We start from the raw sequence: 72,089 nt of genomic DNA, 5'->3' as shown, positions 1-72,089 counted from the left end.
AATGCCGAATCTGAGTGTGTGTCTTTTCATGCCATTTACTTTTGATGTCTTTCCAAATCGGACCTTTATCTTGTTCATGAGCAATGTCCTTTAAAGATGTGGTGATGAAGTTTTCAAAGGCGACGTTCTGAATGTAAAAAATACTGAAATTTTTCTCCAGGTTGCCTTTTGTGTTACTTTTCTCAAGCCCAGCCGGTGCGCGTGACAGTGCGTCCACAACAATGTTCTCCTTGCCGGGAATTCAGACTACTGTGAAGTGGAATTCTTGCAGAAACAATGCCCAACGTTTTAACCTGTCATGATTTAATTTTGAAGACATAAGAAATTGTAATGCAGGATGATCACTGTATACTTTTACGTACTTACCAGAAAGAAAGAAACGGAATTTGTTAAATGCCCAAACGATAGCTAAAGCTTCTAATTCAGTAACGGAATAATTTTTTTCAGATTTTGTTAGCACTCGGCTAGCAAAAGCAATGGTTTTCTGAACGGTAGTGTCATTTTCTATGGCTTCTTGAAATAAATGGGCACCAAGACCGACTTTAGAAGATCCGTGCTAAGGCAAAAATCTTGTGACAGATCTGGATGAGCTAGTATTGGCGCGTTAAGTAGCGATTCTTTCACAGAATTGAATTCCAACTGTGTTTGTTCGTCCCAGTTCCAAATAGCATTTTTTCCAATGAGAGAACTAAGTTTTGGTGTAACAAGAATTTGCATATTCAGAAAACGACGGTAAAAATTTACGAGACCTAGAAAACTGCGGACTTGTTTTTTGTGGATGGAACTGGAATGGCTCTGATTGCTTCTAACTTTTCAGGATCCGGCTGAATGCCTTCAGAAGAAATAATGTGTCCCAAAAACTTCACCTTTGTCCTACCGAATTCAGACTTTTACCAAGTTAACTGTAATTCCAGATTCTGCAAAAATATGTAACACGCTGTTGAGGATGCGATTGTGTTGTTCCCATGAGGCTTCTGCTATCAGAATATCGTCCACATATAAGGTGATGTGACGTTTTAAGAACTCAGGTAATATGGAATTTAGCCCACGAATGAATGCTGCCGAAGAAATGTTCAAACCGAAAGAAAGTTTCCGAAACTGATAACAAACGCCGAAACAAAGGAAAGCTGTGTATTTTCTACATTCTGGATGAAATTCGACCTGATAAAATCTGGATCTGAGATCAATAGAAGACAACACTTTTACACCATTAAAATTTTGAAGAAGTTCTTCTAACGTTTGCGGCCTGTCTGTTTTAGGAATGATGATAGTATTGATTTGTCTCGAATCTAAGACAACCTGATCGATCCATTTTTCTTCTCAACAACATGTAATGGATTGTTGTATGAGCTTACTGCAGGCTCAATAATGCGCTCGTCAAGCATAGATTGTATTTCTGTTCTAACACGGTCCCTATAATGTGCTGGAATTACATATGGTCTAACACAAAATTTAGTATGCTCACGAACTCGAAATTGGTATTGAAAACCCTTGACTGTTCCTGTTTTGTGAGTAAAAACTGTGGAATGTGCTTTTCAAATCCCAAAAAGGTCCTGCCTATCAGTGTCATTACAATTCTCAATTGTTTGAATTTTATTCTGAATTAACTCATTAGTTTCAAATATACCGTCGATATCATCCCTGTCAGTACTTGCAGAGTGATTGTTAGTGTCTAGTTCGTTGGAAAATTCCGAACTGTTGTCTAACAGAAGGTAAAGCCGATTTATTTCCTCGCCATGGTTTGAGAGCCAATCTTCAAATTTCAAAGCTATTGACCTACCTTCTTTCTCTAAACTTATTTCAGTAGCGTGAAAGTTTAAGATTACTTTGTATTCATTCAAAAAGTCTAATCCCAATATAATTTCCGTCGACAATAATGGAACAAGAAGAAAGTTCATAGAGAAGCTGTGGCTTTGACAAAAGAATTCTAAGTTGGTTTGTTGGCGTACATCTACACTTTTTCCAAAGATTTCACCTTGTAATTTAATCTTACGTAACGGAAGTGTGGGACAATCGTTCGATTTATTGCATTTGCTAAAAGCTGTTTCACTAATTACTGAAATGGGACTGCCAGAGTCAAGTACTGTCGTAAATTTTACGTCATTTACAGTAATGTGAATCACAGGATATGCTATGTTGTTATGTTTTACGTCGTGCTACTCGGGTAAGATGTCCCTAATGTCTTCCATTTTTATGTAATTACTAGCTACGGCAGCTGCGTCTTCTGTTTCAGAAGTACGGTTTGCGGCTGCCAGCGGTGTGAGTCATTGCCTATTGTCTCTTTGTTGGCGCGCGTCGTTATTGGGATTTGGACACTTAACTTCTACAAATTCACCTTGTCGAGAGGGCCCTGCTCTGTTTGAATCCAGCCAGTTCTGATGCAATTCAGGTCTGTCGTTATGATCATATCGTCTGTCGTCGTGTCGGTAGATTCCATAGTTTCTTTCTTGTCGGTCACGTGGTGGAGAATTTCTCCCTGAATCGTAACTGCGCGCTGGACCGTTGCGTCTAAAGTTATTCTGTCTCCCTTGATAATTATTTTGGTTCCCAAATTGTCTTTTTCTCTTATTGTCTCTGTGATAGTTACTACCGCGGAGAGGTGACCTTTCCCTATAATTATTACTACTCTGCCAACGGTTGTCATACGGATGGTGTCTGTTTTGGTCACGATTTACGTTGTAAGAATAGCCTTGTCGTGTATTATTTCTGTCATCGCGGAATTGCGACGGATGTGACCTGTAATTGTTGTGTTCCTGTTTTCACGTTCCGCGATTGTCAGTGTCAATTCCAAGTTCGTGTAACAGTCCCTGAAAAGCTTCAATGTCGTCTTTGCAACGTCCTGCTAAAATAATATGTCGTAAATGTTCAGGCAATTTGATTAAGCAAATGCGGATGAGTTCTGAGGGGCTGTATGGGTTTGAAAGATACTGATTCTTGTGCAACATGTCTTCAAAATATTTCACAAGACTGGAAAATTCAGATTGTTCGAAATGTTTCATCATTATGATGCTATGTTTTACTCGGTCTTGTGTAGCTTGAGACCAATATGCTGAGAGGAAGGCATGATAAAAATCTCCTTCACTGTGACAATCGTGAATGACCGATCGCATTCTTACAGCTGGTTCATTCTCTAAGTAGCCACACATAAATTCTAATCTGTGCTGCAATGACCAGTTGGGAGGAAAACAATGAGAGAATTGATGAAACCATGCTTGTGTATGAATGTCGTTGCCGGAATTTTTAAATGTTTTGAATTTACGTGTAGTAATAAACAGCTTATAGTCAAATTCATCATGTCGGCGAGTCGCATGTCGGTCATTGTTACGTCGTTTCGGCGGTTCCATTTCAAAATTCGGTGCACCTTGCCAATTTCTTTCATAATTTCCGAAATGTCCTGTGTTATTATTTTGTGGTTGTTCCGTATTTCTATGTCCCTTTTCCCATACTGGAGCGTGAGTGTCCTCTGAAATATGTAATTCTTGTATTACTTGTGCCAACTGATCTTGTACTTCCCGGATTTCTCTTTTGTACTGTGTATTGATTTGATTTTGATTTTGTTTGAATTTTCTAATTTGTTCATACTCTTCAGTGTCCGTGAAGGCTACAGGTCTTGTGTCATCATCTACCTTCATAGATAAGTTAGTGAACTGATCTGAAAGTTCGGCTACTTTATCCGATAGTGAAATTATTTCCTCTGTGTGTTTTTCTGAACCAAGTTTCTGAGTGTCCATTTGTGTTGAAATCGTATCTACTGTGTCCTTTAAGTTTTCCTGAGTTTTTGCAAGTTGCGTAACCGAATCGGTAGATGCAACTGAGTCAATTTTAGCTTGCAAGGTGTCGTGATTTTCATGAACAATAGTTTGCAGTTCTTTTATGGCTGCTTCGTGATTCTGTAATGCATTTTCATGACGCGAAAAGATAGGTTGGAAATGCTCACAAATTTGTGTTTTTACGTCATTGCAGACTTTTTGACATTTCGATTCGATGTTATGTAACTCAGTAGTTAAATCTTCACGTGTTTGTTCAAGCGTGGTGTCTAACTTTTGAAGATTTTGTTCCATTGTGTCTAACTTTTTAAGATTTTGTTCCACTGTGTCTAACTTTTGAAGATTTTGTTTGTGGTGTCACCGCCAGACACCACACTTGCTAGGTGGTAGCTTAAATCGGCCGCGGTCCATTTAGTACATGTCGGACCCGCGTGTCGCCGCTGTGTGATCGCAGACCTAGCGCCACCACCAGGGCAGGTCTCGTGATACGAGAGAGCACTCGCCCCAGTTGTACGGAGAACCTAGCTAGCGACTAGATGTACGAAGCCTTTCTCTCTCATTAGCCGAGAGACAGAATAGCCTTCAGCTAAGTTAATGGCTACGAACTAGCAAGGCGCCATTAGCCTTACAGTGATAGTAATTAAAGTCTCCTGTGTATCGTCAAGATCGATGTACCACAATGATATTAAAGATAAGTATTAATCAAGCAACGTACTTTTCTTCTTAGCATTAATTACGTAGCCTGTTCCAGTACTTCACGCCCGTCTGCGTTAGTCTAGCGTGCATTTTCAGCCATCTCGAACTACAAGGTGTCGGCCCAGCTGCCGACACATCATTGGCGACGAGTCTACAAAGGATCTTGTGTTTTACTTTGCCCTAATTTATTTGTGTCATGGCTTCGCCACATCCTCCAGATGTACTGTCCGAATTTTATCGCTTGCAGAATCAGCAGACGCAGGCGTTACTGGATGCCCTTGGACAGCTCGTCCAGGGTCAACGTGCCATTCAAACTGATGCGGCCGCCGCCACTTCACCGGTACCGCAGCCACAACCTGCCGTTGCACCACCATTTCGAAGTTTTGACCACACCCACGAGACCTGGCAAGAGTGGTCCCGCCAGTTTGCCTTCCACCTCGCTGCCTACAGAATTCAAGGTAATGAGCGGCAGCCATTTTTGCTTTCTTGTGTCGGTGTGTCCACCTACCGTGTGATAGTGAAATTGTTTCCCCGACGCGACGTAGCAACTCTGTCCTACGAGGAAATTGTGTCTGCTTTAGATGCTTATTTCAAAGAAACAGTTAATGTGGTTGCAAAACGGTATACGTTTTTTCGTACACAACATACGGCCAGTCAAACTAATAGGGAGTGGGTAGCAACATTGCAAGGACTTACTAGGGACTGTGCCTTTGACTGTGACTGTGGTCTTTCTTATTCAGATACAATGGTGCGTGATGCAATTGCACAGAACGTTTCTGATGTTCGCATACGGGAGCACATTTTGAAACTAGTTAATCCCTCCCTTCCACAAGTGATAGACATATTGGATAGACAGGACACACTTGACTGTGCTCAGGAATCTTTTGAAACTTCGCCAGCTGTGTGTAACATTAACCGGCCCGCCGGGCGCGCTCGCGCTATGCGGCCCGGTCAACTGCCCTCGCATACGTCCGCACAGCTGCTGCCGCGCGCTAAGCCAGGTGTGCCGCGCCAGCACACAAATGTAGTGAAATCATGCCCGCGGTGTGCTACTAGACATTCGCGTTAACATTGCCCGTCACGCCAAGCTATTTGCTTTTTCTGTAATAGGAAAGGACATGTTCAAAGTGTTTGCCAGAAAAAGCTCCAATCAGACAATCACGATCATTCCAGGCCCTTTGCTTCGCGCCGGAATCGAACCAAGGACACTCAGGCTCGTGGACCTTCGCACATGGACATTCATGTCGTTAATTCCGCTTCGTCCAGTGCCACTCTTTCTAACAGTGACTGTGTTCGTCCCACAAAAACTGTGCGTCGACGTCGCCGGAAATCACGTCAATTAGCAAGTGATTCTGTACCAGTGTCTGTTCAAATTGCACAAAACAGTCGCTCTTGTCGTCAGCAGGACAATAAACTTTTTGTGGACTTAGACTTTGAAGGCAAAGTGATACCATTCCAGCTCGATACCGGAGCTGCAGTTTCATTGCTCAATCATGACACGTACAAACAACTGGGCAAACCTCCGTTGCGTTCCGCAAATGTTAAGCTAACTACATATTCCGGACAGACAATTCCTGTGTTAGGACAGTGCAGCCTTCTTGCAACATACAAGGGACAAACAAAACTTGTGTCGTTTTACGTTCTTCGTTCTTCTTCTGCAGTGAACTTGTTTGGTCTAGATTTATTTCAGTTGTTTAACATGTCTATTGTAAATCAGGTCCTATCAGTGAATCAGACTGTGCCTACAGACAGTGTTTCTCGGCTGTGTGACGAATTTGCAGACATTTTTGCACCGGGCTTAGGTTGCGCTAAAAACTATGAAGCACATTTGGAACTGAAGGTCAACGCGCAACCGAAATTTTTCAGAGCGCGCAATGTTCCCCACGCATTGCGTGATGAGGTCGCAAGAACATTAAACGGTTTAGAATCACAAGGTGTGAGTGAATGTGCGCAATGCCTATTCTCTTTCAGCTCCGCTTCATCGCTTACGCCGCGCAGGTGCTCCGTTTCTCTGGACGACGGAATGCGAACGCGCTGTTCGCCAGTCGAAATTGGCGTTGCTTTCTCATACTTGCCTCACGCCTTTCGATCCCCAGAAACCCCTTTTGTTGATGGTAGATGCATCGGATTTCGGGATCGGTGCTGTCCTTGCGCACAAAGTTGGCTCGCATGATCGCCCTATTGCCTTTGCGTCCAAATTGCTCTCGTCTGTGCAAAGAAATTATTCCCAGATAGAGAAAGAAGCTTTGGCTCTCGTGTTTGGTGTTACTAAGTTCCATGATTTCTTGTATGGTCGTCACTTTACCATCATCACAGACCACAAACCTTTGACATCGCTTTTTCATCCGACCAAGCCTGTACCTCCACGTACAGCGCAGAAATTCATTCGCTGGTCTATTTTCCTCTCGCAGTACCGCTACGATATCTTGTATCGGTCCACTGCTAAACACAGAAACGCCGATGCGTTGTCCCGTTTGCTTGTTGCTGAGGATAAAGCATTCGATTCCTCCGAACTTGCTTGCATGTTCATTGATTCGGAAACCGATGAAGTGGTCGAATCGTTTCCGATTGATTTTCGTCGTGTAGCTACAGCCACAGCTGCTGACCCTGTCCTTGCTACTGTTTTGCGTTTTGTTGCTACGCAATGGCCTTTGTCAAAGTCTCGGATCGAGGATCCGTTGGTTCGCCGATTTTTTGCTCACAAGGAGAGACTTTTTGTTCGACGTGGTGTTTTGTTGTTGCGTTCTGATAATGATCAGTCCAGAGTCGTGGTCCCACGTTCGTTACAGTCCTCTGTTTTACGGCTTCTCACCACGGACATTGGGGTATAGTGCGAACGAAACAACTTGCTCGTCAGCACTGTACTTGGTTCGGAATCGATGCTGCGATTACGAATATGTGTTCTTCTTGCATGGCGTGTGCCGAACAACAATCCGCAACGCCGCGGAAAGTCTTTGCGTGGCCAAAAGCCACTTCCCCTTGGCAACGCTTGCACATTGATTTTGCTGGTCCATTCTGGAATGCTCGATGGTTGGTTCTGGTCGACGCCTTCAGTAATTTTCCTTTTGTTGTCCGGATGTCTTCCACGACGTCCTCCGCCACCGTCCAAGCGTTGTCTGCTATCTTTTGCATTGAAGGTCTTCCGCAGACTATTGTTTCCGACAATGGCCGACAATTCATGTCCGCAGAATTTCAGTCATTCTGCCAGGCCAATGGTATTCAACATCTGACATCCGCGCCGTTTTCGCCTCAGTCAAACGGTGCCGCTGAACGATTGGTCCGGACTTTCAAGTCACAGATGTTGAAATTGAAAGAGTCGCATTCTCGCGAGGACGCGTTGTTGCTCTTTTTGTCTTCGTATCGCTCTCAGCCCCGAGATGGTCGCTCGCCGGCTGAGTTGCTCCACGGTCGTCCTCATCGCACCTTGATGTCTTTGCTGCATCCGCCGCATCAGGTTCCTGTGCAGCGGCAGACTCCTGCTTTTGCTCCAGGCGACGTTGTATTTTATCGCAACTATCGAGGTTCACAGCGTTGGCTCGCAGGGCGCATTCTTCGCTGCCTCGGCCGCGCGATGTATTTGGTTTTGGGGGCCTCTGGTGAGGTGCGTCGGCATCTCAATCAGCTGCGCCTCTGTCGTCGCACGGGTTCTGCCGCTCCCCGTCTGCTTTCAGCGACGGTGCCGTCCGGTCAGCGCCCTGGGGACCCATCTACTGGTTCGCCTCATCCCCAGGTGTTACCGACGATGCCTTCCATTTTGCCCCATGGCGACGCGCCGCCGCAGCAGCAGCCGCCGCCGCCGCCGCCGCCTGTTCTCCCGCCGGCGCCGCCCGCATTCGACGCTTCGTTGCAGCCGCCAAGCGCCTCCCAGGGTCACGCGCCGCCGATCGCTTCCCGTGACCAGCTGTCCTCCGCCATGGAACTCTGGCCCGCTCCGGACCACATGACGTCATCGCGCGTCGGCTACCCCGCCGCAATGGAGGTCGACCCTGCGGTCTCTCCTGTCTCTTTACGGGCGCGTACACCGCATGTTGACGTGCACCCTGGACTAGTTTTTCAGGCGTTTCCTAGCTCCCCTCGGACCGAATGGCCGGGTGCGGGTGGCACAGCCTCGCCTGTTGTTAGGCTCCCCACCTCATCGCATACGTCAACATGTGGTCCTCCCCACGGTGGGCGGAAGCCTTATCACACGACCGTTCGCCGATTTGCGGGGGAGGAATGTGGTGTCACCGCCAGACACCACACTTGCTAGGTGGTAGCTTAAATCGGCCGCGGTCCATTTAGTACATGTCGGACCCGCGTGTCGGCGCTGTGTGATCGCAGACCTAGCGCCACCACCAGGGCAGGTCTCGTGATACGAGAGAGCACTCGCCCCAGTTGTACGGAGAACCTAGCTAGCGACTAGATGTACGAAGCCTTTCTCTCTCATTAGCCGAGAGACAGAATAGCCTTCAGCTAAGTTAATGGCTACGAACTAGCAAGGCGCCATTAGCCTTACAGTGATAGTAATTAAAGTCTCCTGTGTATCGTCAAGATCGATGTACCACAATGATATTAAAGATAAGTATTAATCAAGCAACGTACTTTTCTTCTTAGCATTAATTACGTAGCCTGTTCCAGTACTTCACGCCCTAACAACTTTTTCAGTTGTTTTATCTTACAGTTGACTGCAAATCTATTCTCATATAATGAATGACTTTCAGGTGTTTCGAGTATATGAACAAAGGTATTATAAATATCACCAGTCTCACTGCAAGTTCTTCCAGCTCAGAGAGCAACCATCTTGCAGGACCTGTACCAATGTACAATTCGATATGGTGAAGACTGGCTGGCTGGCTCTGAGCACTATGGGACTCAACTGCTGAGGTCATTAGTCCCCTAGAACTTAGAACTAGTTAAACCTAACTAACCTAAGGACATCACAAACATCCATGCCCGAGGCAGGATTCGAACCTGCGACCATAGCGGTCTTGCGGTTCCAGACTGCAGCGCCTTTAACCGCACGGCCACTTTCGGCCGGCATATGGTGAAGAGATGGATCGTATGAACATATGGCTTTCTATGCCACTGCAAAGAGTACATGTTGTTCTGTGATAGCAGTTTATGAAATATTGGGATCTTCTTCAGATTGCACTACAGGTGTGAGTACAAATTCCAAGTCTGAGTAGACAGTGAATGGTAACCGCTGTTTGAGTAGAAAATTTTTAAATTCTGTGTATTTATCATCACCTGTCTATACAATGGGGAGCTTTTATAGAACTGTCGTGCTACTGCTCAGAAAAAATTTCGCTCTTGTCAAATGTACTGAAATATCTACTGTAGATGGTCTGTACACCATGACATTTATTCAGCTGTGATGAAATAAGATGTGATAACAGGTTTTTTATGAAACAGTAATGCTGCTTTGTGTTATTTTCATCAGAAATGATCGGCAAATCTGTATGTTTTCACGCTGCCTGGCAAATTCTGAAAAATGCAGGGAGCCAACAACCTTATGAGCAATCTTACCAACACTATCCTTGCATGCATCCAAGGTGTATACATGAATAGAGATATGCATATTCCGCTCTTCAAATTTATCGATTTCCTGAATTTTCATTGGATAACCAATTCTTTCATGTTAATAATGACCGGAAACTTCTTACATGCCATATTTACCAGAATACTCCAGATGGTCTCCAAATTATTCTCACAGCCCACACTATGCAAAACAGAATTCATCTTTATTTATTACTTTAATAGCCATATGTTTTGACACAGTATCTTCTGGAAGTTTTATGTATGAAGAACTCTCATTACGCTGATAATGGATGTTTGCAAAAACGTCCACGAACAGCATGTTACTTTATACTTTCCAGAGCCTCTTTCTCCGAATTCTGATAACCTTGTTTGTAAGCGCTCATAGACATAATTCTCTTACCATTCAGAGAGCGAGGTGCTTTGCAATACTACGTTTATTCTGCTCTACAGATGTATGATTGCCATCTCAGTCACAATGTGATGTGTAGAAATTGCAAACTCATAGCATAGCATACCATTGCTTCAATTGAAGAATACTGAGAGTTCTTTAAATTTTAGACATCCTTGGCCTTCAAATAGGTTTACATGCACCAGAGATATAAGGGAGGGGGGTTCCAGATATCCAACAGCACTCTTAATACGAGCTTGTGAAATTCTGTTTCTAATAGAATACCAAATCACTGAATAATTTAGGTTTGCGGTCTGGATGATTGCAAGCAACTGGTCTTTATTACTGGAACTGCTGCTGGTACTTCCGTACTCACCATTGATGAAACTCTACTGCAGTCGCATCGTTTGCACCGATTGTGCACCTCCAGCATGGGTGAGAGGTGGGTGTGTTTCCCAGAGTGAACATCCATGTTGAGGTGATGTCACGCTGCTTCTGCCACTGCTATGTGACGTATGCGTTGGAGTGAGAATAGCAGCGGACTTCCCACTGACTTAACGCTGCTGCCCCCACCATGGCCACCTCCTTGCCTATGTTGATGTAACGAGTTTACACACAGAGGTGTTGCTCTGCAATGTGCATGTACCACATTTATAGCATTTCCCCATCACCTTTTTTGAAATGTAGTTGTAAGATTATTTCTTCTCCACAGAAGTTGCAAGTTGACTCTCTTGGTCAACAACAGTCACCTCAAGCATATGCAATGTTTGAACAGTTACAGGGAGATACATTAGATGGAGTCTCTAACATTTTGTATCCAGCACAAATGGCAGGAAAAAAATAAAAACAGAAATTGTATGTAGCAGCTTATCCTTTAAATACATATCTCGTGCGACATTGCATTAAACATGAATTTTCAGGAATGTATTTACAGGCAGGTCAGATTTGTAAACCTTTTCAGCATCCAATGCAAGATGTTCTCCTCTCAAAAGCCTAAAAGTAGTATTACTGAATCTTCAGTCGCAAAGTCAATACCCTCTTTAGTTGCTCATATCTCTGCTTTAAGTGTCTTGGTATTTGCAAGTAACTTGAACCCTTTTCATGCTGTTTTAAATGTGTGTTTATATTGTCGAAACTTGTTGACCCTCTGGCATACTCTAACTATGCACTCAGTGCGAGTATATTTATGTATGTATGTTTGAGTTTTTGCAGAATAGTATGACCTGTTTATCATATCTGCAAGTATCTTGCATAATATTTGTTTCCCAATGCTTTTGTTGCAAGTATATATTGTAAATAATTATGATTATTAACGTTTCTGCATACAGGAAATAAAAAATTATGTTTTTGACACATTTCTTATTATTCGTTCTGCCTTACATCTCTACAGTATTATTGAAATAACATTTTTATACCCTATAAATGCTGCTTGCATTGTGTTCAAACCAACAGGATGAAGGATATATTTCGGTTCTCCATCTGTAAACCAAGTTCTACAGATTTAATATTTATAGGAGTTATGGTAGGAGACTTTGGCACTGCAAGCATACATACACTTATGCATTGGTCTAAATGTTTTTGTAGGGTACATTTCATGTACATAACTTATAACATCGTTAAAAACGCTTTCACATATCGTTGCCACCGACTTTGCTGTTGCAATCGATACTGCACTTTATTGCCAATACAATTTCATAAGTTTTAAATAAATACATTGTGAAGTCCTGTGATATGACGAGAACTTCAATACGGGATTATCATACAGGTTGATGATGGTTGCCTTATTTCTACAGATGTTCATGTCAGGAGGAATTTGAGATGGAACATAGTCTGTTGTCATCAACTTCTCAGTGTGCTTCATCGGTTACATTATTCTCCCTACTTCAACTCTGTAAATTATGTTTTAGCATTATGACGAACATTCTCAGTTTCTACTATAATTTCACATTCACAAAGATATATTAATCTTACATTTGCATGTTTGGAACCATATGCTGTTAACATACATATCCTGATGATTAAACATGGAGATAATACAATTTTTTTGAGGATGAAGGGATCTCTGGATTAGCACAATTGGATCATCATGTGATGTCATGACAGGGAGCAGGGCATGCACCCGCCTCAGAGGGTGTTGTAACATGTGACCTTTTTGTTATGATAATATTGAGGCTAAGGCAAATGGAATATTTAGAAAGTGACATTGAATTGTCTGCAAAAGAACACTGACTCCCTGCTTTTTTAGATACACATCAGCCTTGTCCAGTGGTAATCCATTTCATGATCCTCTACTGACGTCTTGGAAGATCGAATCCGTCTATCTGCATGAAACGGTCCTTGACTAGATGTTTGTTGACTACTGATGATTGCTCTTACTGAATTTTCCATGAATGATTGACAATGAAAGAAGACACAACAAGGTTTTTTTGCTGTGCACCATGAGATTTTCCTAGATTTCAAGCGTTGGTATTCTGCTTGTGCAGTATTTCGATGAATGGGTAGCTGAGAATTCCTGTGAATGTTCTTCCAGACCTTTAGGAGAGCTGATCTTCTTACAGCTGGAGGTGGGGTGATGCTGAGAACAGGAAGTCTTCAAGTGTTTGTACTATGAATGCGTCTCGTAATGCCTGATTGAGTTGCACATCTATCTTCTTAGTGTGAGCACTATTGATCCTGGTCGAACAATAATCTTGAGTAACCGATCACCTATATATGATAAGGTTAAAGCTGTGGGTCTTAAAACACGAGCATTAGCTCACCATAAGGTACCACCAAATTTTTGAAGACTTGCTTCTCGTTTTGTCTTTAGCTGCTACAACTGAAAGACGCTACTTTTAAATTAATAGTTCTGCCTAGAGGTATTGGCCTCTGAATCTGACGTCTGGTATGTTATCTGACTGTCTTGTGCATAGATTTAATGCAGATATAACTGTTTTCTGTGGATTTAGGTGGAGCCACCATTTCCTGAGGTATACGTCAAAGACTTCCAAATCAGTGGATAAAGAGGTTTCATCATCAGAAACGTTGTGGCTCTGGGCAGCCAAGCTAATGTCATCAGCACAAATCGATATTCTTGAAGACGTTCTGTTAAGCTATGAGTGTACAGACCAGAAAGGTGTGACCCCAGCACAGGCACTTGAAGTAAACAATAATTCAGTTTGAGTACCATGCATCTGTCTTTGTCAGAGTAAATATGAAATTATGTACTGCTTAACATGTTATAAAGTAAGTTCTTAAATTTACGACATGAGATAACAATAGTAAATTCCTAAAGATGTCCTTCTCAACAAGCAGTGTCGTAAGCAGCTGATATGCCCGAAAAGGCAGCTACACTTCCTAATTTCTGGTTATACCCATTTTTTATATAAGTAACGAGAGAGAGTCTCTCTCTTCATTAAATTAATTTCGGTTTTCAAGCTGGTCTACTGTGTTTACTTTTAACGAAAGAGTGTGTCTTGATTGTCCCTATACGTTCAGACAAGATATGCTATTAGGTGGTATCGGTCAAGCCTACGGAATTCTAATGTAGTTATATCAGTTATATCACATATTACAGAAAGGGAAGTGGACATAAATGTAGATGAGATAGGAGATGCAGTACTGCGAAAAGAATTTTTACAGTGGTCTGAAACAACTAAGTCCGAAGAAGGCCCTGGGAAGAACCAATATTCTGTCAGAACTATGGATAGCCTTGGGAGAGCCCGGCACAACAAAACTCTTCCATGTGTGTATTAGACGTATGGGAAAGGCTCAATGCCCTTAGTCTTTAACAAGAATGTAATAATATCAATTCCAAAGAAGGCAGTTGCTGACAGGTGTGAAAATTACTGAACTGTAAGTTTAATAAGTCATGGTTGCAAGGGACTAACAGAAATTCTTTACAGAAGAATGAGAAAACTGGTAGAGGCCGACGTCAGGAAAGTTCAATTTGGATTCCAGAGAAATGTGGGAACACGCGAGGGAGTACTAACCATACAATTTATCTTAGAAGATGGGTTAAAACTTACAATTATAGCATTTGTAGATTTAGATAAAGTTTTCCATAATGATGAATGGAACACCCTTTGTGAAATTCTGACGTTAGTAGGGATAAAATAAAGGCAACCAAAGGCGATTTACAACTTGTACAGAAACCAGGGGGCTGTTATAAGTGTCGAGGCGCATGAAAGATAATTTGAAGTAGTAGTTAAATTTCAGGGAGAAGAAATGAAAGCTTTGACGTTTTCTGATGAATTGTAATTCTGTGAGATACAGTAAAGGCCTTGGAAGAACAGTTGAACGGAATGGACAGTGTCTTTAAAGGAGGATATAAGATGAAAATCAACAAAAGCAAAACGAGGATGATGGAATGTAATCGAAGTAAATCAGATGATGTTAAGGGAATTAGATTGGGCAATGGAACACTGGAAGTAGTAGATGAGTTTTGCTGTTTGGGCAGCGAAATAGCTGGCTGTGGCGAAAGTAGAGAGGATATATAAAGTAGACTGGCAACAGGAAGAAAAGTATTTCTGAGAAAGAAAAAATTGTTAACTACAAATATAGAATTAAGTCTTTGGAAGTCTTTTCTGAAGCTATTTTTATGGACTGTAGCCATGTATGGAAGTGAAACATGGATGATAACCGGTTTAGACAAAAAGAGAATAGCAGTTTTCGAGATGAGGTGCTGTAGAAAAATGCTGAAGATTAGATGAGTGGATCACGTAACTAGTGAGGATATACTGAGTAGAATTCAAGGGACAAGGAATCTGTGGTACAACTTGACTAAATGGAGGGATCGGTTAGTAGGACACGTTCTGAAACGTCAAGAGATAACCAATTTAGTGTGGGTGGGGTTAAAAATCGTAGAAGAAGACAAAGTGGTGCATACAGTAAGCAGATTCAGAAGGACGTAGGGTGCAGTAGTTATTTGGAGATGAAGAGGCTTGCAAAGGATATAGTAGAATGGAGAGCTGTGTTTAAAACCAGCTTTCAGACTGAAGGCCACAACAACATCTTCCTGTGTTATAACACCTTATTTCCCAGTTGGTGTATTTCTTCATTGTTTATAACTGGCAGAATATGTCTGATGTAACTTCAAGGATGGTGTGTGGGGAATACAAATGTATTTAAAATATGGGTGGTTGAAGGTCCCAGGTTGGTGCTGAAGGATAGATTCCGTTGATCCAGTGTATTGTAATCTATTGACACTATATTAGCGTCTTTTCCTTTTTTGTCTTGAGTGTGTCAATAGAGAGGCACTGTGAAAGTCATATGCTACATTTTCAACTACTCATAGGATCATTTTGTTGTTAGACATGATCTTCTTAGTTTGACTGCATGTCATTAGCCATGCTTACATTGCATATTCAAGTTCTGGGTGAACAAGTATTTGATTTGTAAACAATGACACTGGTTGAACACCCCATTTAATAGTTCGTCTAAGTGAATTCCAAGGGTTTTACATGGGTTTGTAGAGTGATCTTGGACAGAGAGTACAATATTTAGCTTGTTTGTTCTAGCACCGACACCATATTAATTTGCAAGCACAGAAACCAATGTTAACTGACTTTTTGTGGGGTTGTCTCTTAAAATCGACTTGCTTAGCGAAGATTCCTGCTTGTTTGTGAAGGGGCTGACTTGCTCGTTAATTCTGCCGCATGTTGGGCCGTGACACCAGTATGCAGTGTCGTCTGTGTACAGGGCTGTTCTTTCATTCCTCTACCAAGCTTTAGCGATGTCAGTTGTGCTGTTTGTGTGTAGCAGTGGAGGCGTCGCTGCGGCTGGCGTAATGCTTACCGAATGATGATCGCCAAGCAGCGCTTATACTTACCTGTTTCGAGCAGCACTTTTAATAAACTGCACAGTTTGGCATGGGAAGTTCAAAATTAACGTTTCAAAGAGCAGCCCAGCATGCCACAACCAATGGAACACGCGTTCGCTGTCCACCAGGTAGCGTGCTGCCGTTGCTTCTGCCTTGCTGCGTTGAGCCTGTGTCGCTTTGCTGCTCAGTCCTAGGACCGGGTTACCTGTGCTGTGGTTGCCGCTGAATCCGGCTTGTTCTTGTGGGGTTATGTTGCTATATTCGTTGAATTTTTTTAGTCTGTCTCCAAAGTTTTCCCTATCACTAAGAGCACGGTAATCTATGAGTTGAGGTTGCTTTTTGGTCTATCAGGTTTGGAAATCACCTTCATTTTAGCTTGCTTCTATTTTAGAGATACTGTTTTGAGTTTCATGGCCGGGATGAAGAAACTTTTTGATGTGTTTGAGGCAGGTGTCTTGCGAAAGGTGTGATTTACGTAGTTATCTTCCAGTGCCTCCAGTAGTTATCTTCCAGTGCCTCTAGTTCCTCAGCTGCTTTTCTTCCACTTCAGATTCATTAATCTTACGAAGTAGCGGATGTTAAGCGGTTGCATTCGGTTTTGGAGTGTCGTTTCTTCGTGAGTTTTGTCGAATTTTGGATACTATGGATGATCGTGACTCTTTTTCTAGCTCTTTGAGGAACTCTCTTGTGATGGTTGGTAATGGTATGCTATAGCTAGTTTGAAATTTTTTCCAAAAACGACAAGCATTACGGGGCCTAATTCTTGTGATTTCCTCGCCCATCACTTGGTGGGTTTCTCTTCGAATTAGGTCATTGAGACTATTCATGCCGATCTTAGAACGTGTTTGGTTAGTGCTGTATTGTCTGCAGTATTTTCCTTCTGTTTAATTTTGTTTATTATGCATGTAAGATGTGTTTCTCTGTGTTGTGTTTTATTCCTCTTAGGGCCGTTTTCAGCTGTACCAGGTTATATTGCTTCCACTATTTGTTGTTGTTATTGTTATAATAAGTGGTTTCAATAGTTGATACGTTAGGTTTTGTGCTGAACCCTCTCAATCTGAATTTTTCGATGATCCGATTTCGTGAGTCTATGATTCTTTAATTTTTTCCTCTTTTTTGTGGTTAATAGCTGAAGTTCATATGACAAATGGCAGGTACTCATTAGCTATGCTGTCACCAAATTCAGTCTCGCTTCAGCATCTTGGTACTTATGGTGTACATATTATGTGATCTAAGATAGAAGTGCCATAGTGATTGATAGTAGCTGGGGGCGAGTCATTTCTGAGTTTGGTGAGATTCAAACTGGCTACAAGAAGTTTACCATTTTTATTGTTCGATTCTGTCAGCAAATATCATGGATTTAGCACTGAGTCTCCCGTGACTTTAGCTGGGGCGAGTGAGGGTATATAAATAATGAGGTCAGTTGGCAGTTCCTCGATACGAGGTACATATATACTGCGCTCTAATTTTTAACTCGATGGCGTGGTGAATGTTTAGATTTTACTGTAGGTTGAATTGTATTGCAGCTAGGTGTTTAATATGAAACACTGCAACGCATCTATTTCAACTTCTACCATGGCCTGGTTTGGTTTCGTCAAGTCAGTGACAGAAGTAGATATGTAGATTGATTTCTTTGCCTGGGCATCAGGTATGTGCTACGACTATAATGCTAACTTCTTTTTCTCTTACTAACAAGGGAACTTCCCCATCACACCCCCCTCAGATTTAGTTATAAGTTGGCACAGTGGACAGGCCTTGAAAAACTGAACACAGATCAATCGAGAAAACAGGAAGAAGTTGTGTGGAACTATGAAAAAATAAGCAAAATATACCAACTGAGTAGTCCATCCGCATGATATGCAACATCAAGGCTCACTTGAGCTCAGGAGCGCCGTGGTCCCGTGGTTAGCGTGAGCAGCTGCGGAAGAAGAAGTCCTTGGTTCAAACCTACCCTCAGGTGAAAAGTTTAACTTTTTATTTTCAGTTTATGTAACAAACGCTTATATTTTCATCAATTTTTGGGAGTGAGTATCACATCCACAAGAAAATCTAAATCGGGCAAGGTAGAAGAATCTTTTTACCCATTCGCCAAGTGTACAAGTTAGGTGGGTAGACAACATATTCCTGTCATGTGACACACATGCCGTCACCAGTGTTGTATAGAATATATCAGACGTGTTTTCCTGTGGAGGAATCGGTTGACCTATAACCTTGCGATTAAATGTTTTCGGTTCCCATTGGAGAGGCACGTCCTTTCGTCTACTAATCGCACGGTTTTGCGGTACGGTCGCAAAACACAGACACTAAACTTACTACAGTGAACAGAGACGTCAATGAACGAACGGACAGATCATAACTTTGCAGAAATAAAGATACTAAAATTTCCAGTCGAGGGAAGACTTGAACCTAGGACCTCTCATTTCGCAGCTACTCACGCTTACCATGGGACCACGGCGCTCCTTGAGTCCTATAGTCATTGATTTTACATATCTTCCCATAGACTACTCAGTTTGTATATTTTACTAATTTTTTTTTCATAGTTCCACACAATTTCTTCCTGTTTTCTCGATTAATCTGTGTTTAGTTTTTCAAGGCCTATCCACTGTGCCAACTTATAACTAAATCTGAGGGGGTGCGACGGGGAGGTTCTCTTGTAAGTGTTCAAGCGGTTTGTTTTCTGCACAGAAACCAAATGCATTCACAAAGCAGACAATGGCAATATCTTTCCTAGGTTTGAATGTGAGAGCTGAATCGTGTTTCCTGGTGTCTCATGCAAGGATAGGTCCGTCGGCTTGGCGATATAGATGTGGATCCGTCTTCGCCAAAGAACGTCGTAGGAACTTTTTAGAAACTGTTGTTATTCTTTGCCTCCTTTCAGATATAACGTTGAGGAGGGCTCTAGTGAAGGCTCAGAGAAAGTTTTCCGTTTGATTGCTTCCTCATGCTCTGGGTCAAAGATTACAGTGGTTTCAAATGGCTCTGAGCACTATGGGACTTAACTGCTGAGGTCATCAGTCCCCTAGAACTTAGAACTACTTAAACCTAACTAACCTAAGGACATCACACACATCCAAGCCCGAGGCAGGATTCGCACCTGCGACCGTAGCGGTCGCGCGGTTCCAGACTGAAGCGCCTAGAACCGCTCGGCCAGTCCGGCCGGCATAGTGGTTTCGTCAATCCACTTAACATTCTTAGTTTCGTTATTGAGAAAGGCTTTTTTAGTCCTTCTTTGCAACTCTCATCGTTATTAAAGTTATCAGTGTAGCTGCTGCTGCATTTTGGTGCTTCTTTTTTCGGGTATAACTTGCAATTAAAAATTCGATGTGGTCGACTTCATTTTCCACATTTCGGTTTATTACGGCTGTTTTTTGTGACGTATTGGAAAGTCCTGCAACTTCGAGCTTGCTGCTATTGAGGAGGTAGTGTTTTGGATGGTTTAACCTTGTGAGGTGTACAGTGCATTCTGAAATGGTGAGCAAGTTGGCTGTTCTGACTACGTGACTCGAATTTCTTAATAGATCTTGGACTGATGTCTGAAATGATAGCACGGAGTTTGGACTTAGTCTCTCGGTACTTCTAGGTTCTCTTCAGTTTTTTCGTTTGTTATATCACAGTAAACCTCGGTTATCACAATGGTGAGCGTGACTCCGTGTGGTTTCTCTTTTTCTTCCTGTTTGGCGTGCTGTGTGATTGTTTTTATGGTTGCCTCTGATTAGTAAGTAGGTCAGACTCGTTTCTTGGGTTTCGAAATGGGTGTGCTGTGATGGTGGAAAAGTTTTTTCGGAAATTTTGGTGAACGACTTGGTGGACGGCAACTGTTTTAGTGTAGGTTACAGCGATTTTGCTGTTTCTTTGCTTATTTTAACGTTTGTTAAATTGGCATAAGGTGTGTTAGATGTGCTGGAATTCCAGCTGCATCTAACCGGTAGTAAACCCTGTTCTTTGAGAGAGTAGGAGGTTAATGTAGTGGAACGTCGCTTGTTTAAAAGTTGTTGACAGGTTGTAGATGAATGAGTGTGAACTTTTTGTAATTCGAGTGTCATTTTTGTGGCTGCTTTGGCCGTTTACTTCGGATTTCTTGTCGGAGTTCTCGGCTAGTTCACGTAGTTTTGCGTTTTTGCAGATCTGGTGCAGATGGAGTTCTTTGCTTCTGTTTGATTTGTGGAAAGTTGTTGCATATTGGAAACAGGACGAACCATACTCCCCACGGCCTACTTGCAAACCCTCGCACTCAGCCTTGAGTTCTGCGTCGTTAGCCTTGCCAGATGCGGGTTGGTCGTCCATCCCTGCCTGTCGCCGAGTGTGGCGGCTGTGCAGACTGCTGACCCCAAATCTGGAGGGCTCTGGCAATGCACGCGACGGGGCCGCATTTTACGGCAATGGAACGAGTTACGTACGATGTAGTTGGCAGCAGTTTTGTCTGAATGACACGTGTGATGTCGAACAACTACGTACATGTAACAACAGTTCACACATTTTCGGCTGCGAGAATGCTTGTCTCCAGATATATCAGAGGAAAAGCCTTAATAGGTACATTGGTTCCAGAAGTTAATGTTTGATACACCACGAGTGAATGCGTTGTAACAGGTGATTTCCTGAGCACCCGTGTCTGCTAGCTGGTTCGCCTTTTTGAAGATCAGAACGTGACAGAAGCGGCTGTAAGCAGCAGCAGGGAGTGGCCAGGGGTGGGGCTTCCAGTTCTCTCCTGGTCTAGACTGGCTGAGAGGCCCTCGTGTAGAAAGTCGACAAGTTGGCCGTTGGCACCCGTGTGGCTGACGTGGCGGATCGCGGCTTCTTTGAGGCGAAGTTTTGTGTCGTGACGCGGATACCACACCAGAGTTCTGGACTTTCATAACACGTTCTCGTTTGCGCGCATCGATTACCGCTCAAGGACTTTCCTGTCGTTCTCTGCGAACATTGCAGAGCAATGAGTGCAGGTGTTTTCGGCGAGTTGTAACTTGATGATATTAGCCAAGTGACAGTGGTGGTTCGGTTCAAAGTAATTGACTTGCCTGGGGTAATCGTCTCAGAAACGCAGTAACTCTAATCTCATATAACTCTGTCATTCGACACTTTGCGTTCACTTCAAGCCACATTTCACACAAGAAGTTATTTATTACTTTTTTACCTTACCTGTTTGAGCCACTCTATGGAATCGAACCACTAATAAGCTCAAGAAACCCATTTACACGTTCATCCACATACTGCTTCCATTGGATTCTCTTTTGATTTTGTAAGGATCTGACTGTCTCTTCTCATGGTACTTATATTTCAAAACACATAAAAGTACAACTTTCATGCACATATAGAAAATTTCCTTGTTTGAGACAACATATGTTATATACATACATTATACACTGTACATTAATAAAACCGACAAACTGCAAAGACAGAGCCCCGGCGGAAACCGGAGAAAAAAAACATCCTATGAACATGTGCCACAGTAAACTTTCGAGTAGGGGAGGAAACGCCCAGGACAGTGCCGAGGTGTGTGGCAGTGGGAAGGGGAGCCAGGCTCATCAACCGCTATTGGCAGGGAGGAAGGTATACCCGAGGTATCCATGACAGCCGATCCAGAGTCCAGGGTGGGAGAGGGAGCCACCGATCCACCTGGAGGCCCTCAGGGAGATGGCAACCGGGGGCAGGGATGGTGACTCGAGGACCACGTCTCTACCAGAAGGAGGTAGGGAAAGAGGCGGCAGCGCGAGTCCCGTGGGGCCACACAGGCAGAGCTGATTATGATGGTGGCGCTGCAACCCTTTCGACGTTTGCACTGACATCACCCGCCACCCATGGGCCGCGACGACCGTGGCGCGAGTCCAACCCACCTTGCACCTGTACTCGTGGGCCCATATTGCCATGCCAGGGGCATACCGCTGCGATGGCTGGGAGTGGGGACGGGAGCAGGAGGGCATCAGTAAATGGAGCAGGGTCCACGGCTGTCGCCCATTAAGGAGCTCTGCCGGTGTCCATCAATTGGCATAATTTGATAGATGCTCAAAAACAGGGTGAGGGCCGACGTGGTCGGAAATGTGTCGACTGCCTTAGTCAACAGTTGTTTAAAAGTGTGGACAAGCCTCTCCGCTGCGCCATTGGACGAAGGGTGGAATGGGGGGCTACAGATATGTTTGATACTGTTGGCCCAACAGAAGTCGTGGGGGAGGGCGCCGTGAATTGGGGACCATTATCGGAGACCAATGTGCGTGGCAGACACTCGATGGCGGAAACTTGGGCTAGGTCCGTGAGTGTAGCCTCTGTGGTGTTGGATGCCATTCGGACAACATATGGGTATTTGGAGTAGGCATCAATAATGAGTAACCTCATGGACCCCAAAAACGGGCCTGCAAAATCGATATGGATGCGATCCCAGGGCTGGCAAGGCACAGGCCAGGGTGCAAATGACTGAGGAGGACTTGCCTGGTGATGTGCACAGACTGTGCACCCATGGACCATGCGCTCAATATCGCCATCGATGCCAGACCAATACACATGCCGGCGAGCCAAGACTTTCATACAGGACCCCAGTGCCCGCGGTGTAACAAACCAAGCACCCGAAGCCATAATTCTGGAGGGATGACCACCCAATGGGCATCCGACTCCATGGTCAATAGAAGGACATCATCGACCACAGAGAGCCTGTGGGACAGGTGGCGCCAGTGGCTGAAATCAGACTGCATCCAATGTGTAATGGATGATGGCCACCAGTCGACTACGTAGTTGAGAACCTGTCACAAGACAGGGTCGCCAGCAGGTAGCAGCAGCAATGTGAGCAGTCCTAAGAGGCAGACCATCCAGCGCATCCTGGCAGGCAGAATCAATGTGACAGCAGAGGACCTCCTGTTGGTCAAAGGCAGGATCAGGGCCCGCTGGGATACGTGATAAAGCGTCAGCGTTAGCATGGTAGGTGGTGGGCTTATACCAGGTGGTGTAAGTGTAATTATGTAAAAAAATGCCCAGCACTGGAGATGTTGAGCCGTCTGCTCTGGAAGGTGAGAGTGTGGTCCAAAAAGTCTAACCAAGGGTTTATGGTCCGTCAGGAGGGTGAACTTTGCCCCAAAGAGATAGGTGTGAAATTTTTGGACAGCAAACACTATCACCAGAGCCTCCTTTTCAATCTGGGAGTAGTTCCGTTGTGCTGGGGTCAATGTCTTAGAGTCATAAGCTATGGGCTGTTCGGAGCCATCAGCATCCCAGTGTGCAAGGATGGCCCTTGCCGTATGCTGACACATCAGCTGCCACAACCTAGTGGCAGTCTGGAGAAAAGGGAGTAAGACAAGGGGCGGACTTTTGCGTTACATTTAAATGGAGGAAAGCCTGGTGACAGGCAGGAGTCCAATCAAAAGCTACATGCAGGTGATTGAGGGGTTGAGCAACGGAGGCAACCTGGGGCAAGAACTTCAAGTAATAAGTAACCTTGCCCAAAACACCCGGAGTTCAGGTAAGTCTTTGGGATGAGGAAGGGCCTCAATGGCCACGACATTACGACCTGAAGGGTGAATGCCAAGCCAGTGGCATAAGTATTCTACCTCCGGTTGAAAAAAAAACAACACTTGTCCAGCCCGCAGCATAAACCAGGAGACTGCAGAGCGTGAAGTAAGGTGCTGAGGTTTTGCAAGTGTTATAGAGAGAATAATTCTTGATTTTTGAGACTTTATCTTAATAGATCATGAATTTTCAGTATATGATATGCAGGAACGCCCGGTCACCAAGATGTCATGCAGATAATTCACACAGGCAGGGATAGGCTGTGTAAGCTATTCCAGGAATCGCTGGAAAATGGCCGGCGCCAAAGAGACAGGTGCTTGTACTTATACAATCAGAAAGGCGTGTTCATAACCATGATGTTCTGAGATTCGGCATCCAAGGGCAACTGGTGGCATGCCTCAGCCAGGTCGATCTTGGAAAAATACTCTCCCCTGGCAAGCTTGGCAAGAAGGTCTTCCTGTCAGGGAATGGGGTAAGTGTCAATGAGGGACTGAGCATTGACTGTAGCACCGAAGTTCCCACACAGCCAAGGGGACCCACTGGGTTTCCATATGACCACCAGTGGTGTCGCCCATGCACTGTAAGTTTCAGGCTCCAGCACGCCAGTGGCCTGGAGCCGATCAAGTTCCTGCTTGACTGCAGGCCGGAAGGGGCTGGGCTTGGAAAAAGCGAGGCTGTGCATCCGGCCGTAGGGTGATGTGCGCCTGAAAGCTGGAAGCACATCCGAGATCCGCTGCAAACAACAACGCAAAAGCGGAGCACAGATCATCGAAGTCCTGAAAGGGAACAGCTGTGGAAACGACTTTAACGTTGTCGGAACTTGAAAAGCCAAACAGTTGAAACGCATCCAGGCCAAACATATTCGTAGCCGACGGATGGTCGATGACAAAGATGGTAAGGAGCCGGGGAACATGTTTGTACGTCGCCTGGACGATGAACTGCCCACGACGGGGAATGAAACCGTCTCTGTAGGCGACCAAACGGCGAGGGCGAGAGGGAGGCGACAACGCAGGATATCCCAACTGGGTATATGTCGCCACAGTAATCAGGGAGATGGTGGCCCCAGTGTCGAGCTGAAAATTGGCATCCTCCGCGAAAATGCGGAGCGTGAGGTAAAGCTTCCACACTGATGGGTCATCCTGTGGGACGACTCACTGCAGAGCATGGACTGTATCTTGAGGCCCTGGAAGGGCAGAATTGGAGCAAGTCGAGCGACTACGACAAACCGATCAGATGTGGCCCTCCTTGTTACACAGCGCGCACGTTTTCCAGTGGTGGGGACAATCAGCCCCCGAATGGGCAGTAAAGCACTGAGGGCAAGATGGAAGTGGGCCGCGCGACCGGCGACGAGGGGTGACCGAAGGCGCCGACCCCATAGAGACGTCAGACAACGAGGAGTCCCGACGGCGCCAGCCTCTGTCGGCCGGGCCATGTCGACGTCGCGAGGGCGGAACCCGCCGTGACGCCACGATCGCCGTCACCTGCGGTCGCGCCATAAGACGCTCGTTAGCTGCTTGAGCAATTTCAAAGGAGTGGGAAATGCGGAGAATCACTTCCAAGGAGGGGTTGTTCAGTTTCAACGCCGCAGTACGGACCTCAGGATCGAGAGCCAGCTGAACCAAAACATCCCAGATCAGGGAATCTGCATACGAAGCCTTACACTGATGATTGGTGCACATAAAATCGCATGGATGGCTGAGACCCTGCAAGTCCATGACCCAGGAACGATACGATTGACCAGGCTGTTTCTAGTACTGGTGGAACTCCAGCCGAGAGGCGACCACATGGTAGCACTGGGAATAATAGTTTGTCAGCAAAAGGCAGCTCTCCTGGAAAGAGAGAGCCACAGGATCGGACAACGGTGCCAACTTTCGGAGAAGAAAGATCCGGGGAGGCCCAATACAAAACAACGACCGTTGCAAGGAGTCTTCCATGACTTGAGAAGCAGTGACATGTTGTTTCAGCCGACGTAAGTAGGTTTCCCAGTCCTCGTTAGCGTCATTAAAGTGTGGAAACGACGGCGGACGTGGGAAAGCATCGGACACCCAAAGACTCTGGAGCTGTCGTGGTAATGCATCCTGGGCATCGATTATGTCCGTTAGCAACTGCAGCGACTTTTGTAAGATGTCTAACTGGGGCTGCTGCTGTTGCATGAGCTGCTGCTGTTGCTCCAGCAGACAGACCAACTTCACTTCCATACCAACAACGACCACCTTTTACCTCGTCATCAAAATGTTGTAACGGCGACCGGAACAGTCGCGGGGTTGAAGTGACGGAAAATGCGGCGGGACCCGCGGAGCGGCCCGCGAACGACAACCCAACGGGATAGGACGAACACGATCAACGAAGGACCTTACGACAACAAGAAGAACAAGACGACAGCGTCAAGAAAACCTAACTAAACAACCACGTCCACTCGTAAACAAAACACGAAAGTAAATACGCTGTCTAAGGCGAGGCGATATGTCCAGAGATGTACGCAATGTTAGACTGGCTGGCTGAGCGAGAGGCAGGCGCTTAAGCACTCTATCGAGGACGCCGCTATTGGCCGGTGCAACCACGTGTTCCACTGTGGCGCCCTCACGCTAAATGCGGGCCAGGGGGCGAGCGCCGCCACAGCTTACGGCGCGATGGTGCAGAGACCTCCACGGGTCTTCGACGTCCATGACGTCTGGCGGGGATCCAAATTCCGCGGTGCACGGTACCAGATATTTTTGGGTACACAAAGCGTTTCCCAACAATTCTAGTAAGTAATCTCAGTGCGTTAGAATGTGTAGACAGAGGTTACCACTTGCAAGCAAGGATGCAGTTGTAAATGAAGAAGACATAAGGAAAGAGAAGTACTGGCTGTACTACATCACATTTAATGACGTTTAATATTGTCATATCAGGCAGATTCAATTTTTATTGCTGGCTTTAATGCAGACTACTGTCAAGACAGTTACTTGAGAAAAATACTGAAGGAGGCTACAGAGAGGATTCTGCAACCAGAGACTGTTCATTGTTTCTCCTGGCTAGATTCATCTCAGCTGCTGAACACAGCTCTAGCCCAGCAGGGATGCTATTTGGGTTCCACCATGCCAGTACCCTGTTCTTCACTATGGGGAGCGTCGTTCCATTACAAACGAAACAGACGAAGAGCACTGGTCCTTGCACCATTGTAGCTAGATGTACATAATACACTAACTGCGCTATCCCTTGAGCCTGGTGGAACCCAATTCTAATAATAATTCCTATTCCACTTAAAATAACGGTCTTAACTGACATAAAAAGACATTCCTTCTTTGAGGCAAATTTTGTGTTACCAACAATTTTGAGTTGCCGCAATGAATACCGAGTACGTAGGTACATGTATCCAACCAGGCCGAGAAAAACCAAATTGAAAGCCACTGACAGTGAAGTCCCCACAAGGACTAACACACGACTGTGGATCAGGTAATATTTACTCGTGTTTTCTAAAGCAACAGCTGCCACACATACTATACTCCACGGTATTAACACATACAATACCTGACGACAGAATAACTTGCTTACTTCAGCAGGTAGCAGGTCGTTTGGAAGCCTGAGATGACGAACACAAGCATACATCTGGTAGCAGAATGAGTTTAGCCAGATACAGCTGAGAAGTGTGAGGGCACTATCTATCAGCACTGCTGTAGGTAAGTCAGGGAAACCTGCCATACGATACACGACCTCAGAACACAGGATCTGGATTATACACGTGATCTGAAAGGACAAGAGTATCTTTCCAGGCAAGTTACGTAACTGGGGAAGGTACATGTATACTCCGGCAGTCGAAAAACGGAAAATAATATTTACCATTATAAATGAGATTTCTAAAGGCTTCAAGCTGTCGATTTTGAAATCCTTGTATTTTAAGGTAGCGTTATTTAAACTGTTTTTGTAGTTCAGTGTTTCTTCTGTTAGCTTTTGATGCAGCATGCTGCTAGTACGATCGCTCGATAGAAATTGGAAATAAATGAGCGTACAATTATGGCAATGCTTAAAGGAGGAAAAATCGCGGCACTTCAGCAACAGAATAGCTCTGGAAACAGAGCAGATGGCATCTGTAGCGTTCGATTCCAGACACGATTGATCGTCAGGACTATCGAAGTAGCAGCGAGCATCACTCACGGACTGTATCATACTAAACGGGACGCCCTGACAAATGCTGTACGAGTTGACTGCCATCCAGGCCAGCAGACAGAGGTTGACGTTCACCCTCTGTGTGTAGGCCAGGTAGCTGGTCACGGGTATGTGGGGCGACCTCTGCACCACGTCGTCCCACAGCTGCACACGGCACTGCTCGCGCTGCTTAACCGCTTCCAGAGGCAGGTCTTCCAGCGGACACGTGGGGTGGTCCAGGGCGTTCGCCAACAGCTGCACGCAGTCAGTGTCCACGGAGAGTGTAGCGCTGCTTCTGTCCTCCAGCTGCCAATCCTCGTCTGCAAAAAAAAAAAAAAAAAAAAAAATGACAGCAAGTAAGTGGTGCCAATACACTGCAGGTAGCTGAATCCAGGGCCTTATCTGGATGATAAAATTGGGCGTTGTTTTCCTACATTATCCTGGAGCTTTTACCCAGAATTATTTAAGGCGACAAGCCAACACAAGTTAAGAGTATTGACAAAAATAGACATCATTGTTAAGTATGCAAGTCTATTTCATCTACAGGGTGTCCAAATAGTCCTTCTAACGCTCTTAATAAAAATGAGGAAGTAAATAGGTTTTATTGATATTCCTGTTTTGAAGATGGCCAAAAAAACAATGTTATCAGAATTATATTTTTGTTTCAGCGCTGCAGTCTTTGAGTTCCGAATCCATGGAGCAGCAGTTATATTGTAAAGGAGACATTAGTGGCGAAGTTGTGGGTGCATGAACACCTGCATTAGTAAAAACTATGAAAGGCATGATGAGACCGTTTGCCACGGTCCACCTCGCAAAGCAGCCCGTCCTGATTGAGATAAATGTCCTGTATTTTCAGGCTGTCTCAAAGACAGGTCACGTATTTGAAGCAATAAAAAGTGAGAGGAAACATGTGTCATGTCTCTTAATCAGATGAGCAGTCTCCAATGAAATACGTTTGCAAAAGAGTACTTCGACTTCAGGCATCTTGCTGAACAATGCACAACCACACTGAAAAAATTTGAATACGAAAGGATTTAGGCGGTGTTTGTTACGGAATTATCTGACAAAGATATGGAGTAACAATTTGTAGCCTACGGTACTTCGTTGTGACAACTTCTGCCATGCTTCGCTCAAGAGTGTTTCTTACTGATAAATGTGCCATATATAAGAGTTTGCTCAGGAAAAATATTGTTTTCTTGTCTAAGGCAAATACTCATTATCAGCAAGAGTTGGTAAGGAATCCACCTCATCTTATGTGGGCCGTGGTGTGATTACAATACCTGTTAGGACCGCATTCTTTTGAAGCTTACATGAATGGGAACTTTCATTTCTCTGTACAACGGAAAAGCCCGGTACCTCAGCTCCATGACAATGCAGTCACAGATCGTGTGTGGTTGTAGCAGGAAGGAGCTTGGGTCACGTTTTGTTACTGAGGTGTGTGGGTTCCTTAATCAACAATTTGACCTCGGATTGTGTGCTGTTCTGCAACATTTGAAGCACATTACACAGGTGACCACTATATCCCAATATTACCACCTCAACAACCCTTGGAAATGGGCATGACAGATTTCAGATCTTACCACGCCAGTAACTCAGTATGATGATTAATTAAGTCCCATGTGGCTCAACGTTAGGAGATCAATGGAAAATTGACGCCAGTGTTGAGGAAGTCTTTCTAAGCAGAATTACAAGGACGATCCACAATAAAGCAAAGGGGACAGCGAGACACATAGATCTCTGTGTAAGGTGTGACCGTCCATATACCGGTCTGCTGGGTACGTATTTTTTATATCTAAGTATGTCAATATAGAACATACTCTTTTGACATAACTCTATGGGCATGCTGTACAAAGAAAGAGGATACAGGCTGAATTCTCGTCTTTCTGATATTTCTCTTTCCTCCGTGAACTTAGTGACCCCATCACGCAGCGTAAAGAAAAGTGATGAAGCAGATTTGTCACCAGTTTGTTTCGCTAACGCGAGAATGTCGAGGAAAAGCCCTACAAAATAAAGTAGCTGACGATTTAGGGAGTACTTTTACCACAATGAACGGTTACTCTTAATATTCTGTTAGCATAAATTCAAAGACACCCAGAAAAATGTAATTACATCGTCTCACTCGTCTCTTGTGTGATGATAATAATGCAGCAATAAACGCTATTGGGACATATATGCCTCGGCTTCTGAGTGGATGAATCTGGGATAACAACTCCGGAGACTTGGGATTCAGGCATTGCTCTCGAGATTCCTTCAGTCACTTATCACTTCTTTCACCTCTGACACTGCTTTATCGAAATCGAAAATGTTGGAACTGCAGAATTGTTCGGAGACCCAATAATCAACTGTGTCCCACAATTATTAACTGGGATAGTTAGTTCAAAAGTAGGAAGACGGCGAGTGACCACAACCTGCAGTAGAACAATGGCTCGCTAAGCACTGTGGTGACCAAACCAGGCCTCAGCTTGAGGACAGCTTTATCGACTGCAATCTGAGAAGTCCTGATAGTTGTTTTCCTCGAGCACTATTCATGTTCAGAGTACAAATCAAAGAAGAATGACATTGATACTCTATCACCCAATGTATATAGTTCATTGGCATGTTGAGCGCAAATGTAGACCCAGTAAGACGAATAAGTTCCGAAAGAGTCTTATACACAGGCAGATTCTGTGAAAGGCCGAATATACGACTTTGATGTAGACACTTAACTTTTTTTTTTACTTACTTCACTCCCACCACATGATTGGGTGGTGGGCAAGCTGCAGTCACGTTGCTGCTCTTCAGCCTATCCAGGTTAGAAATGCCTGTATAGTTTTTACGGTTAGAATGAATAAAATGATAGGTTAAAAAAAAAGGCATAGCGTCTCTAAAAAAACACGTACATTGAAGTTGATGATGGTGCTGTGGTGAGGATAAAGCTAGTGCATCTGGCAAGTCATTGGGGAGTCAATTCCCAATAACTACTATGAGAGCAATACAGCATGAAGCTCGTGTAGGTCAGAAAGGGTGTATATATTTCAAGGTGTTGGAGTGGGCTGGGAAGTATGATTGAGAAGTTGATGTGGGTAGAGTGAGGTGTGAGGCGAGATTACGGTGGTCAGGAGGTTGGAAGCGGGAAGATCTACATATTGAAGAGACATAGACGCTAGTATTATAGCTGGTTGGATGAGTAATTGTCTACATACTGTTCTGGTACAGGAAGAAACAGCCAGTTGACGTTTCGCTGGAATAGGATACAGAAGGGGGGCAAATGGAGGGTAGGTATGACACGTTGGTATAGGCGCAGCAGAAGCCCAAGTATGCAGAGGATAGGCGAGAACAATCTGCTTTTGATCCCCAAGTTTATGGAACGTATACAATTTGTGACAAAGTTTGAGGAACTTCAGAAGAGAGGGCAATCTAATCAGCTGGTAGAGGTTGCGTGTGAGACGCAAAAGATGATACAGAATGCCAAGGTGTTCTAAGACTCTAAGGAATGGTAAAATTTATAGAGTGCTGAGATCGAAGCTCTATTGGTGGAAGTAACACTGGGGCAGTTAAGGCTTTTGGAAACACGAAGCAAGAAACAAGATAAGGGGTTAACATCCTGTTGATGAAACAGGTATTAGAGACAGAGCATAACCCAGAATCGGGAAGAATGGGGAAGCAGGACAGCTGTGTCCATCCAAAGGAATCGCCGTATCATTCACCTTAAGCTGTGCAGGGACATCACAGAGAAACTAAACTTGGTCGAAAATCAAGTTCGGGGACACCAGCTTACCACAGCATTGCCTCAACCAGTGGGTTTTTCCAAGAACATAGGATGGTTGAATGATGGAAATCCCACATTGTTGAGTTTGCTGTTTTCTTGATTTGAGTTTGTTGTAGGCTGGGGATGCATGATTATTCCAATATATGAGAAAGAAAGTGAGAGTCCTCTGCCCATGTCAGCAAAGAGAACTGGAGCAGCAGGTCCGCCGCCTTACTGTAAACGCTTATCTTCCTCCACCTAATTGGGCACTGTTCTCGCATTGTGAGAGAACTGTGACTCTAATTTATCTGTTCACTATAGTTGTGGATGCGTTAATAGCTTAATATCCACATCTGACACGCATGTTGTTGTGTATGCTTTTAATAAATTTACAAGTAGATAAATGAAACAGTCAATGAACAAAACGCCTTATTGTTTGGAAAGCAATACACTTATCTTTATCTCCTTATGGCTGGGGCTGTATGAGCATGTGTGGTATTAATTGGGGTTCAAATACTCAGGAACTGCAAAACCACTGAGTGGCATTACAGCGCCAGTCTGCAGATGACGGACACTGAACGTTTACTGCAGCTGGGACAAGTATGTGTCTATTGTTGGCCATCGACTCTCTGTATATGCATGCCTGGTCTAGGCTTGACTGAGTGACGTTACACCAACACTGCACTCTGAAGGCAGAAGTGGAACTTTGTCACTTCTCTGCTGTCATCATGGAACTGTTGATACTCTCATAGACAGGTTGGTCTCTGACAGAACTCGTACCAGGCGCTGGCAGAGCTGGAGAAACTTGTCGTGTGTGGTGCCTCAAAACTACAGGAGTGGCTTACTGTTTCATTCTCATAGGTACCTGGTGATGCTGCTTAGGCGTACAGCATCTCTGTGATGATCGATTGACGATTAGCTGCAGGCAATTATCGTGGACACCACAGGTGTCACCTTCAACAGTGTCTCGGGCCCACATGTCATGATACACTGAGGAGAGGTAATTTAATGTAGAACACTGACGCAAGGCCCAGTGATGAGAAACTTTATGCTTGCATCTCCCCTCCCATTACTGGTGTTAGACCGTCAGCGAGAGAGCACCCTGAGTTCCTGCTACTAATAAGGCAAGTGCACCATCCGCTTGTTACATATTTTTTACGAGCTTCAAACAGGAGTGACTTATTTTCAGTTATCTGTGTAGTTACTAGTTTATTTTTTGTAATTTCTTGTGTGTTCGAGTGCTTACAGCATTTTATTTCAATAACAGTTTAGTATACAGTACCGCCGTTGCTATCGACCCTCGTACCATACAGGCTTTTGTTTGTTTGGTTAGAACGACTGAGTGTCAGTTAGACGGTCAGTGAGAGAGCACTTCGATTTCCCACTGCTAATAAGGCGAGGACACCGAGCTTCAAACAGGAGTGACTGCAGTAATGGATAGGAACTGTGATTGTTGTGTACAGATGCGAGCTGAGTTGGCGACTCTTTGCTCATAGCTCCAGGCTGCGTTGGCTTCCATCACACAGCTTGAGGCTGCTGCCAAGGGGCGCCACTGTGAGGGACCAAACGCAGGATGCGTCTCACGTGTCCTCCGATCGGTCCACTGCTGTGACCACCCTGGGTACTGCCTGCACTGAGGTTGACCCCTAACCCATGGTCGAGTGGAAGATCATACCAAAGTCTGGCAGGCAGCGAAAAACATTCCGAGGGGCCGATCGTAGGGCTCTCTGGTTCGTTTGAAGAGCAGGTTTCGGGTGTTATCTCTGGCTGACGATGTCTGGGCATTCACAGGGGGTGGGTTTGCTGGTAGTTGGGGGCTCCAACGTTAGGCGCGTAATGGGGCCCCTTAGGAACATGGCTGCCAAGATGGGGAAGGAAGCCAGTGTGCACTTCGAGTGCATTCCAGGGGGATTCATTTCAGATGTGGGAAGGGTGCTTCCAGATGCCATGAAGAGTACAGGGTGCTCCCATCTGCAGGTGATGGCTCAGGTCGGTAGCAATGACGTGTGTCGCTTTGGATTGGAGCAGATTCTGTCTGGTTTAGATTCTGTCTGGTTTCGGGCAGCTAGCTGAAATGGTAAAGACTGCCAGTCTTTGCTTCCGAGATTAAGGCAGATCTCACCATCTGCAGCATCGTCGATAGAACCGACTGTGGTCCTTTGGTACAGAGCCGAGTGGAGGGTCTTAATCAGAAGCTCAAGCGGTTCTGTGACTGTGTAGGCTGCAGATTCCTTGACTTGCGTCATTGGGTGGCGGGTTTCCGGTTTCCGCTTAATAGGTCAGGAGTTTACTACACACAGGAGGTGGCTACACGGGTAGCGGGGGCTGTGTGGAAGAGACTGGGCGGTTTCTTAGGTTAGAATGTCGCAGGGGACCACAGAAGGGGCGTCTATCTAAAAGTGAGCGGGTAGAACGCAGTAAGGTAGGTGTAGAAACGATTGGTATTGTAGTTGTAAATTGTCGTAGCTGTGTTGGGGAAAGAACCACAGCTCCAAGCCCTAATAGAAGCACTGAAGCTCAAATAGTTGCAGGTACAGAGAGCTGGCTAAAGCCGGAAATAAGTTCAGCCGAATTGTTTTCAAATGATCTAACAGTGTTTAGCAAAGATAGATTAAATACAGTTGGTGGTGGATTATTTATTGCTGTCAGAGGCAGTTGGCCTTGTATCGCAATTGACCATCAGATTAAACTATTAATTAGATCGTTTTACCGACCCCCCGACTTAGAAGATATAGTTGCTGAACAGTTCAAAGAAAACTTGAGTCTCATTTCAAATAAGTACTCCGCTCATACAGTTATAGTCTGTGGTGACATCAATCTACCCTCGATAAGCTGGAAAAATTATACGATTAAAGCCGGCGGCAGGCATAAAACGTCATCCGAAATTGTACTGAATGCATTCTCAGAAAATTATTTTGAACAATTTGTTCTTCAGCCCACTCGAAGCGTAAATGGTTGCGACAGCATACTTGACCTTTCAGCAACACTTACAACCATCAAAAAGAAACGCAAAGTATATCTATTTGAAAAAGCTGATAAAAATGCTCTTAACGCATTTTTAAGAGACAGGCTTCACTCCTTCAGATCTGATCATGTATGTGTAGAAAAGTCATGGAATGTTTTCAAAGTGATAGTATCGACAGGAATTGAGAGATATAAACCACATATTTAATAAGTGATGGTACTGATCCCCCATGGTACACAATACGGGTTTGATCGTCGTTGCAGAAGTAACGAAAAAAGCATGCCAAATTTAAAAGAACGCAAAATCTTCAATACATGCAAAGTTTTACCGAAGTTTGAAATATAGCGCGTACTTCAGTGCGAGATGCATTTAATAATTTCCACAACGAAATTCTGTCTCGAAATCTGGCAGAAAACCCATAGAGATTCTGGTCATACATAAAGCACACCACTGGTAAGACGCAATCAGTACCTTCACTGCGCGATATCAACGGTGAAGTCACTGATTGACAGTGCCACTAAAGCAGAGTTATTAAGCACGGTTTTCCGAAACTCTTTCACCAAAGAAGACGAAGTAAATATTCCTGAATTCCAATCACGAACAACTGCCAAGATGAGAAACATAGAAATAGATATCCTCGGTATAACAAAGCAGCTTAAAACACTTAATAAAGGCGAGGCCTCCGATCCAGATTGTATACCAGTCAAGTTCCTCTCAGAGTATGGTGATAAAATAGCTCCATATTTAGCAATTATATACAACCACTCTCTCACAGAAAGATCCGTACCTAAAGACTGGAAAATTGCTCAAGTCACACCAATATCCAAAAAGGGAAGTAGGCGTAATCCGCTGAATTACAGGCCCATATCACTAACGTTGATTTGCAGTAGGGTTTTGGAACATATACTGTATTCGAACATTATGAAGTACCTCGAAGAAAACGATTTATTGAAACATAGCACGGATACAGAAAATGTCGTTCTTGTGAAACACAACTAGCTCTTTATACTCATGAAATAATGAATGCTATCGACAGGGGATGTCAAATTAATTCCATATTTTTAGATTTCCAGAAGGCTTTCGACACCGTTCCTCACAAGCGTTTTCTAACCAAACTGCGTGCCTACGGAGTATCGCCTCAGTTTTGCGACTGGATTCGTGATTTCCTCTCAGAAAGGTCACAGTTCGTAGTAAAAGACGGAAAGTCATCGAGTAAAACAGAAGTAACATCCGGCGTTCCCCAAGGAAAGGTTATAGGCCCTCTATTGTTCCTGATCTATATTAACGACTTAGGAGACAATCTGAGTAGCCGTCTTAGACTGTTTGCAGATGATGCTGTCATTTACCATCTTGTAAAGTTATCAGATGATCAAAACGACTTGCAAAACGAATTAGATAAGATATCTGTATAGTGCGAAAAGTGGCAATTGACCCTGAATAAAGAAAAGTGTGAAGTTATTCACACGAGTACTAAAAGAAATCAGCTAAATTTCGATTACGCGATAACTCACACAAATCTGAAGGCTGTAAATTCAGCTAAATACCTAGGGATTACAATTACAAATAACCTAAATTGGAACGATCACATAGATAATATTTTGGGTAGAGCCAACCAAAGACAGCGATTCATTGGCATAACACTTAGAGGGTGCAACAGGTCTACTAAAGAGACTGCTTACACGACGCTTGTCCGCGGTATTCTTGAGTACTGCTGTGTGGTGTGGGATCCGCATCAGGTGGGACTGAGGGATGACATGGAAAAAGTTCAAAGAAGGACAGCTCGTTTTCTATTATCGCGAAATAGGGGATATAGTGTCACAGACACGATACGTGATTTGGAGTGGCAATCATTAAAACAAAGGAGTATTTCGTTGCGACGGGATTTCCTCATGAAATTTCAATCATCAGTTTTCTTCTCCGATTGCGAAAACACTTTGATGGCACCCACCCGTATAGGGAGAAATGATCACCACGATAAAATAAGAGAAATCAGGGCTCGCACTGAAAAATTTAAGTGCTCATTTTTCCCGCCTGCCGTTAAGAGTGGAACGGTAGAGAGACAGCTTGAAGGTGGTTCATTGAACGCTCTGCCCGGCACTTTATTGTGAAGAGCAGAGTAATCACGTAGATGTAGATGAAATACTAGGGACGGAAATTTCTTCCATCACCTGGATTGGAACCATCTTACCTTCGATGCGAGTGCCACCATACAACCATGTTTATGTATGCCATGGTGGAAGTTAACGAGATAGAAATGATTGGTGGTATTTATTGTAATAATTCCTTGTGTTTTTAACATAATTGATTTTGATGTAGCAGAGGCTACACCACGAGGTGAAGTTATTGAAGCAGATGAAGATATGCTGTTGAGTAAGATTTACAGTGACAAAAGAAGCGTGATGTGTAGGACAAGGAGTTATATAGCAAACATAATTCAATGGGGCACCTGCCCTTTGGCAATTTCCTCCCACAGCTCCGAATGGGGGACTAGTCTGGAATATTTCGCCAATGGAGGGGTCATCATAATACTTTTCAATTACAGGCCACATGCCCTGTGGATACAGATCAGTGGTTCCCATTACCTTCTGCCTTTGAACACTGCTGACCCTTAGGCTTTTAGGAGCAGTTACCCATGCCAAGGGCAAAAGAGCGTCCTGAAACTCTGTCCGCCCCTGCACCATTACTGATTTACTGATGATTATTTTCTAAATTTAAGCAGTAGCAGTGTTTGAATTTGTATCCCAGGACGATTTGCTAAGTATTCAGAGACGCTACCTTTAAGTCATAGGGATAGAAACTTGCATACAGAATGACATCACACAACTTTACTAGAGCTAGTAGGAAATAAGAGATTTTTAAAATGGTTGAAAGTAATGGAGTTATGAGCAGCGTCTCAGCAGCATTTTCTGGAATGTGTCGTTTTAGTCTTGTGTTGTAAATGATATATTTAATTCGCTTTGTGGTGTTATGGACAGGTACTTTAAATTGCGAGCAAAATATGTGGTCGTTGTATTTGTGCGACACTGTATGTACCGAATTGTCGAACAGTCATTAGGAACAATGAGGATCAATGAAGATATCTTTAAGATATGAGGCACTGAGTCTGGCTTGTTGAGGTTGTTTCGCAACATGTGGTTGTTATGGACGAGAGGATAATGAACACAATGAATCCTTTTCAATGCATTGTTCATATTATGCAAAATGTGGTAGTGGTTTTCTTCATGTATGTTACCAATGCCAGAGATTTTTTGGTCTGTAGAATGAGAGGCTGGTATCAAGATACCTCACAAGCACCCATTTGCAACATCACTTGATGGTATGTTGTAGCAATTACCTGTGCTTTGTAGAGTGTAGAGTGACAATGGGATTGTGTTATGTGATTGTAACAATTTTCATTAAGGTATAGTTGTAGCATTGAGATAACATGTGAGTGATGATGATCTCGCTGGAGCTGATGGAACAGACGTATGAATGGAATGGTACGCTATTGCTTTGTCTTGATGTGTTATGTGGAGAAATAAGGTTAGGTATAGGTTTTAAGCTGATGTTTTGGGGTGGCTGAAGATAAAGTAGGATTCGTTTTTGGAGTAGGTGACTTATATGTTAAAATGAAAGGTGAATGGGGATGTTATCATTATTTGTTGGACTGTATGTGGACGTTCAAAGAGACTGAATGTTGTGGAGAACAGTGGTTCTAAACTGAATGTCTCTCATGTTAGGGATGCGACACAAGAAACTGTTGGGATGATGACAGTGAGTTCGACTGATGGTGTGGAAAACTATGGTTCTGAACTCGATATTTTTCATGGTGGGGATCCAATGCATGGAGTTGTTGGGACGAGGATGGTAAGTTTAATGTAGTGAATAATGCTTTGCATTTGGTGGGTTAATGTATGGTGCGGCATTATGGGAGGAAGGATAATTGGCCCCCATTTTACCGGCTGCAATCTAAATGTTGCAATGTATGCATATTTCCTACTTAATGTTCTACCAATGTTACTACAAGATGTTTCACTGCATGACAGAATGGCGATGTACTTCCAACATGATGAGTGTCCGGCACAGAGCTCGTGTGTGGTTCAAGCGGTATGGAATACCATATTTCATGACAGGTGGATTGGTCATTGAAGCACCATACCACGGCCCTCACGTTCACTGGATCTGACGTCCCCGGATTTCTTTCTGTGGGGAAAGTTGAAGGATATTTGCTATCGTGATCCACCGAATATGCCTGACAACAGACGTCAGCGCATTGTCAATGCATGTGCGAACATTACGGAAGGCGAACTACTCACTGTTGAGAGGAATGTCGTTACACGTATTACCAAATGCATTGAGGTTGACAGACATCATGTAGACCATTTATTGCATTAATGTGGTATTTACGGGTAATCACACTGTAACAGCATGCGTCATTGGAAATGATAAGTTCACATGTACCACATTGGAAAAACCGAAATAAAATGTTCAAACGTACCTACGTTCTGTGTTTTAATTTAAAAAAACCTACCTGTTACGAATTGTTCGTCTAAAATTGTGAGCCATATGTTTGTGACTATTACAGTGGCATCTATCACAAAGCGAAAAAAGTGGTCCAACTAAAACATTCATATTTCTTGATGTACTACACGAACATGTTATAAAAAATGGGGGTTCCTATTTTAAAAAACACAGTTGATATCCGTTTGAGCTATGGCAGTGCCATCTAGCGGGCCAACCATAGCGCCATCCGGTTTCCCCCTTCAAGCTAGACAAGTTTAGTTTTTAGTAGTTTTTTCGTTTGATGCTTATTCCGTGAGGTATTTGGCCTGGTCACGATCAATGGACCAGCCTGTGTATATGTTTCAGCCTTTGTGAACGAGATGAGTGACCAAGTTTACAACTCAAATCTTATCATTGTAGTGGGACCAGTTCGGGGAGGGCACATCAGCAGAATGTTGGATTGACGAAACCACATAGTCAGATTCGTTGAATGTGTGCCAACCCCTGCCTCCTCACACCTTCACATCCACCTGACTGACTTTGCCCATGCCAGCTCCATCCACCCCCCCCCCCTCCCTCGCCTTCCCCAGGCAGGCGAGCAGTCAAGTCAGCAGCATGCACTGCACTCACCCCCCCCCCCCAGCTGCCGCTGTTCCCGGTTCCCGCCGTGAGTGCCCACTGTAGCGCACAGTCCGGCGACTCGCACCCGACTATCTCGCTGGTGTGCAGCGCTTTAAGAGGAACTTTTTAAAACTACTCTCCATCACGATTACACATTCGTACAGAGTTTTCTCAGACCTAGTATTAACATATGTAAGTAACTCTTCAGGCTGCGGTCCACGCCCACCAAACCCACAGAGAGAACACCTAGAACTGCAGCGGACGGAAAACGGAGCAGCAACGCTCCAGCAGGTCGCAGGGAATGGGCGCGGACCACAGAGGAAGCTCCTGCAGCCGTTGGTGGAGGGGGAAGGCCATAGGCATAAATACTGGACCAGGTCCACTCGAGGATCAGTCTCAGGTCGCACCTGATGAAGGTTACGAGCTACGTGACCGAAATATCGTGCAAGTATGACGCTGATATCCGGCAGAAAACCTGACAATCCAAGATGTCATTAGATCGCTGGGAAAGCCTGAAGAGTTACATCAAAAGTCTCTGCGGGGAGGAGATGTATCAAGAAGCTGGACAAGCTACGGCAGAAGAAAGGTAAGATGCTGAGTTCTCCCAGTTTTTTGCTGAGGTGTCGAGATGGAAAAGTGGTACCAGTATTCGCCAGAATTAAACGTCACATCAACTACAGAGCGGCGAACAAGATAAAACGGAGAGCCAGCATGGCACTGGTGAGAGAGAGGATTCGAGATATGCGCCACAGGTTAGATGTTGTGGCCAGGGAGCTGTTACACATTCATCTGTACATGGCAGCCTCCTCAACAAGAGAAGATTGGGATTGAGTAGACCGTGCCTCCTGGTCTCTAGCTGAGTGTGCTAGAAGGAATGCCTCATCTTGCCAATCTGCAAAGTTTGACCACATGAGTAAGAAAGCACAGCAGATGGAAGAGACACGCACTGTGACGAATCTGAGTGGCATACAGTTTGATGATACAACCCTAAAGGTACTCAGCAAGGGTCTCAACTTTGCTACGACCCCTAGAAATGTACCCATTTCAGGTTTCGTCAGTGCAGTAGAGCAAGTTGCAGCCACACTTCCACCTAATGTGGCAGAGGAAGTCCGCCGAGAGACCTGCAGGGCCCTCACCAAGGCCAGGCCGCCGAAATCGAACATCACAACCGAGGAGAGGCTTGCACTCAAGAAACTCCGGGAAGACAACAGCATTGTGGTACTGCCAGCAGACAAAGGGAACTCCACTGTCATCTTGCAGCGGGTGGATTATGATGAGAAAGTACGCCAACTTCTGGAGGACCCTGCATACAGAACTCTGGAGTGTGACCCCACGGACAAGGTGGGCAAGAAGACAAATGCTCTCTTGAAGGAAACAGGGATGCCGGATAAGATCTTAAGACAACTGCGGGAAAAAGCGCCAGTGCCACCTAGACTGTATGGTCTGCCTAAAATACACAAGGAGGGCGTGCCCCTACGTCCAACTGTCAGTAATATTGGGGCACTTACGTACACAACAGCCAAGTACTTGAAAGGTCTCCTGTCTCCATATGTGGGGAAATGTATTCACCACATCCGCAACTCAGAAGATTTCCTGCAACGCCTCAAGCAACTGCACATCACAGATTCGGACATCATGGTTAGTTTTGATGTGGTATCGCTGTTCACCAGGGTCCCACTGAAGGACTCACTAGAACTGATTGCAGAGAAATTTGACGGTGCTCTGTTGGACCTGTTCAGTCATACACTGACATCCACGTATTTCCTGTACAGAAACCAATATTACGAGGAAACTGAAGGTGTAGCTATGGGCAGCCCACTGTCCCCTGTGGTTGCCAACATATTTATGGAGAGTTTTGAGGAGAGGGCATTGTAGACAGCCACATTTAAACCCACATGCTTCTTTAGGTATGTGGATGACACCTTCGTGATCTGGCCACATGGGATGGACAGGCTCAATGAGTTTCTTGAACATCTTAACTCATGCTACCCTAATATCAAGTTCACCATGGAACTTGAGAAGAATGGCCAGCTGCCATTTGTGGATGTACTAGTCCAGAGGAAAGCAGATGGATCAATTGGCCACGGTGTGTACCGAAAACCAACACACACTGATTTATATCTGCAGACCAGGAGCTGTCACCACCTTGCACAGAAGAATGGGGTTCTGAAGACTTTGGTCCACAGAGCACATGCCCTGTCAGACCAAGAGAATCTACCTATAGAGACAGAACGTCTCAAAACAGTTTTCTCCAAGAATGGATACACGGACAGACAAATTGAGAGGGCACTCCAACCAGCCACTATACCACAGGTTCCTGAAGAAGATCAAGATGAAGCAAAGAAGGTGGCATATCTTCCCTATGCTGGCTCTATTTCTGCCAGAATCAGTAGGATCCTCCGTAAACACAATATCAAGTGTGTTTTCTGTCCATCCAACAAGATCGGGGGACTGCTGGGGAGTGTCAAAGACGACCTGGGGTTACGAAAACCAGGGATTTACAATATACCTTGTCAATGTGGCATGTCCTACATTGACCAGACGACAAGAACTGTGGAGATCAGGTGCAAAGAACATCAGAGGCACACTAGATTAAGACAGGTGACTAAGTCAGCCATTGCTGAACACTGTCTAGAACTAGATCATGCCATGAAGTATGAGGATACCAAGATTCTAGCACAAACACCCAGATTTTGGGACAGTGTTATAAGAGAATCGATAGAAATTAAAATGGCTGACGATCTTATGAACCGTGACACAGGGTACCAGCTAATCAGAGCCTGGGATCCGGCTCTGGAATTGTTAAAGGAGCAATGGGGCCAGCTGCAACACTACACAAACAGAAGAACCAGAGACATGGAGATGGAAAACGAGCCCCTGACGGAGTGCCAGGCGCACCAGACCGAAGATGGAACACCCAGAAGTGCGACTGGTGGGCGCGGACCGCAGAGGGAACACCTAGAACCGCAGCGGACGGAAAACGGAGCAGCAACGCTCCAGCAGGTCGCAGGGACTGGGCGCGGACCACGGAGGAAGCGCCTGCAGCCGTTGGTGGAGGAGGAAGGCCATAGGCATAAATACTGGACCAGGTCCACTCGAGGAGCAGTCTCAGGTCGCACCTGATGAAGGTTACGAGCTACGTGACCGTAATATCGTGCAAGTACGACGCTGATATCCGGTAGAACACCCGACAACCCAAGATGTCAACATATGTAAGAATAACATTAACACTACATCTTGCCCAATTAACTGTTCAGTTACAAGTCGAAATATTATTCATCAAAGAAAATTAGTAAATACGAACAGTATCATACCATTATAATACATGAGAAATTTAGAACACTACACCAGTTACAGTATTGACAAAAAATTAGTTTGTCTGTAGCCATTATGGTACAGATTCCTATCGCCATTTTTAAAACAAGCCTTAGACTGGGTCTGATAAAAACTACATGTACAGAATTTTAGAGTGTTTGTAGAAGATAAAAAGGGACACTATTGTATACGAAGCAAATGTCACAGATGTATGAAGGTCTTACCTCCACTGATGTTCAGAGACGGTGTTCAAAGTGCTGTTGGATGGGCATTTTTTAGAGATGTTGCGGGGCTCCTGCTGGAGGGAGACGAGTTGTTCGGTGTACCAGGCACTAGCAGACACCCCAGGTGAGCCGGTTGCCTGTTAGGCTGAGGCTACAACCATTATTTGTGGAATACCCACATGTTTCGAGTGTGTTATGCAATCATTAGCACCCAGCTGGCACTTGAGTAATGTCTCTAAAACATCACACAGTCTCTGTACATCACTAGCGTAGGAACCTTCACGGACCACTAGCAGGTAGAGGGTGCACCTGTGAAATTTGTGTCACATATAAATTGTTTTTTTTTAATCTTCTCTAAACACTCGAAAAATTTGTGTATGTAGTCTTTTTTACTCCCTTATAATAAAAGAGTCAATAATACATCTAAATAGAGTAGTTAGGTTTTAACAGGTCCAGATGGAGAGTTGCCAAGCAGTCGAAAAACTGATTTTTGAAAGAGCACCAGTGATTGTCTTGCGTAGCAAGTATAATCACGTAAGATCTAAAACTAGATATTCAGAAGGGTATTTGAACCTCAGTCCTCAAATAATTGGACAGTCTTCAGCGCATAACCGTGAAGTGGACGGGTTCCGGTATTAAACTTACCTACAGTCTTGAATTCATCTTCGTATAATAAATCGATGTACTCAGCGGCAGCGTACCAGTAGACGCGATAGGCGGCGTACAGTGAGGCAGCTAGGCTGAACACCTGCGACAGCTCTGGCTGCCGCTCCTCGCACAGCGCACTGAAGTCGTCGGGAAAGGACAGGTTCCACGGCTGATAGCGCAGTAGGCGTTCACTCAACAGCGGCCGCCTGTAACACAAAAACCGCGAGGTTAAAAGTTAAAAACCAAGCATGTATGGTTTATGCAACAATGTAAAAGTATCCACACTGGATTTCCACTCAGCAGTGGACTAGAGACTTCCTGGCAGATTAAAACTGTGTGCCAGACTGGCACTCAAATGGTTCAAATGGCTCTGAGCACTGTGGGACTTAACATCTGAGGTCATCAGTCCCCTAGAACTACTTAAACCTAACCAACCTAAGGACATCACACACATCCGTGCCCGAGGCAGGATTCGAACCTGTGACAGTAGCGGTCGCGCGATTCCAGACTGTAGCGCCTAGAACCGCTCGGCCACGGGTGTCTAGTAAAAACAATCAACAATTAACTTGGTTTCACCTATAGATGTAATAAGCGACTAGATGACTTCACTGACACACTCAACTTCGACCTCAATATGGACAATGTTTTTGTCTACTGCAATGAACACACCCTCTCCTGTGGCGTCTAATCTGTGACTCCAATACACGTTCTACGACTCGCTAAATATCTCAGAGCTTTCCACTTCAGATTTCAGCCAGCTCTCGGTTCCAAGAATAATTTGAGCAGTAGAGCTTTCCTGGATGGCAGTAAATTCGGGAGCTTTTCTACGAAGTTACACTTTAATGATACAATTTTTGCAGTAGAACTGTCTTTACTCTGAAAGCGGTCTGATTTCCCTATATCTGTACCAACTGACGAGTGTTCATGAGAGTAACTCAAACTACTGCCTAGCCTAAAACACCCCATTCGAACTCCACAAGTACTGTGCAACCTGAATTGCAGCTTTATTCGTGTAGTACAACCCTGTCTTACAATATACTCATCTACACTTTTCAATCCACCTCCCCAACCGGCAGGCCGGGGTGGCCGAGCGGTTCTAGGCGCTACAGTCTGGAACCGCGCGACCTCAATGGTCGCAGGTTCGAATCCTGCCTCGGGCACGGATGTGTGTGATGTCCTTAGGTTAATTATGTTTAAGTAGTCCTAAATTCTAGGGGACTGATGACCACAGATGTTAAGTCCCATAGTGCTCAGAGTTAGAGCCTCCCCTACCACTCGTACCTTCATGCTCACTTCCTGACATAACATCTGCTCTTTTATCGAATCCCACTATCTGCAGGTCTCCATATGTAGTGAATCAGTAACCCACTCACAATGCCGATGACAGTCGTGGAGTAGCGAACCAAAAATCCCCACACCATAACCAATGTGGAGTAAGAATAGGGTTCCTCAAAAACAGCCCCAGTTGGCTGCAAATAATCCTGCATAACACTTTATCCGGAGTATGTATTTTACCACCCTAACAGACACCTCAGCTACTGCCTTTCTCTGTTCAAGCCACCCTACACCACACAAGTTCCTTGCTCACACTGACCACTGCCTCTCCACACCCGTATACCACATCAGTTACCATGATGAACTTAACTGGGGATGTTAGTTGATCACCTTCGTTTGAAAAGACCTAGTCCACTTCCCAGACACATAATTCTCCAAAGTGACTCTAGTACCAACCTCTTCGGGTGTAACTGTAATTGTGTACAGTAGGTCTGTTTGGTGGTCAGGAGTTTACACTGTTTATCAGCTGCTACTGTTCTAATGCACAACGGACAACCAACAATTGATAAGAATCACGACAGATTCTAACTGTCCATCCTTATCCACGTTTTCCACTTCCATAACTACGCCACAATAAGCCACCTAAAGGAATCGGAGAACATCACCACAAGACCTACTGGGAGCTCACCCATTCCCACATAGGGAGCCACCTTGTCGCCCTCCATACTGCCAGCATATTTCCTACACCTCTCCCTCCCAGGGCCACACATGTCAACCACTCGAGAGACAACTCCGCTTTCCTCTCACTCACAACTTCCAGTATTTAGTCTCTGTGCTACGAACTGATTTAAAGACACCGGCCACAGGACAAAATATGTGCGCTTTCTCCCCTCTTCTGGCGTCTTCCCGTCTTCCCTCATCACTACTTAGATTTTTCCTTCGTATATTGAGATGAACATGAATTGTAGCCTCGCCGACTGGATGCCAATATATGGGCTAGAGCAGCTACTACACGGTATTAGCGTAATTTGTCCTGGAGATGACTTTTTTTTCTTCCCACATAATGTGGTGACACGCTCAGTTTTCGTGTCAGGTTCCACATCACTATTTCCACGAATTATGAAAACTTCGGATGTATTTGCAACCGTCAATACTTTCTCTAGTCAAATCAGTAACACCGTTCATTGTGTTGGTTTTCTCCGCTCGTCTGCTATTTAATACTTGGCACATTTTTAGACAAAATACGAATAAAAAAATGGAAGGCTAAACAATCAAAAAACTGTAAATGACGAGTTTCCGTCACCATCTACTACCATTCTGAATTAAATGATCCCATTATTTTCTATATCAGTAATGAATACTTCCATGGTTAAAAGTGAAATAAACTCTTAATAAATCTTAGTGAGTACAACAAAGATGTGAGTGTACACTGGTTCATACCTGAATATCAAGCGTCCTGGCCTGTCCTTTTCTTCCATCTCGTAGTGCTCTACCTGTTTGCTGACGTATTGCGCGTCGTGTACCAATCCGATTAATTTCGTGTGCAGCATGTCTTTCACACGTTCCACGTCCTTGATCCAACCGTGGAGTTGCTGACCACTCGTGTGGTTACCCTGAGACACACAGAAAATAGTTCAAATTACTTGCATGACATTCACGAGTAGCAGCCTGTCTTAATTTACAGTTACATGTACCACTAGTACATAACACTGAAATTACTGCCAGTGCAAGAGTGTAGTACATTCAGTTTTGTACAGGTACTAAAACATTAATGCACAGCAGATGCCTAGTGGTGTTTTATTAAATACACACATTTGTGAATCTAAGAGAGCTGGAGATATTTCTTGGTAGTTGACATTACAAACGTCTGAATGTATGAAAGCAAACTCTTGTGACGGCAAGTCCGACAGAAACGTTCTGAGGCTGCCAGCAGCGTCGAGTTCCCACATGTGGAGCCACATGGCGTGGCTGGGACTCTGATGAGGTTCAATTCAAACATTGGAACGATTTTCGAAAATAGAATGGCCAGATTGTTGACAAATCCGTAAAAATCTTACTCGTTACCAACGCTGTGAGAAACCTGAACACATGTTGCGACCTCTTACAAACGCAGTTATAGGCATCAGCCGCTCCATATCAGAAAAATTGTCTGAATTAATGGAGCACACATGAAATGTCAGTTTCACTCAAAATTTTGTAGCGTTTGTCCATTGCCTGGCTGCTCGCTTTTGCCGAAAATTTTCAGTTTCTTGCTCGTCATCTAACCCGATGCCGTCTATATCTGAACACGTCTCGAATATTGCAGATTTGAAGGAATGTAGCACGGTTTATTGACTTTGCAAGTTTCAGAGGGGAAAAAAATGAGCCTGTCCCAGTTGCTCTTGCTGACATTAACAGATAAGCCAAATCAGAGAAGATGTCTCGAAATAATTCCGGTGGATGGAAAGAGAATACTGTGGAATGATTAGGGTTCCATGTCTCAGTCTGTAGAAATGGAACCCTTATAGATGCGGCCATTTGAGTCACATTTATTAATACTCGAAAACTCACTCGTCGAACCCTGGAAGGTGCTTACCGTTGATCCAGAATAGTGAAATTTGGCAAGAATCAAGGTTTCACAGCGTAAGTAAAGGAAAAGAATCCGAAAATTATTAATCTCTAGTTATATAACACGAAAAAGTACTTCTTTTTCATGTTCTTATCAGTCTGTCTATTTGCCTGTCGGAGTGTCAAGATCATTCTTCCTGGACCAGTTTCGGGTACGAAATTCAAATTTATGTCACATATTAAGGTCTATGCTCCCTTGGCGTTGTACAAATTGTAAGTTTCTAAGTCAATGCAATCAAAAGATATGGCCATTTACGTTACACATTTTGATACTCGGAAACTCACTCATTGAAACCTATAGGGTGCTCCTCATTGACTTAGAATCATGAGATTTGACAACAACTAAGTTTTCTGCTACAAGCGAAGGAAAAAATGAAGAAAAAATCTGAAACTTGTTAAGTTGTAATTATATCACATAAAAATATCTTTTGCTATTTGGACATACATTGCATTCATCATCTGATATAATCATAACATACGAACATTACTGCATCCAAACATAAAATGTGTGTTGTAGTCATTTTTTAGTAGATAAACAGAAATGTCTTATTAAATCTTCTCTCCCTACATACATAAACTGAAGTCCCCTGCTCGCTTATTCTTGTTTGTTTTTGTAGGCTGAGGAGCTAATGTGGATATTCTGAACCGATCTTGGTATTCCTGGACCAATATCTCGCCAGTATCGATACAGATTCTCGATAACAGTCAAAACTCGTTGGTATTCTCGATTCCCAGGATGGGGGATTTGTACAGAACCCTTAGTGCGTGAGTCCCTCTCGCACTTACCCATTCTGTTTTCCTTTTTTTTTTATCTACCTTTGCATCACCCAGTATGTTGTCCTGGAATGCGAGTGTTCATCACTACATCAGTAGTGGTCGAAGGAACAGTGACAGAACTACTCTTGTTCTCAATACGTGGTGTACCAATCCTTTTGGGACGTACTGAAACAGGTGACAGGGGTTCCACAACAGATTATATTGAGTTAGGGAACCAATGCTCGAAAATGCATATTTATTGTGTTAAGGACATACAGAGCAATCACCTCCTAACAACAATGGAGCTCATAGTAATTGGTCCAAGCAACGACTGTCAGACTCAATGCATGTGTTGCAATGATGCCAGCAGTTCTTTGTACTCTTGCAAAGATCTCGAGTGTCCGTTGTGCAGATGAACAGTAGCAGCTGATAAACAGTGTACACCCCTGACCACCAAACAGACCTGCTGTACACAACTAGGCTCATAGCTCTCAAGCATCTCACTGGCGCATTAACCTGTGCTGGAAGCACACCACTATCTCTGCTGTCAGTGGTCCATTGCATCAGATAGCTTGTGACGTGTTCATGGTAAGGTGTGTTGCTGTGTTCAGTGCACAGTGAATAAGCAAAGGTGGAATGTGCAAGCACTGGGACAAAAGGACTTTGAACTCTACGTCTGCTTGTGTCAATCTATTATCGGCCACAGCGCTGCACAGGCAAACTTCATACAGTTTGTATTGTTTGCAGATGATGCCTCATTCATCCGTGATGGTGTCTTCAACAACCAAACAGCCAGATCTGGAATGAGGACAATCCCCACGCCACACATATCGTTGGCCAACAGCAAAGATTATTTGTCAAGGTATTTTAGGGCATTATCCAAGATCACTCAGTAGGACCTTATTTGCTGCCTCTCTATCTGATTTGTCCACATAACCTGGTGTTTCTGTGAGATATGCTACCACATTGCTTGGAGAATGTACCGTTTCTTGCCCACAGAATTGTGTGGTTTCAACACGTCGGTAGCCTATTGCGATTGCGGTTTATCGTATCGCGACATTGCTGCTCGTGTTGGTCGAAATCCAATGACTTTAGCAGAATAAGGAATCTGTGGGTTCAGGAGGGTAATACGGAACACCTTGCTGGATTCCAACGGCCTCATATCACTAGCAGTCGAGATCACAGGCATCTTATCTGCACGGCTGTAACGGATGGTGCAGCCACATCTCGATCCCTGAGTCAACAGATGGGGGCGTTTGCAAGACAACAACCATCTGCACGAACAGTTCGACGGCGTTTGCAGCAGCACGGACTATCAGCTCGGAGACCGTGGCTGCGGTTACCCTTGACGCTGCATTACAGACAGGAGCGCCTGCGATGGTGTACTCAATGACGAACCTAGGTGCACGAATGGCAAAATGTCATTTTTTCAGATGAATCGAGGTTCAGTTTGCAGCATCATAATGGTCGCATCCGTGTTTGGCGGCATGGCGGTGAACGCACATTGAAAGCGTGTATTCGTCATCGCCATACTGGCGTATCACACGGCGTAATGGTATGGGGTGCCATTGGTTACACGTCTCGGTCACCTCTTGTTCGCATTGACGGCACTTTGAACAGTGGACGATACATTTCAGACGTATTACGACCCGTGGCTCTACCCTTCATTCGATCTCTGCGAAACCCTACATTTCAGCAGGATAATGGACGACCGCATGTTGAAGGTCCTGTACCGGCCGTTCTGGATACAGAAAATGTTCGACGGCTGCCCGGGCCAGCACATTCTCCAGATCTTTCACCAACTGAAAACGTCTGGTCAATGGTGGCCGAGCAACTGGCTTGTCACAATACGCCAGTCACTACTCTTGATGAACTGTGGTATCGTGTTGAAGCTGCATGGGCAGCTGTACCTGTACACACCATCCAAGCTCTGTTTGACTCAATACCCAGGCGTGTTCTGGGTACTGATTTCTCAGGATCTATGCACCCAAATTGTGTGAGAATGTAATCACATGTCAGTTCTAGTATAATATATTCGTCCAATGAATATCCGTTTATCATCTGCATTTCTTCTTGGTGTAGCAATTTTAATGGCCAGTAGTGTATTTTGATACTTCAAACCTCATTTTTTGCAGTTCTTTTGTCAGCTTTGTTTATTTACGGCGTGTCATCTATACTCTTTTTCGGGAATTGTCGAGATGATTTTCCAAGTGTCTGCAATGTGCCACTCAAAACGTAGCCGATCAGCAGCTGCTTGCAGCCAGCATATTCCATTTCGAGCATTTCTGTCATAGCATAATCCTACTCGTTTAATATGTGAAATTCTTCTTCCGAGAAATAAACCCGTTTGTGCTGCTTTGCGCCCATGCTTTGTAAGTAATGAGAGTAGTAGCAAGTTGAGAGAGGCATGTTCAAACGTGTACCAACACGCTGGGACCTGTCGCAAGGCGCTATGTGTAAGTAATGTTAGTGGTGAGAGAAGGCGCGTGATGAACTGCGACTTGAATTCTTCATCAGCGCGCGCTACGTGGCTGAAGAGGTTTGTAAACAGCCCTGCGGAGGGCCACACGAGTCTTACTCTGTCTCCGACTGCCAGGCAGCACTGAGGTCGGAGTGAAGCGCTCTTGCGGTAACCGTGCCGATGATGGTGACTGCGGTAAGCGCCCACCCACATTGGATAACAATGATGACGCCACACTGTTGTCACTATTTACCGACGATCGTGTGATGTCATTCACCATGATCAGCTTGGCAGAGGATGAAAGTAAATATACATATTTTCTATAGTGTTTTTGTTTATAAGTGATTCTTATCGCTTCTACTTCTTCTATTCCAGACGCAATCAGCCATGACTCGCTGTGGGAGCTGAAACCAGCAGCTGATAATGATGATGACGATTATGATGATCCCTAGGGACTTCGATCTTTGAGAGGCAGATACGTGAGTATTCTACAGTGTTAAATTTTTTGTTGTTATTTTTGAGATGCTCTTGTTTGTAGATATGCTCTATGAGAACATCGGTGTTCTGACACAACCACCAGCTGCTGGTACATCTGCACCTGTGTTGTAGTTTGAGTTTGTCAGTCTTCTCTCAGGCACATTCCCCTGCCGACCTCATACACCTCCACTAGTGCCCATGCTGGATATGCCCTTAATGACAAACATGCCAGTTGATGATGAATTGCTGGAAGTGTATTACAGTAATGAACACAACAACAGATTTAAATACATGTATTACTATTCTTATCAGTGATCGAATACGGTTTTTTATTTCTCCTTCATTACATACTGATCAAGTGCGTCTCTTTCTTCTTCTTCTGTGCAGAGTTATTAGGAGTTCGACGTCGTGTTGAGGAGAAGAGCAATGTCCAAAATTGAGGGAGAACTGTCGCGACATCATGGGGTGAGTCGATACCAGAGTGGCCATACTGAGTCACTTTTATGAGATGCAGGAAAGGGGGGGGGGGTCCTGTAAGACAGTCAGCTGTATACTCTACCTTGATTTATATTCATAAGATTATTTTACTTTATTGTAGGGTCGAAATCGTAGATTGCATCCTTATCTGCGCAACAACACGCCCTGCCAACCTCTTTGCAGGGCTGTAGTGAAGAACTACGAGTGGAATTATCTGGAATACGCGTACCTCAAGACTGCTACAGCTATCTGAAAACTTAAGTTTCATTCAGAAAGCAAAGTGTGTTTTTAAATCGAAACTATCTGTAAAACATTGGTTTTACGGAATGACTTTTCATAATTACATTTTTCCTAAGCAGGTGCAGTGTATGATCAACGAAGCGTAAGCTGCACCACAAAGGTAATGAAGAAGTCGTCTTTTAAACATTCTCGCAAGCTGTGACGTACTAAATCTACACAATATTGGATATTTATAAGGTAAATAGCCTTTGCTGAAATTGAATGCATGGGTGATGGTAACGAAAACAAGATGCAATGACACGACATGATATGATGTCAGCAGAAACCAGTCTTAAATACGGGACCCACAAGTATCAGTCTTTGACATTACCATCCAGCAAACACCCGTAATAGTTACAGAGAAAAGATTTAATCTACCCACAGTATTATCAATTCACTGAAACAGGAGTCCCTAATCCTCTTGTCAAAGGACCCATGATGAAGGTCACACAAGACTTTAGGGATTTTCACGTTGCTACATGCGCCACAAAAAGTTACACTAAGACACAGATCATACTACGTCATTTTGCTTTCCTTGTATACTACTGTCAGAATCAAACGGTCATAATGCTCCGTGGACATCCTATGTGTTAAGACCACATAGCTATTATTCTCGTTAGTGGGAAAATCACTGGTAGTAGTGTTCATAAATTATAGACTTCAGACTCGATAAAGGTTTGAGTTATGCCAGGAGACACGTGCAGAAAGACTAACGACTAAGATGAATGCTCTCAGAAAGCAGCATCCGGTTTCAGGTTAGTCTGGCACAGATTTTCATTGGCCTTGACATATTCATTAAATATTCTTCTTGTGACTGTAATGGCACAGTGCCTTTAACAAAGCCACTCGGAGGCGTAACACGCGCTAACTGGTGGACCTCAAATGCAGGTTTTCGTTATTGTTGCCCGTCCTCTGTGGTTGTGGCGGCTGGGGCATTGTCGTGTCACATGGACAGTGCTGGCAGTGGTGACCACACGGGGCCACTACTGGTGTCGAGTCACAAGTGTCAGCTGCGTTATTGTCTGGTCATGGAGTCGCGGGAAATGGACAAGTGACTGTTAGGGTGGGAAGAGTTTGCACAGTTGTATCGAACTGTATAAATTATGTGGTATGTATCCAGGTTAATTAGGAGACGTGAATTCGACGATCCTCCATGTTGAGCACAAGTAATTTTATAGGACTAGATGTCAACTTACTCATTTCTTATGAACCTCAATTGTTACTGTGCCATAAATTATAGCTGACCCTAGGGTACTTACAGACTAGTACTGAACCAACATCATCGAATTTTGGCTTCTCTGTAATAAATGCGCTTCGAGTTATGAGTTGTATCACTGTGGATGAGAAAGATATAGCTATATTCCAGCGTTTGTAGACTAATAAACTAATGTTCTTGATCTTTTTTGGTCATCCTCTCTCTGTAAAATCACATCGTCTACTTATGCTATGATTTTCGTGTCACCTGCTGTTAACCCTTGGCAAAGTATCCTTATGATATTCTCCACGACAGCATCCATATCAGTGTGTAAAACTTTATTTACCTACTTTCTTATTAAACTTTGCAATTAGCTGGCTATGTGATCCCAGACCCCTATCTTCCTCCTTCCATTAGGAGTAGAGATTCTGAGGAAGCGAAGATGCTGATGGTGACATGAAATGCCAGACAGAGACTCTAGACCAGTCTCCACTAAATATGAAGCTCACAGGCTTCAACTTGTAAAGCAGGATCTGATGCAAAGTTACCTAAATCTGTTAAGGAAGTAGCGAGCAAATACGAAAAAAAGAAAGATACACACTATTTTCTTCTCTATCTCTAACCATTCTGATCTTGGCCTCCCTGTATCACAGCCCCAAAAGGCTCACAGAAGTAGAGGTTGGTTCAGAATTCTTCCAGATGGTTAGTATTAGGACAGGAGAACCAAAGATAGCTGGTGTGTGAACCAGCAAAACTGGGAAACACACTCCAAGAACTGACCACTCGGTGTGTGTCGTATTCTCACCCCCTATACATATAAGGCAGTTTATAAGAGGAGGAGAAAAGTCCACTTACCATATCTTCGAATGCGAGGGGAACCAACAGCTGTGAGTAGTGCATCGCACTGAGCGAGAGCAGCTGCGCCATGTCTCGCCAGTAGCTGGAGAGCCGTTCCTGGAAAACTAGTGAACAAGCCAGTGGATCAGATTTCTGTATAAGCACAGCTTTCATTTTCTGCCCTCACAAAGTGTATGCAAGTAGCATTCACATTTTGAAACTAGATCAATGTACACTGCCAGTAATTGTAAGAGTTACAGCATGGACACCTCGACCAGATGTTACAAGGCTCATATTCCAGTGACAAATTTAAAGAGCACAACAACCAGAGCGAGAGGAGTACAACAACCTGACGTAGATTCAGTCATACAAATTCTTCATACGTTGCCTAAGGGTACGTTGCCTGAAGAAATGCAAATAAACAACAACTTCAAAAATCAACCACATGACTTGCTCAGTAATAAGACGGAGTTAAGGAATAAGAGATCTTGACATAATTTACAATCAAATGGTTCAAATGGCTCTGAGCACTAAGGGACTTAACATATGAGGTCATCAGTCCCATAGAACTTAGAGCTACTTAACCCTAACTAACGTAAGGACATCACACACATCCATGCCCGAGGCAGGATTGGACCCTGCATTTATAAGCAGTTTTATGTGCCAATAACAGAAGATAACGTAAATGAGGACGTGTAGTTTGCTTATTTTACTTTGACTTACTGACATGCATATGACATAATGATTTGCACAGAATTGTGTCTATGCTGGTTTCATAATATGAGTAGTCCTTATGACGTTTCCAATGAGTTGTATGATTTGTATGAAAACGAGGAAGAATCATGTCCACTCATACATGTTTTTATATTTAGGATGCTCTTGTTTTAACATAAGTAATATATTTTAGTAGCTCTGAAAGAAACTCTATGAGGCATTTTGCAAGTGCAGCTGAAAGAGCCCTTCTTCCCCTAAGCATTCTAAGGACCATTAAAATCTATGACTACATTTGTACTGGTATGGTATATTACATATTAATTGAACATTTAACAGTTAGGTGGTGGTACACATAATGTTCTGTAATTTGTGGAAAGTATCCTATCATACATTTTTATCTCAGATTATTGTACTTCGTTTTTTTTATTTGTTGTGTGGATCAATTCATTTAGGACAGTTGTGTGAATGAGATTTATGTCTGTGTGATGTTAATCTGCTAAAATGAATACACATCATTATTAATGCCACATTTTTATGAGCATCCTAACTACTGTAAGTCATTGACGGCAGATACCGTATATGCTGTTATCCCCCATCATAATAAACAAGTTTCTTATTTTATTCCCTTATGTCATATGACCGTATGGTAATACAGAATGGCAAATTCTGTTAATGAATGTAAACATGATATTAAGATACTCTAATATAAAATGTTTACTGATGTACAATTACTGATGAGAGCTAAGGAAGAATAACTTGTATACCCCCACTAACCACCTTAGTTGCCACGTATCCAGTGTACATGAACAGTGATTTGATAAGACTTATGTTAATTACATTAGCATTGGTAACAATCTACCTTATGCCATTTCTATGATCCTTACGCTCATTTAATGCTGATGTACTCTCAGAGATAGAAAACTCAACATACCGATACAAAGTTGAGGTATATAAGTAGATAAAAAAATGTATTTTCTGGCTCAGTACCTCACTTTTATGAAAATAAAAAATCGTTTGTCGACACTCATAAAATTGCCCTAGTTATCCAGAACATACATTTTTTATCTTCTGTCCCTTTTACCTAATAATAATATAATACATTATAATATAATTTATTAATATAATAATAAATATAATAAAAGTCATTTATTGTACATATATTTCCCATAGGTGAATGTAATGTAATTAGAGAATTAAGTATTATTTTAAAATCCAATTTTTAAAAAAGCATTTTTTACAACTTTTTCTTAGCCCCAAAAAATTGTCCTATTTTCGACTTGTGAAAAACATGTTTTTTAAGATTATACTAGAGAGTAAGTATATAAAAATCATTTTTAACGACTTTTTCTTAGTCCGAAAAGTTGTCCTATTTTTGTCTTTCGTGGAAAACGTGTTTGTTAAAATTATATTAAAGACTAAGTATATAAAATTATTTTACATTGTCAACATAAGTAAATGTATTAGTTAACAGAAGTAAATTTTTTACATTGAGAAATCTATATCCTGAAATTCATTATTTCTTTTTTTTTAGTTCCTTCATTCCTTTTTTATTTTAATTTCATTTGTCCTCTTTCAATTATATCAAAATCAAAACCGTCAATTAATTTAGAAAATCTATTTGGTAAAATAACTTTAAAATTATTATTAAGTTCTAGACAAAGTTGTTATCCAAATCTAGTATTTAAATATTCACAGTGTGTAATATTATATAATACAATTATCTCTAGCTCATTTACTTTTCTAATTTCTTTAGAAAATATAAATTATTTAGCTTCATGATTAAAGTAGTTTCCATTTACATAGAATAAATTTTATCAGATTGATATATAACAATTTTTTATTAGATTTTCAGTAATGAGTAATGACCATATGGTAATGTATCTATTCTATTTTCTAAAACATAGCTTTTATTATCATGAGGAGTTAGTGCCTTCTTGTTCACTTTAATTGTATATATTTCATGTTTTTCACTTAATTATATTAAATTTTATATATTGTTCTATATTCTTAAATAAACTATCTTTATAATCTTCTGAACTCATTTTGTTTTTAACAACACATTTTTTAATTCTTTTAGATTTCTTTTCTATTTTGTCACCAACTATATAAGCATACATCTTTGCTCTTAAGCCACAAAATTCTTCCATTATTTTTCCATTACATTCATCTTTCATTTTACTGACAACTTTCTTCTTTACTTGTGGAATATTATATAAATTATCTGTTGGATAATCACCTGTATCAAAATAATGAATCACTGATTTCATAACTTCATAGAAATCTTCAGTTTCAATATTATAAATATAAGTATCTGTATCTTGATAATATAATTCAATATTTTCTCTATATTTAGGTTTCATAACTCTGTAATGAAAATCACACATTAATTCTTTAGATAAATCAAGTATACTTAATCCAACATAAATAGGTTTATTAAATATTATTTCAGTTTTATTCATATGAATAGCAGCAAGATTTTCACAAAATATAGTTCTATTTTCAAAGTTTGGTTTAGCTACACGTTTCTCACATACTTTACTATTTGAAACTAATTTTATATCTTATCTATTTCTTATATTCTCCATTGTTTTACCAAATACAGAATTATTCATTAATTTTTAGAAATGTTTTTCAAAATCATTTTTAGCTTTAGTTCTTAACTGTGTGTTTAGATCTATATACTTCTTTAATGAATCAGATTGTTTAAATTTTAAAATTTTATGTATTTTTGTAACTTTCATTCCTAAAGATAAATATTGTTTAAGAATTCGATAATGTACTACATAATTACACTCTTTATCTGAAGTAGTTATTAGTTTACTTTCATTTGTACCTGGAATAAGTTTTGAATCAGGAGCTAGCAGTAAATCTGTATGTAACCATGTAATTCTTTTGGATATTCTAAATCTACTGCAAATATATATCCATCTTGACTATTGTTTGACATTTCACTTATTCTCATACAATTAAAATTATTTGGTTCATCCCATTTAAATCCACCAAATGGTAAATACTGATTCACAGCATAACCATATAAATTATTTGCATCTAGATACATTATATAATTTGATATTTCTTTGTTATTAAAATCTTTTAAATATTTATTATTTGCTTTTGGCTATATTTTACAGCATTGTTAAATTCCACCTCTTATTCCTTTTTCAACCATTCGAAGCATATCATAATCATGTAATAATTCAAGATTTTGATTAGTAATTTTTAACATTGCATCCCAAGATAAACCTGGTACTGTAAAACACCACGAAGGATCTAGATTATATGTTTGTATACATGTTTTTCTAAAATTTTCGAAAAAATCACTTAACAATAATACATCAGTTTTAAGATATAAATCATGATATTCACAAAGATTTTTAATATTAAATTTTTCCCAGACTAATTTTTCTTGTTCATGATCTTCATAACTTATGTCACAATCATTTAATTCACTATAAAATTTATCTTTTGTTGGTGACTGCATTTTTTCAATTTTTTTCCAAGAATCTATGTAATAGTATTGATAAACACATTTTCTAATTATTAAGTTAAATAATTCTGGAGAAAAATACTTTTTAATATTTTTAAATTGATTTTTCTTTAAATTTGATGAAAATTTATTAAGTGAAGACGCCATAAATCTAAATGTATCCACAAATGTCATTTTTAATTGTTTTGTATATTTACTAAAACTAAGGTATTGGTTTTCATTATTTGGTATTAATTCTATTTCTTTATCATCTTAAGCAAGTTCTTTTACAAAAAGATGAGTCATATCCAGATAAATTATGAAAATAAATAGGTACAAAATTAGGTTGTTTTAGTTTTAAATTACACATATTACGTAATGGAGAAATAAATTTTCCAGTTAGGTACAAAATTAGGTTGTTTTAGTTTTAAATTACACATATTACGTAATGGAGCAATAAATTTTCCAGTTAAATGATCATGACAACGAATTAAATTGTAGATTTAAGATACATTTAGTATTCATCAAGATCAAGTGGTTTCATTTCTTCAATTTCAGATTGAATCCTTCCGATTTCTTCAACTTCATGTTTTATACATTCCATAAATTATTTATGACAATTTGGTCCTCTATAAAATACAAGATCTTTATAACTTCCATACACATGTTTAATACAATAACAAAATCCACTTGGTTCATGTTTTTGATATTTCATTGTATATGGTGTTTCGGGATTTGGTTCGCAATTATCAATTTTTAAAAGTAAACTTTCAAAATCAGCATAAATAACAAATGGAACTTTTTGTGTAAATTGATAATTTTTAAAATTTACAGGATCTCCTTCACCCGGCATTTCAACTGTTAATGGTTTATTAGTTAAACAATTTGTGTGTTCATCTAGTTTTTCTTAACTATTAAAATGTAGTAAACATAATTCAAAAATAGATTTTACTTCAGAATGTTTAGTCATTGGACTTGATACAAGTCTAAATAAATTTTTTGTATAAGAATAATGTGAATTATTACCATTCTAAAAATAAAGTAGATTTACATGTTTTTCCTTTTTAGCTTTTGTTATGTTTAATGGATACACTTGACAACTTTCATCTTCATCATCAAGTGAATAACCATTAATAGGTACATTAATTATTTTTTCAATTTTTGGAATATGATCAACTGGTACAGGAAATTCAATATTTTCAAGTTTTTTATCAAGATCAAGACCAACATCGTTAAATTTTGTTATTCTTCCAGCATTTTCATCTACAGGAAACAAAGCTGATTTTATAGGCCACAGCAAACATTTTTGTTCATTATATTTCACATTAAAACAAGCTTTTTGTTTTTTTATTACTCCAGGTAATTCAATATAAGATTAGAGGAACATATTTGTTAATTGCTAGTTGTAAACCAATCATTCTATTTAATAACCCTCCAGATCCTTGTGCTTGAAAATTAGATAGTTTTTATAAAATGTGCTTTACTAGATTTGAATTTTTCATTAAAATCTTTTTCTGTTCTGTTAGTATAGTTTGGTGTTTGTTGTCCAAATTCTTGAATTTTTACACCATGATGTACTTTCAAATAGTCTTTAACAATCTTAAAATTTTTTGTTCTTACTGTATTTAAGAAATTATTAGGATGTAGTACATCTACGTTATTTTCTAATTTTATTTTTTGTTATCTGTTTCCAAATGCCTTTTCAACTAAGTAATCATTAATTGTTTTTCTATCTTTTGGTTTTGCAAATATATTTGTAGAAAATGGAAATATACCTTTTAATGGCTTATCTTCTTTAGTTAGAAAAACGTCATAAATATCATAAAATGGTAGCTTTTTCCAAAGATTTTCACTACATACAGCTTTATTATTTTTAACAATACTTGTTTGATTTGCATTTAGTTCTTCAGGTATATAAATCAATATTTTTATAATTTTTACTTACTTCAGTTAAATAATTTTTATGATTTTCACTTATTTTAGACATTATTTTTAACAATATTTGTATTATAATAATAAATCTAATTAAATCAACTTTATGTAAATTAGAATATCCTCGTAAATAGTTTTTTTTACAAAATTGATGAAGTCTTGCAACAGTATATCATAGTCGATAAGCAATATTTTCTAGTAGAACAGCATTGTTACTTTCCATTTTGCTTTTCTATTTATTACTATGTTGACTTTTAAAAAATCATACTGCATTACTTTTATGCATGTGGGATGATTTCGAATTTAGTCCGTATGTGAGCTTACTTTCAGTACTGAAAAGATATACCTACACATGGAGAATGATGTGAGTACACGATGGCTATTTTTTGTGTCTAAAGCTACTGGAATTAGTCACAGGCAGATCACAAAAGAAATGTCCAAAGAACATGTACGTTCAATGTATGGGCATCTTTCTGACTTTGTAAAAGATCTAATCTTCGACATGAGGGACTTGGGAGCATTGTACCGACACATTACACTGACATTTGGCTGTGGGGCAATGGCAGCAGAACATGGAGCGACAAGTAGGGTTGAGACAACAGAGTGGTAAGATCACCAACCATCACAGACAGACTGATGGAATTTGGATTGAGATTTGTGGTTGACATGTGTTGTTTACTACTGACACTATAGCACAGGCTGCGTAATGTAGAGGCAGAGTCAGCTGGGACACTGGGACACTGAGTGGCGTTCGGTGGTGTTCACAGTTGGGTGTCGCTTTTGCCTGTGGCAGCCAGTTCCACGCTGCTTTGTTCCCAGGTGATCTGGTGGCAGGTCACAGCAAGCAGCAGTCATCGAAATGGTTGCCACCCCATCCCTTATAAACAAACAGGGGTCAGAAAGACTTGTGACCAAATCGGGTGGAAGGCATGCAGAACAGTCCTACGGAATTTCGAAAATTGTTGAGGGATTTGGAAACGAAACTATTATCCCAATTGGTTTGTAGACTATATGGTACTGGAAAAATACAATCGGAATCTCAGGATAATGTCATCCACACAGTTCTGATGCTTCCAAGGGCAGGTAAGTGTGAGAACATCCGCACAAAACCAAAGAATGACTAAATTAATGAAGTGCAGCAGAAATGAAATTAGTGTTAAACTTAACATCAGCCATACCGTAGGTGCAACCACAACAGAGGGGTATCTGTTGAGAGGCGAGACAAACGTGTGGTTCCTGAAGAGGGGCAGCAGCCTTTTCAGTAGTTGGAGGGGCAACATTCTGGATGATTGCCTGATCTGGCCTTGTAACACTAACCAAAATGGCCTTGCTGTTCTGGTAGTGCGAATGGCTGAAAGCAAGGGGAAACTACAGCTGTAATTTTTCCCAAGGGCATGCAGCTTTACTGTATGACTAAATGATGATGGTGTCCTCTTGGGTAAAATATTCCGGAGGTAAAATAGTCCGCCATTCGGATCTCTGGATGGGGACTACTCAAGAGGACGTCGTTATCAGGAGAAAGAATACTGGCGTTCTACAGATCGGAGTGTGGAATGTCAGATCCCTTAATCGGGCAGGTAGGTTAGAAAATTTAAAAAGGGAAATGGATAGGTTAAACTTACATATAGTGGGAATTAGTGAAGTTCGGTGGCAGGAGGAACAAGACTTTTGGTCAGGTGAATACAGGGTTATAAATACAAAATCAAATAGGGGTAATGCAGGAGTAGGTTTAATAATGAATAAAAAAGTAGGAGTATGGGTAAGCTACTACAAACAGCATAGTGAACGCATTATTGTGGCCAAGATAGACACGAAGCCCACGTCTACTACAGTATTACAAGTTTATATGCCAACTAGCTCTGCAGATGACGAAGAAATTGAGGAAATGTATGAGGAGATAAAAGAAATTATTCAGGTAGTGAAGGGGGACGAAAATTTAATAGTCATGGATGACTGGAATTCGAGAGTAGGAAATGGGAGAGAAGGAAACATAGTAGGTGAAAATGGACTGGGGCTAAGAAATGAAAGAGGAAGCTGCCTGATTGAATTTTACGCAGAGCATAACTTAATCATAGCTAACACTTGGTTTAAGAATCATGAAAGAAGGCTGTATACATGAAAGAACACTGGAGATACTAATAGGTATCAGATAGATTATACAATGGTAAGACAGAGATTTGGGAACCAGGTTTTAAATTGTAAGACATTTCCAGGGGCAAATGTAGACTGTGGCCACAATCTATTGGTTATGAACTGTAGATTAAAACTGAAGAAATTGCAAAAGGTGGGAATTTAAGGAGATGGGACCTGGATAAACTGACTAAACCAGAGGTTGTACAGAGATTCAGGGAGAGCATAAGGGACTATTGACAGGAATGGGGGAAAGAAATACACTAGAAGAAGAATGGATAGCTTTGAGGGATGAAATAGTGAAGGCAGCAGAGGATCAAATAGGTAAAAAGACGAGGGCTAGTAGAAACCCTTGAGTAAAAGAAGAAATATTGAATTTAATTGATGAAAGGAGAAAATATAAAAATGCAGTAAATGAAGCAGGCTAAAAGGAATACAAACGTCTCAAAAATTAGATCGACAGGAAGTACAAAATGGCTAAGCAGGGATGGCTAGAGAACAAATGTAAGGATGTAGAGGCTTATCCCACTAGGGGTAAGATAGATACTGCCTACAGGAAAATTAAAGAGACCTCTGGAGGAAGAAGAACCACTTGCATGAATATCAAGGGCTTTGATGGAAACCCAGTGCTAAGCAAAGAAGGGAAAGCAGAAAGGTGGAAGGAGTATATAGAGGGTCTATACAAGGACGATGTACTTGAGGACAATATTATGTAAATGGAAGAGGATGTAGATGAAGATGAAATGGGAGATATGATACTGCGTAAAGAGTTTGACAGAGCACTGAAAGTCCTGAGTCAAAACAAGGCCCCCGCAGTAGACAACATTCCATTAGAACTACTGACAGCCTTGGGAGAGCCAGTGCTGACAAAACTACCATCTGGTGAGCAAGATGTATGAGACAGGCGAAATACCCTCAGACTTCAAGAAGAATATAATAATTCCAATCCCAAAGAAAGCAGGTGTTGACAGATGTGAAAAATACCGAACTATCAGTTTAATAAGTCGCAGCTGCAAAATACTAACGCGAATTCCGTATAGACGAATGGAAAAACTGATAGAAGTCGACCTTGACGAAGATCAGTTTGGATTCCGTAGAAATGTTGGAACACGTGAGGCGATACTGACCCTACGACTTATCTTAGAAGAAAGATTAAGGAAAGACAAACGTACGTTTCTAGCATTTGTAGACTTAGAGAAAGCTTTTGACAATGTTGATTGGAATACTCTCTTTCAAATTCTGAAGGTGGCAGGGGTAAAATACAGGGAGCGAAATGCTATTTACAATTTGTACAGAAAGCAGATGGCAGTTATAAGAGTCGAGGGGTATGAAAGGGAAGCAGTGGTTGGGAAAGGAGTGAGACATGGTCGTAGCCTGTCCCCGATGTTATTCAATCTGTATATTGAGCAAGCAGTAAAGGAAACAAAAGAAAAGTTCGGAGTAGGTATTAAAATCCATGGAGAAGAAATAAAAAGTTTGAGGTTCGCCGATGACATTGTAATTCTGTCAGAGACAGCAAAGGACTTGGAAGAGCAGCTGAACGGAATGGACAGTGTCTTGAAAGGAGGGTATAAGATGAACATCAACAAAAGCAAAATGAGGATAATGGAATCTAGTCGAATTAAGTTGGGTGATGCTGAGGGAATTAGATTAGGAAATGAGACACTTAAAGTAGTAAAGGAGTTTTGCTATTTGGGGAGCAAAATAACTGATGATGGCCGAAGTAGAGAGGATATAAAATGTAGAATGGCAATGGCAAGGAAAGCGTTTCTGAAGAAGAAAAATTTGTTAACATCGAGTTTAGATTTAAATGTCAGGGAGTCGCTTCTGAAAGTATTTGTATGGAGTGTAGCCATCCATGTATGGAAGTGAAACGTGGACGATAAATAGTTTAGACAAGAAGAGAATAGAAGCTTTCGAAATGTGGTGCTACAGAAGAATGCTGAAGATCAGATGAGTAGATCACATAACTAATGAGGAGGTATTGAACAGAATTGGGGAGAAGAGGAGCTTGTGGCACAACTTGACTAGAAGAAGGGATCGGTTGGTAGGACATGTTATGAGACAACGAGGGATCACCAATTTAGTATTGGAGGGCAGCGTGGAGGGTAAAAATTGTAGAGGGATACCAAGAGATGAATACACTAAGCAGATTCAGAAGGATGTAGGCTGCAGTAGGTACTGGGATATGAAGAAGCTTGCACAGGATAGAGTAGCATGGAGAGCTGCATCAAACCAGTCTCAGGACTGAAGATCACAACAACAACAACATCAAAATTGTAGACGAGGGTCTATACGAACTAAAAGAATTCTGCTACCTTAAGCACAAAGTGACTCATAATGGACAAATTAAAGAGGACTTAAAAAGTAGACAAGAATTTTCAAAGAGTACATTCCTGCCAAAATAAATCACTTAATATCAAATGCTGGTCTTTGTTTGAGGACGAATAACTGAACATGTAAGTTTGGAGCGCAGGATTGTATGAAAGTGAATCAAGGACATTGGGATAATCGGAACAGAAGAAAATCGAAACATTTGAGATGTGGTGCTACAGAAGAATGTTAAAAATTAAATGGACTGAGAAGACAAGAAATGGTAAGGTTCTCAGCAGAACATTGAAGAATGGAACATACAGAACGCGTTGGTATGAAGATGGGACAGCATTTTGTTCTTCATCTTGCATTCTTACCGTTCCCTCTTGGTTCTTGTACTTATTACATGTTACTCGTCCTTCGCTGCATTTTACTCTTACTTTTCTCAGTATTTTGAACATTTTCTACAATTTTACGTTTCCAGATGATTTTTCTAGATCTACAGATCGTATGGATGTGTCCATTATATTTTCTAGTTTTGCTTCTCTCATCAATTACAATGTCAGACGTACTGCTATCTTGTAATGTTACCCTTCCGACAGCCAAAATGATCCTCATCTGTCATATCCTCTATTTTCTTTTCTATTACTCTGTATATACACTATGTGATGAAAAGTATCCGGACACCCCCAAAAACATACGTTTTTCATATTAGGTGCATTGTGCTGCCACCTATTGCCATGTACTCCATATAAGCGACCTCAATAGTCATTAGATATCGTGAGAGAGCAGAATGGGGCGCTCTGCGGAACTCACAGACTGCAAACGTGGTCAGGTGATGGGGTGTCACTTGTGTCATACGTCTCTATCCGAGATTTCCACACTCCTAAACATCCGTAGGCCCACTGTTTCCGATGTGATAGTGGAAACGTGAAGGGACACGTACAGCACAAAAGCGTACAGGCCGACTTCGTCTGTTGGCTGACAGTGACTGCCGATAGTTGAACATGGTCGTAATGTGTTATACGCAGACATCTATCCAGACCATCACACAGGAATTCCAAAAATGCCTCATGATCCCCTGGAAGTACCATGATAGCCGGAAGGTGAAAAAACTTGGATTTCACGGTCGAGCAGCTGCTTATAGGCCACAAATCACGCCAGTAAATGACAAACGACGCCTCGCTTGGTGTAAGGAGCGTAAACATTGGACGAATGAACAAGGGAAAAATGTTGTGTGGAGTGACGAATCACGGTAAACTATGTGGCAATCCGATAGCGGGGTACAGGTATGGCGAATGCTCGGTGAACGTTATCTGCCAGCGTGTGTAGTACCAATAGTAAAATTCGGAGGCGGTTTTGTTGTGGTGTGGTAGTGTTTTTCATGGAAGGGGCTTGCAACCGTTGTTGTTTCGCATGGCACTATCACAGCACAGGTCTACATTGATGTTTCAAGCACCATATTGTGTCCCACTGTTGAAGTGCAATTCGGAGATAGCGATTGCGTCTTTCAATACGATCGAACACCAGTTCATAATGCAGCACCTGAATCCTATAGAACACCTTTGGTATGTTTTGGAACGCCGACTTCTTGCCAGGCCTCAGCGACCTACGTCGATACCTCTCCTTAGTGCAGCACTCCGTGAAGAATAGGCTGCCGTTCCCTGAGAAACTTTCCAGCGGCTGACTGAACGTATGCCTGCAAGAGTGGAAGCTGTCATCGAGGCTGAGAGTGGGCCAACACCATACTGAATTCCAGCATTACTGATGGAGGGCGCCACGAACTTGGCAGTCATTTTCAGGCAGATGTCCGGGTATTTTTGATCACATAGTGTATTATCCCTGTCGACAAATTCCATAGACGAGGTGTTATGCTAATTGTGTGATAGGCGTCGCAAGTATCTGCTCTTGACTACAGGATTCAGTCTAACAGTGTACCGTCATTCTCATGTAGTCTAGACGCCAACTTGTATGGTTCTTGGTTGACACTTGCGCCAATGATTTCTTAAACTGCGAAGGTATGTCACCTATCGCTTCTGCGTCCCAAATCTGTGTCAATCTATGACGTGTACATGGGATCTTCAGTGTTTTCCATTGCCACTCTCATTTCTTCTTCACACTTCAATAGAAGTGTTTTTTCTGTTTCTCAAGGTTTCTTTTCCGTAAACATCTTATATCTATGTTTGTCCAATTTCTGTGATGGCCTTTGCATAGGTGTCTATTCCTGCCTATATGGTATTCATCAACGTTGTATCTACAGCTTAAGAGAAATTCAGATGCATTTCATGATTTTCTTGTACTTCAGTGTGCCACTCCTTTCCATATTAATTCTTCCAAACCATTCACTTCATCTTCAGTCCATAATTCATCGCTATTCAATGGACATCTATCTGACCCTTGGTATGCCTCACAGCCGAATTACTGTCTGACCTGGACATAACCTAAGGCTGAAACTTTACTGTGCCTCGATCCTTTTCTAAGCATACCTGCTGTGGGGAAGCAAGAGTTTTCGATAGCTAGCGACTGTTGCGAGTTAAAACAAATAGCGACAGAGACAGAGAGAGAGAGAAAGGGACTCCCCTCTCTTCCACTCCGCTACAAGGCGACCATGACTGTTCGTACCGCAGCCATAATGTTATGAAATTGCAGTACGTAAAATTTTGATATTTTTATCAATATATAATTCGTTAATAGAAAGGCGAACAAACATGTAAGAGTAATGCATCCACAGTTTGAAACAGTTGCTCCAAAAATCGATGTTTTACGCTGTTGTACATCTATGTCAACTTAAAGATGCAAAGCTACAATTGTTGTATTAGGTGTATTCCGATACAAACTATAACATATGGAATTTACATTAATTTCTGTCATCAATGATAAAACCAGCGAGAGTTGCAAAATTTTACAACTGTAGTTGATTTTATCACTTGTGACGAATATCAACAGTTGTGCATGTCCCATCCAGAGAAGTGCGTGTTCATATCTGTCTGCATTGTTCTTGTTTAGTAGTATAATTATCACTACTGTGTGCTGCTCGTGTACTATGCATGTTGTAATGTTGACTCACTCAGATGTCAGGTTATATATAGGAGAGTGCGCGAATGCCTTAATTTTATCAGGTGAAATAAAAGCGTGAAAATGTAAAGTGCTTGTTATCCACTTTAAACTATTTCTAAGGCCACCGGCTCTATCTTTCCTTGCGACTCAGTGTGTGTGTTCTGCTGGGGTTGGCATCGTATAGTGGGCCCCCATACCCTCTGGAGCGTATGTGTGTCAGTGGGCCACTCGCAGCACCAGATGGCCTCAAAACTCTAAGAAGTTCTGAAGAAAATGGCAGCACCTTCCTGCATTCTCGTTTTTATCACAAGAGCAATGTCACGAGTCAGACATTTGTACTGACGTCTTGTGTAAGTACAGTTTAGATCGCATCACATCACATATTGATATTTTAATTCCGGACCTGTGCCCTAGCTTTATTCTGAATATCCTGTGGACTCTCCCAAGACAGCAGCCGTGTTCACAGATCTGCGTGGACGCGCTCCTGGCTTGACGACTACTGAGGCGTCCTGTCGCATCCCGACATACCCGCTAAACCATCCGATCTCAGCCTCACAGGAAATGTCTCACAACAGAGTGAGGAAAGCGGCGGTCTCAACGTCCCTGCGATCTGGCGGCTCTACGGGATCTGTTTGATAACGTCAGCTGAACACGACGCAACTGGAGAGACTTGCAGAGTCTCTCTGTCGGTCAACTCAGGCCCTTGTCAAGGCTAGAGGCGGTGTGCTCTACTGGTGTGTTAGCATGATCTCTCCTTATCTGATATCGACTGAAATCTGTCCTCAACCTTCATGTTTATTACTTGTAACTTTGTAAGTAAACATAACCAACTTGACCTTCTGTTTTAAGGAGAAAATGGTAGACTTGCAATATCTCAACCCTAAAAAACCGATCACCCACCCCCTCTTTAAAAAATGGTCATAATTATGATAATATTAATCTTAGATTTCTTGAATGCATAGCTTTTAAACTTTTGCACATGCAGGTTGCCTGTCACTGGCTGCACCCTACTGCAACTGCCTAATGCACGAGTGCAGAGTCCTGTACAGGGGGGGTGGGGGTGGGAGGGGTGGGGGGAGAGTGGCATCCAGAGCCCTCATACCCACTTCATGTTGAAAGTGTGGGAAGAAGTGAGTGAAGCCTATCACGTCTGCCCCATGTATTTCGAAACTTTGTTCTACAAGTAGAACACATGTTATTCAACATGAAAAACAGTTGAACCATATGAGCAGATAGTATCTCAATGCCATGCACATATATGGCCGACACTGTTTAGCAACATTCTAGTATTAACATTCCGCCGGAGTTATATATAAAACACACACACACACACTTCTCTGTGAAGGACAGAGCAGAGTGGTTTTTGACAATATTACATCTTCAAAGCAAGCCCCTTAATCAGTCATTTCGTGATTTTACGTCTCTGTCCCAATGTACCAATGAAGTTGTTTGATGAAAGTGACTGAGGTGAGAGGGTAGCATGATCATTGTCATCCTTTCATAATGTAGAGGCACAACCGTTTGGGATAGAGAAAGTTAGTTTTGTGCAATATTCTGAGCACAGGTTACAGCCAGGTGCAGACCAGATTGCAGTGAGCTATGCATACCAACAGTTGCGAAGTAGAATAGAGGCCACAGGGCCGTCAAATTGCTGAAAGAGTATATGTAGCGGTTTTGCATGGCGCAAATCACAGGCAGAAGGGGCCCATGGCCAAGCTAGCATGTTATGAGTATGTGACGCGAAACGGCACGTTTAGCAAAACAGAGGCACGCAGCCACATGTAAATAGGTGCCATTTCACTAACAAAGCATTCAAGTGTGGTAGCTCTCTTGGATGGCGGGGCATGTCACACCACCGGGCTACACGCAGCAACAGATGAGGCGCCAACATCCCAGTCGATGGGGGGTTGTTGGTTCGACCCTCTGAGGCTGACGCAGGGTCCATAGCCAGGCAGTCAGCCAGCGGCGGGCCACTCTTTGGCTCACTACCACAGGCAGTCATCTTGGCTCCCAAAACATGACCCAAACCACGCCGGCGAGGAAACATGGTGTGGGCCATCCTGCATTGGTCAGTGGGCAGTGCTGAGGCAGCACATGATGGAGGCTGTTGAACCAGCTGCTGGCGCAGTCCTGAGTCGTCATATCACTGCTGCTGTACGAGGCCGACACATTAGCGGAGCATTGCAGTGGGTCGCTGAGGTGGCGTCCTCAGCATTGTGGAACCCGGTGATGCAGACCGGGGGGAATGGCGGCACTGTAGTTGGAAACCATAAAATCATTCGGAAGTTATCGCTGAGGTTTAATACATTACCCTGACACCACGTGCCATCTGAATTAACAAGAATCTAATTTCACTCAACTGTTCTTCTCTCCATTTACTGGATCTTCTCTATGATTGCTCCAACTATATCTCAAGGTTCAAATAGTAGCGGAAAGAAACACTCATAGACCTTCGTTTGCCTCATGTAAGAGTTAGTCGAATAGCCACATGTAACCATGCCAACAGGTCACAACTCACTCGAGCTTTGACGTTTAAACATTGCAATTTACCTATCATTGTGTACTGTTACTGCAGGTGCCACACTATTGCCTGTTGGTTTATCGACATTATAAACAGGAACCCCATACTTTCTGTACCATACAGAAGTTCGCACTCCATAACTGGGTGGCCACAGTGGGCTGGAGTGAGTGAGAAACAAGTGATACACATGCGTTAAAATGTTGTGTGTTCAGAGGGTCATAACTGCGTACTGTCAGAATTATGGCCCGAATCGCCAAGCGAGATCTATAGTTGGGGGTGATGATTTGCAAGTGTGTGTGGTTTTTTTATATGAGACCAAGTTGATAATTTTCACTTGTTAGATGCAATTGGTAGTGAGCCAATAACTGTGATTATTATTTAGTTCTAATGTTTTTATCTCTATGTACTTTACTTACAACAGAATTTTCTACTCAGCCACAACTCCATCATCATGTGTTCATTAACCTAGACGAGATTTTTTATAGAATATTAAATGAGCTCATTACGCTTTATTTAACAATAACACACTTCCAAATAAGATACTCACCAGTTTTATACATCCGCTCAGAATCAGGTAGACGCCAGCTCTCACATCTCATCCTGCCGACCGTGGCTCTTGTGATGCGCCGAACAGCTTGGAGTGACTGAGACAGGATAGGTCTCAGATCATCCATTTGCAGTGTTGTCATGTTCCATTCCATGTTGTTCAACCTTTCAAAATAAAATGGAGTCAGCTGATGTAACAAATGATATTCTGAAACTTGACTGTGTTTTATTGAATAGAATAGTGAAAACTAAACTCAACGTGACCCTTCTCCAGCTTTTATGTTTCCCATTCATAGAGGTCGCCAGCCCATTAGAGATGAATCAAGGAGTCAGATAGGTATTCTGGCGTAAATTATGACTGGTATGCGAGTCTAATAACATATTCTGGTGAACTGATCGTTTCTGATGAAATACAAGAATTCACATACAAACATGCAGCCAGATCTATGACTGGACAAGCACGACAGGCCGGCCGTGGTGGCCGTGCGGTTCTAGGCGCTTCAGTCCGGAACCGAGTGACTGCTACGGTCGCAGGTTAGAATCCTGCCTTGGGCATGGATGTGTGTGATGTGCTTAGGTTAGTTAGGTTTAAGTAGCTCTAAGTTCTAGGGGACTGATGACCTAACATGTTAAGTCCCATAGTGCTCAGAGCCATTTGAACCATTTGAACCAAGCACGTCCAACCCCCTTTAAAAACGTGGAGTGGGCACTCCCCCACAACATGTCTCACTGTCTGCTTCTTGGCACCATAGTCACAGGTAGCACTTCCACTATTAAACCCACTTTTCAAGACGTAGTCATGTCTCCCTTGCGCCATTGGGATGAGGTTGAATCTTGAGCTTTCCTGACAACACAGACCATACTGTGCAACCTTATTCAGTTGGTGGATTCCACTATTTAGGACTGAATTCTTATTGTACTCTGTCTTAGGAAGCGACCACTGACTGGGACCTGTTGTAGTAATGCCATAAATAGTCAACATGGCCCCTTCTGTCTTAACTGCATGAGCGCTGTTCTCCCACGCCTTAGCACTATATGCAACAGCTCTATATCCAAGAGAAATTGCAGCGTTGTTTTGTTCGTCTGCATTTCCTCCCCACTTGTTTCCAGAAATGTGATACAGTTGATATAGAATATGACCAAACGACTTTCACAGGTTTGCGCAGTTCTGCATAAATGACAGTGACAGGCAGAGAGAGACACCTAGGTAACTAAGGACGTAGCTGCAGGAAATTTTGGTCCCATTCAGGGGCACATATGACTGCCTGTGTGCCTCTCTGTCATGG

At 42.6% G+C, this 72,089-nt stretch overlaps 1 protein-coding gene across 1 annotated transcript; it reads right to left on the bottom strand.

Moving 5' to 3' along the window:
* Nucleotides 1–21,418: 21,418 nt before the first annotated feature.
* On the bottom strand, nt 21,419–54,244 carry LOC126427136 (uncharacterized). Its single transcript, XM_050089360.1, has 4 exons — nt 54,143–54,244; nt 46,476–46,648; nt 43,758–43,966; nt 21,419–28,098 (listed from the first exon to the last, which is right to left on the bottom strand). Exons 1-4 carry the CDS (start codon nt 54,212–54,214, stop codon nt 26,621–26,623), a joined length of 1,932 nt encoding a protein of 643 aa, XP_049945317.1. The 5' UTR covers nt 54,215–54,244; the 3' UTR covers nt 21,419–26,620.
* Nucleotides 54,245–72,089: the final 17,845 nt, after the last annotated feature.

The sequence above is a fragment of the Schistocerca serialis genome, chromosome 11 (genome assembly GCF_023864345.2).
Source record: "Schistocerca serialis cubense isolate TAMUIC-IGC-003099 chromosome 11, iqSchSeri2.2, whole genome shotgun sequence".
Classification (NCBI taxonomy): domain Eukaryota; kingdom Metazoa; phylum Arthropoda; class Insecta; order Orthoptera; family Acrididae; genus Schistocerca; species Schistocerca serialis.
This window is presented reverse-complemented; position numbering and strand designations above follow the sequence as displayed.

What these genes read in the sequence shown, in the direction of transcription:
- LOC126427136 (XM_050089360.1), bottom strand. Translation starts at nt 54,214, where the DNA reads ATGGCGCAGCTGCTCTCGCTCAGTGCGATGCACTACTCACAGCTGTTG. An exon ending in CCCTCGCATTCGAAGATATG is followed by an intron (nt 46,649 to 54,142) that starts GTAAGTGGACTT and finishes TGTGTGTCTCAG; the next exon opens with GGTAACCACACGAGTGGTCA. An exon ending in CCAGGACGCTTGATATTCAG is followed by an intron (nt 43,967 to 46,475) that starts GTATGAACCAGT and finishes TTTGTGTTACAG; the next exon opens with GCGGCCGCTGTTGAGTGAAC.